At 36.6% G+C, this 72,089-nt stretch overlaps 2 protein-coding genes and 1 long non-coding RNA gene across 3 annotated transcripts; 1 reads left to right on the forward strand and 2 right to left on the reverse strand.

Moving 5' to 3' along the window:
• Positions 1-8,946: 8,946 nt before the first annotated feature.
• Positions 8,947-9,856, reverse strand: LOC126704757 (uncharacterized). The gene is made up of 2 exons (XM_050403768.1): positions 9,723-9,856; positions 8,947-9,499 (listed from the first exon to the last, which is right to left on the reverse strand). The coding sequence occupies exons 1-2, from the start codon at positions 9,854-9,856 to the stop codon at positions 8,947-8,949; spliced, it is 687 nt and encodes a 228-aa protein (XP_050259725.1).
• An 11,885-nt stretch (positions 9,857-21,741) lies between these two features.
• LOC126706968 (ankyrin repeat-containing protein ITN1-like) lies at positions 21,742-34,436 on the forward strand. Its single transcript, XM_050406561.1, has 7 exons — positions 21,742-21,947; positions 23,744-23,996; positions 27,107-27,151; positions 31,636-32,103; positions 32,244-32,387; positions 33,154-33,584; positions 33,659-34,436. Exons 2-7 carry the CDS (start codon positions 23,903-23,905, stop codon positions 34,298-34,300), a joined length of 1,824 nt encoding a protein of 607 aa, XP_050262518.1. The 5' UTR covers positions 21,742-21,947; positions 23,744-23,902; the 3' UTR covers positions 34,301-34,436.
• A 10,561-nt stretch (positions 34,437-44,997) lies between these two features.
• Positions 44,998-50,373, reverse strand: LOC126706973 (uncharacterized). Its single transcript, XR_007648781.1, has 2 exons — positions 50,241-50,373; positions 44,998-45,131 (listed from the first exon to the last, which is right to left on the reverse strand). It is a non-coding gene; the product is annotated as an uncharacterized LOC126706973 (long non-coding RNA).
• Between the last annotated feature and the right edge of the window lie 21,716 nt (positions 50,374-72,089).

Genomic DNA, 72,089 nt, shown 5'->3' on the forward strand with positions numbered 1-72,089 from the left:
GCTCAGCTCGCGACTCACTCGCGGGTAGACCTTCCAGTCGCGAAAAACACTTAGAAAAATTTTTCAAAATTTTGTTCTTCAGTGTTTTGGCGGCTTAATCTGGCGACTTTTTGGCGACTCGTTCCAGTCGCGAAAATCGCGTGTTTTGGGTAAACAGGGGCAGTTTTTAAACTTTTTATTTTTCCCTCGATCTTTTGTGACTGTTCATTGTCTTTCTCATCTGCTCTTACACTGTGTCACCGTGCCTCCATTTTCGATCTCCCATACTTGTCCCATTTCAGCTCAAAATCATCGACTACCAGGTATGGTTTTCTGTCTTGCACTCTATTTTTCTTGCTGTCATGGTTTTCCCTCTGGATTATTTACTTTTGAGTGTGGTTTTGTGATGGGTTTTTAGCTCAACTGTTTCTCGTTGTCCTTTCTTAGCTTATGGTAGCTTGTGCTTCTGGTTTTGAGCTAGTTTATTTTGTTGGTTGTGTTCTTCATCATGTGCTTAGCTAGGGTTAGCTAATCTTTGTCTGATCTGCTGTTGATATCATGTTCCTCTATGATCCTGTGTGGTAATCCATTGCTGTATTGTTGAATGTGGGTCCTTTTCCAGCTGATTATGTGCTTATTTTTGGCCTCCCTCTTCTGTGTTGCTCAATTTGGGCCATGTGTGTCTCTCATTGTTATTGTCTGACCATTTTCATCCAGCTGTTAGGGTTTCTTCATTGTCCCTAAATTTTCACTAACCCACTGCTGATATAGCCTGTTGGATTGTGTTCTGTCATTTCCTTTGTTTATAATGCAGACTGGTCATGTCTCCATTCAAAAAGGCTACTGTGAAAGGAGTTCTTCCAAAGGGAAGGAACCCGTAATTGATGTTGATGAAGACACACCTCTCCCGAAAGTGACTCGCTCTTCATCACAGCGATTCGATCCCAATAAGTTCAGATCATATGCATCCTATCAGTCATATGAGAATTTCTTTCTTCATGCCACACCGTTACTAGAAAGAGCTGTGGATCTGTCCTCACTTCATAACACTGACATTCCGAAATGGTTTGCTCACAAGGATTGGAATTACCTTCTCTCTGATCCGGATATCGTGTATGAAGAGTTGGTTAAAGAATTTTATGCTAACGCCATTGTGGAAGGAGATGAACTTAAGTGCTGGGTTCGGCAAAGGAGCTTTTCTGTCTCTCCTACATACCTGGCAGAAATTCTTCACATCAACAGACCCATTTTTCGACATTCACCGGTCTATGATGATCTATGTCCTGATGAGGAGCTTCTCAAACAAAGTCTTGGTCAAGACTTGGAGTTCTCACCCAATGGCAAATCCATCAGTGTTTCCTCCTTTTCTCCGAAACTGAGAGTGCTTACAATTGTGATGTTTCACAATTTGTACCCTTTATCAAGTACTGGGTATATGAACCTTGGACGTGCTTTGTTTCTTCATGATCTAATCTTTGATGAAGAAATCGACATTTGCGCTCATATCTTTCATGTTCTGCGCAAAACGGTTCTTCGAAGTGAGCCTCGGATATGCATTCCTTTCTGCAGTCTCATTTCACGGATCTTGAAGCTCAAGGGAATTTATCCAACGGCTGATGAGTCTCCTATCCCCAAACCGAGTCCAATCAACATGCGTACATACAATGCAAGTGTTGGACATAGTCGGAAGAGAGCCAAACCAGAAACTTCTGCATCACACAGTGACTCTCAGTTCAGCAATCTCTCCCTCGATGAGAAACTTGATCGCATTGTCTCCTCTGTCCACGAGTTGAATACAAAGATGTCTGGACTCACTGCTTCTCTACACCATCAAAGCAACCGATGGGATATGAAGTTTACTTCTCTTCAAACTCAATTGGATCAAATTCAGAGAAAGCTAGAAGAGGATGACTAGCCTATTCCATGACAAAAAGGGGGAGTGATAGGCATAATCAGAGGGGGAGGATATTACCCTAAGGGGGAGCGTCATTATCTAAGGGGGAGTGTCTTTATTTTTTTTCAGTTTCATTTTTCTCTTTAAGTTGATATATTGTGTTTTGTAAAACTGTTATTCAGGATATTTTGTGTGTTTTGTACCCATGTGCTTTTGTAAGCTTTTAGGGTTAATGTTTTATGCATAGTTTGTAGGCTTTATGGTATGTACCTTGCTTTGTGCAGCCTTTATGTTATGTTGAAATCAGTACTTTAATCTAAATGTTATGCATTTTGGTTTATGTACTGTCACTTTGTGCCCTTGTAGGATTGTTCCTAGATGCATATGCCTTGTGTGCTATGCATTGGTTGAGTGTTGAGCATACAAGTGTCTTGCCTTGTGCTTGTTAACTTGTATGTCCTTGTGTTCATTCCAAGTGTGAATGAGCACTGTGATCACTACCTTGTGGTGTTCACTTGGTTGATCAAGCCATGGTTTGTTTATTAACTCCATCTTTGCTTGATCTCATATTGCCTGTTTCATATGCATTTATAATTTTCTGCTTACAATGATCATGGTGTATTATTGTGTTTCAGGAGTTTATGTTCATATGATTCAAGTGCTTCACAGCTTCTAGAGTTAGGTGTGAGTGAGTTTTGTTCAACTGTTCCCAACTCACATGTTAAGTCTAGAGTATGTTTTAGGGTTTTGTCACGGAATAGCCAAAGGGGGAGATTGTAAGGTTGAATTTATTCAACCATCTAATTGGCTTTATTCCGTGCCAAATTTGCTTGTAATTCAGCATTTAGTAACCCTGTATTTAGGTGGGTTTGTTGTAAGGGTAGTGAGTGAGATAGAGTGAAGATTGCTCAAGAGTGTGCAAGAAAACAGAGTGTCGCGGCTGGGACTCGCGGGTGGACTCGCGGCTGCAAGCCGCCAGAAGCTGCACACGTGCCAAGCATGCTGGAAGATGAACAGTCATGCTAGCTGGAGCACTACAGGACAAAACAGGACAACTGGCCATACGGTTAACTCGCGACTGGATCTCGCGACTTGGTCAAGCCGCGAGGTCAAGCCGCGAGCCACCCCTGTTTTGGAAAAACCTGACGTTTCACATTCCTCTCCACTCTAGTATAAATACCCCTTTAACCCACGATTGAAAGAGAGCTTCCAGAGAGAATTTTGAGAGAGAAACCCTAAAGAAAAACCAGATTGTTTCACCCACAATCTATACCTTAGAGTCTCTTCAAATTCCCTCACTCTCTTCCTCTCCATTGTCAAATCCTTGAGAGGCATTATACCAAACCTGGTTCTCACCATCCTCATCTCTGTGAGACAGTCGTTTGGAGTTCTGGGAAGCAGTTAGGAAGGAGCCAATCTTCATTGGTTGATGCTACGGTGTAGTAGCGGAATCCGGGAAGCTAGAAAAGAAAAAGGTTCGGCGCAACCTCGTTGGAGCAAGAAGCTTGGAGGGCTTAGGTGCACTGGGTAGATTAGGTTTGGAGGGTCTATTGCTGTCCTTGTATCCCAACTATATTTTCTAGTGGATTGATTACCGCTTGGAGGGCGGCGGAGAGGTTTTTCGCCGAGGACTTCGGTTTCCTCTTCGATAACACATCGTGTGTTGTCTTTGTATTTGCATCTTCCTTCCTCTCTATCTTTGCCTTTATATTATCTGCTGTGGATTTTATTCTGCTATGGCTTAGATAGTATTTAATCTATTTCACATTATAGCATATGTTAAGTTTCCGCACACTTGTTGTTTGACATATTGCTTGTGTTAGTTAAGTTAATTTTTGGGGGTCTAAACGTTCAAAAGTGTATTGGTACACGTTTTTGAACTTTCAAAATTTATTTTGATTTTATGTCCCTAGACTACAAAGAAGGTGGTTGAGGACTTATGGATACGCTTACAGTTTCTTTGGACTCAATTTTTTTTTTATAATAATTTAATAATACAATAACATCAAGAATATTATTGCTTAATAGATAATGTATATTATTTTTAATAGAAATATAAAAAGTTTAAATTTTCTCACTCTCAACTATTTAGTTATAAAAAAAATAAAAAGAAAATTACAACAAGACAAAAGAGAATTTAAAACATATATAATCTTCCTAATAAAAAAAACAAATTACACTACTGAATTGCAAGTCTATTGACAAATTTAATTCATTCAAGAAACCAAAAAAAATATCTACAACTAACTTTTAAATACTATTTAAAAGATTTTACTAACGTATACTCTAAGAGCATACAATAATATACCATTTTCGAAAAAAGTTTTATCAGGAATTGAAAAAGTTTTGACAACTTTTTCAGTTTCCGATAAAATTTTTTCAAAAACAAATTTGTTAATGTATGTCCTAAAAACATACATTAACCGGACCCCTGTTTAAATGCTATGGCTAGATGTCGTTATCAGAGTAGAGGATGGTACATTTGCATTAATTGTAAAACGTGTCAATGCAAAGCATGACTTGGCAAGTGACATCAACCTTCCACGACTTGTTATGAGACGTCAACTTACCAATAAAAGCATTACTTGCGTACGCATTATGGAACGAAGAGAAATGCAAATGACACCTAAAAATTTTGTTTACAACTTTTGATACAACTAGCACTTTTGACTAGCAAAGAAAAATTAGTAGTGTAAGGACTGCATTTTGATCCCTGGCCCAAGAGGTAAATGGATCCAGGCCCAATAAGTTCAATACAATGAATTTCTAAAGAGTGAATTAGAAAACTAGGCTATAATGAATGAGATAACGGTTAGGATGGATTTAAAAGAGATTTAAACAGAAGTAGATTGGATTTATCTAAGTAAATTCAGTTCTTGACTCAATCCAAGGAAGTCAGTTCTTGTATATATTAATTGAAAATGTTTACAGATACAGTTTGATTACTACAGACCTTTCTTCTCTCAAATTTTCGATCCCCTTCTTTGAGGGTCTTCCCTCTAGTTTATACTATCTCTGTCTTCTTAACTTCACCCTACACGTGAACAGTAGATTGCTTATGTTGATCCTTGTCCCATCAACACCCTTCTGAAGCCTTTGGGGGCAGCTGTAAGGCTTAACGAACACTGTTTAGAGATCACTTCCTCATTAATGCAGCCAAAGAGTTAGCTATAGAGCATTCAATACGGTGGTAGCAGCTTTCTCTTAGATATTTCTGAGCTCCCATCTCTCCTATACGTTTGTAATGCACGTCCCTATCAGTGGAATTTCCTGGAAGGTCACTTTGAACGATAGGATATACATTTGATAGGTGCTTTGTTTATCCGAGGAGATACTCCTCCTCGAACAACCTTCCCCAACCTTTCCATTTGCAACTAACTCATGAGACTCTGAGCTTAACACCCTCACTACCATTTATTCATCCTCAGACCAACCAACGTCCTCGGCCAAGGTCCAATATATAATTTTGGGCCTTTATCCCTACAATAGCCCCTCAAAACTCCGGTTTTTTCCCTCTCATCCGAGGAGAAAATGTGGGATTTTGATTTTTAAGAGTTAAGACCATTTATTTCTTTGATTTACATGTGTGAAAACATTGCTTTGTGTGCCCCGTAACTGCTCCTAACGCTTCGGAGCCCGCGATGCCTCATTTAATGCTCCAAGCGGTGCTCTGTTCCTATATCCTATAGTGACAGATAAATCCTGCGGCTGGCATTTCACCTTGAAATTTGAGCGGATAACTCCCACCTAATTCCGCCTTCTATATAAGGCACCCGGGGAAATCGTTTTTCCTCATCTTACAAATCTTCGAGCTCTCAAGAAATTCATAACTCTCAAACCTTCAAAGCTTCCCAAATTTCTAAGGTCTCCAAGTCTTTTTCTCTGAAAAATTCAAACCTTTAAGAAGTACCAGAAGCAACCAACGTACTCATTCTCGTGAGTTTCCTCTTTTTTAGGTTATTTTCTCCTCGGCTGGTCTCCTTGGCCTTCTATTCTTTGTTTCTTTCCTTTGAAAATTTCTTTCGCATCCTTTTAGTTCACCTAGATGGGTAGGTTCAAGCACCTTATAGATTCTTTGGCCGGTATGGAGGGCTTTAGGGCCAAGTACCACATTCCACAAGGAGTAGCCCTACGATATTTTCTCCCAAACCGGATTGTCACAGATAGAAAAGAAGGGGAAGTTGTCATTCCTATGATCGCTTTCATAGAAGGAGGAATGACACTTCCTATGGGTAGGGTGGCCCAAGACTATCTAATCAACCACATGTTGTGTCCCCACCAGTGCACTCCTAACCTATTTAGGGTCTTAGGCAACGTAGATGCTCTCAATGAGCAGATGGGCCTGGGACTCACATGGCACGATGTTGTTCGCCTGTATGAGTACCACTCACTTGCCGACACAAAATATTACCTCAAGTCCCAGTCCACCATTATTAGGCTGGTATCATGCCTCCCCAAGTTTAACAAGGGCATGAAGGACGACTACTTGATCGCTTTTAGGGCATGGCACAATGGTCTTCATTGCCCAACTCTGGAGGGAAAACCAAGTGGGATACCCTAGGGTTAGGTCCCTTAGCATGAAATTTAGATCTTTTAGCCTTACTATCTCCTTTTTTTTTTTTTTTTGGTTCTCCTTCGATGATGGGTTTTAGTAGTCTAACCATTATCTGCTCCTTGGCTGTTTTTGCAGATAAAAGACACGTAGCGCCCTACCTCAGCTTGGTCAACGTCAACGACCTCAACAGAGTCCTTAGAGTTGAGGTGTTCGTAAGTGAGGATAGGCAGCTGAGGGCAGTGCACCCTATTTTGGACTTCCAGCCCATCTATGACATTTTCCAAGAAGTGGGACACGTGATTAGGGTAGGTGACCCTAGACTCCGCAGAATAGACGACTCCATTCCCGGATTTCTAGACTGAGAGGACATCGTGCCTTCCGGGATTCCTCTTGTCCCCACTCTCCTTGAAGTAGTAGCTCTGAGGGAAGAAACTGCCTCTTCGCGCCTATCACTCGAGGAGGAGATAGACCAGTTCTACCTCGAAGAATAGAAAGAGGACCGAGGAGTGCAAGTCATTCCCATATCGGACGCCAAGGACGAATTTGACAGACTCTCAGGTATTCGCACCCCAGTCATTGTAGTAGCTCATCTAGATAGCAGCTCCTAGGAAGAGGAAGACATGGCCTTGAACCTAAAGAGAGGCATGAAAGATCTTGTTGCTGGTAGGAACAAGGGGTCATCATCCAAGGAGGCCCCAAAGACTCAGCTTCCTCCCAATCCTCCCCTTCCCTCTCTTCCTTCCCTGCTCGGCCTACTCTCTAATCCAGACTTGCAAAAGAAGAAGAGGAAGGAGAAGAACATCAAGGGGGGGGGAGATTGTCCCTCCGAAGGGCCCAACCGGGTAGGAGTCCTTGCTACCTCCGAGTTGAGGAGTGTTGAGAACATTTTCTTCCCTGAGGACATCTGAGAAGTTCAAGTGATGTTCCCCCCCCCCCCCTACCGTTCTTCCTCCCCTTCCTCTTGAGTAGCTCCCCACCATCCAAGCTCTTTCTCCTAATGCTAAAGTCTCAACAGGGGCTGGAAAGAGTAAGGAAGATGTCAAGAGGGGTCCTTAGCCCGAGGATAAGAGCAAGGACAAGAAGGTCCAGCCACCGACCAAGGCCAACTGCTCTGAGGATGCTCTCACGATTAGGGATGTGGTCTCCAAGGCCAAAGATGCTAAGTCCAAGTCCAAGGTTAGGGACACCAAATCTAAAGGCAATTGATCCCAAGGAGGACTTTTTTGCTTCATCTCTCTATATTATTATTCTTTTTTTTTTTTTTGTGGTTGTTCGCCACTGATTATAATATAGCTTCTTTTGGATCAATGAAAAGACTTCACTTTTTACTTTATGAACCTTTCTTTTTCCTTGTAACCTTTATTCTCTTATTGGTGTTGATATTGTTCTGCCCCTTAATGAGACTTGGGACCGATAAGATTGCTAACAATAGTGGATTGTTATTACTCATACTTGAACAAAATCTAATAGTAGTGAATTACTGCTAATTCAAATAAATTGAACAAGTACTAGGAATAAAGAGAATTATCACATACTTGTACTGAGAGTTGGGCCTTCTACGAGGAAGGCTAAATTTTATGGAGATGAATAATATGTCTTGTAAAAAATAAACCGGGCAGACAACCCTTATTCTGCTCAACACTTACATAAATATCCAAGAACATTAACTTACTTAAAGCCACTGATCCGAGGAGTTGGGTACAATTTGGGATCCATTTTGACACTTAGAAAAATAAATAGGTTGTGTTGATTTACCCAAAGCGTGTGGTCTGAGGAGTCAGACATACCCAAGGTTCTGTTCAACACTTGGAAAGATGTCATTGAGTGTTAATTTATCCAAAGCATGTAGTCCGAGGAGCCAGGCATGACTTAGGTTCTATTTAACACTTAGAAAGATGTCATTAAGTACTAATTTACCCCAAGTATGTGGTCCGAGGAGCAAGGCATGACTAAGGTTCTGTTTAATACTTAGAAAGATGTCATAGAGTGTTAATTTACCCGAAACATGTGGCCCGAGAAGCCAGGCATGACTAAGGTTCTGTTTAACACTTAGAAAGATGTCATTAAGTACTAATTTACCCCAAGCATGTGGTCCGAGGAACCAGGCATGACTAAGGTTCTATTTAATACTTAGAAAGATGTCATAGAGTGTTAATTTACTCAAAGCATGTGGTCCGAGAAGCCAGACATGACTAAGGTTCTGTTTAACACTTAGAAAGATGTCATTAAGTACTAATTTACCCCATGCATGTGGTCTGAGGAGCCAAGCATGACTAAGGTTCTGTTTAACATTTAGAAAGATGTCATAGAGTGTTAATTTACCCGAAGCACACGGTCTGGGGAACCAGGCATGACTAAGGTTCTGTTTAACACTTGGAAAGACGTCATTAAGATACCAATTTACCCAAGATATGAGGTCCAAGGATCCAGAAATATGGCGGATGACATATAATATGATAAACCAGAAATATGGTAAAGACTGCTTTTATTAATAATACATTCTCAGGTTGTTTACATTCTAGGGACGGAGTACAGTATTTTCATCTAGATCTTCCAGATAATATGCACCTATTCCTGCCACTGATGTGATGCGATATGGTCTTTCCCAATTAGGTCCCAACTTTCCCAATGCTGGATTCTTAGCAGTACCCAAAACTTTTCTTAAAACCAAGTCCCCCGGTGCTAGTGGTCTTAACTTCACGTTGGCATCATATCCTTGCTTGAGCTTGTGTTGATAATAGGCTAATTGGACCATGGCATTTTCTCTTCGCTCTTCAATTAAGTCTAGGCTCTTTTCTAGCAGTTCATCATTATAGCTTGGAGTGAAAGAACTCGTTCTCAATGTTGGGAATCTAGTCTCTAGAGGAATAACAGCCTCGGCTTCATAAGTCATTGAAAAGGGGGTTTCCCCAGTGGACCTATGAGGTGTAATCCAGTATGTCCAAAGAACGTGTGGCAACTTTTCCACCCATTTTCCCCTTGCGTTCCAACCTCTTTTAAGTCCACTCACAATGACCTTATTGACAGCTTCAGCCTGTCCATTCCCCTGGGGATATGTCGGGGTGGAATATCTATTCGTTATGCCCAGGTCACAACAATATCTCTTAAAGGCCTTACTATCGAACTAAAGACCGTTGTCCGAGATGAGGGTACAAGGGATTCCAAACCGAGTGACAATATTTTTCCAAACAAATCTCCACATCCCAATGGTTCAATTTCAACCCATTTGGTGAAGTAATTCGTGCCGACCAACAAATACCTCTTATTCCCTGTTGCGTTAGGGAAAGGACCTACAATGTCCAAGCCCCATTAAGCGAAAGGCCAAGGGCTGAACAAAGGATTAAGAACTCTTCCCGATTGATGAATGTTGGATGCAAATCTTTGGCATTATCACACTTCTTCACATACTCTTGTGCTTCCCTCTGCATATTTGGCTACTAATAGCCTTAAGTGAGGGCCCTGTGAGACAAAGATCTGCCTCTTATGTGGCTTCCACAAATCCCTTCATATAATTCTTCTAGGAGTAATTCAACTGCTTTAGGTGTATGCATAGCAGATATGGGCCAAAAAAAAAAAAATCTCTTGTACAACTTTTGGTCCTTAGACTACCAAAACCAAGGAGCCTTCCTCCGTACCTTGTCGGCTTCCGATTTACCCTTGAGCAAGATATCTTCCTTAAGGAATAGCATAATAGCGTCCATCCATCTAGGACTTACCCTTATTTGATGAATATGAATCCCATTTCCTCCTTTCTCAATAGGTTTACACAAATCTTCCACAAGGATCAGCCGAGGTCAACTTTGTGCCGAGGAGGTTGCTAGCGTGGCAAGAGAATCAGCATGTGTATTTCTACTTCTAGGGATTTGTGACAAATTAAAAGACTCAAATCTAGACTGTAAGTGTCTAACCTGGTTCAAATATTCTTGCATTCTGAGATCTTTGGCTTTCAACTCTCCTTGAACTTGGTCCATAACCAACCTTGAATCAGAGAACATTTCCACCCATTTTCTAAACCATGGTCATCCCCACTCCACCCATTTTATGATCCATGGTCATCCCCACTAGTAGAGCTTCATACTCAGCTTCATTGTTTGTGGCCGAGAAGTCTAATCTCAAGAATTTCTCAATTGTAATCCTCTCAGGAGATATCAGAACTAGCCTCACTCCAGATCCTCTGTGGTTCGCTGCACCATCAAAGTATACCTTCCAAGACAAAGGTTCTTGTAAGGAGATTGCACCAACCGATTTCATCCATGTTCTGCTTTTCCATTCTCTCTTCTAATGGGGTCAGCAAACTCAGCTACCAGATCGATGAGGACCTGACCCTTAACAGAGGTACGAGGCATGTACTTGATATCAAAGGCCCCTTGGATCATACCCCACTTGACAATCCTCCCAATGTAATCAGCACCCTGAAGTAGAGATCTAAGTGGGAGCTGGGTTAGGATAACAACCATATGTGATTGAAAGTAATGGGAGAGCTTACATGTGGCATGCACCATGCCAAAATAGCTTTCTCTAATGGTAGGTAACGGACCTCAGCCTTGTGTAGTGACTTGATCACATAATAAACTGGCCTCTACACACCACTATCAACCCGTACTAGTACCAAGCTTACTGCATAAGAAGCCATTATGATGTAGGCAAACAAAACCTCGTCCACCTTGGGCTTGGACATTATGGATGGCCGAGATAGATACTCTTTCAGCTGCTGGAAGGCTAAAACACACTCCTTGTTCCATTCAAATCCCTTCCACTTGTTCAACAATTGGAAGAAAGGTCTACACCTATCTACTGACTGAGAGATGAATCAATTTAGAGCAACAGTCATCTCTGTTAGCTTCTAGACCTCTTTGGGATTTTGAGGTGGTAGTAAATTGTTGATTGTTTTAATCTGGTCAGGGTTAACTTCAATTCCACGTGTGTAACCATGTACCCCAAGAATTTACCTAATCCCATCCCAAACGAACACTTAGAAGCATTGAACCGCAGCTTATGCCTCCTCAAGATCTCAAAGATATTCTCGCGGTCGTTGATGTGTTCAGATTCCAACTTACTCTTGACCACCATGTCGTCTATATAAATTTCAATGCTCTTCCCTAGTTGTGGCTCAAACATCCTGGTCATCATCCTCTGGTAGGTAGCCCTTGCATTCTTTAAGCCAAAGGGCATCCCCTTGTAATGGTAATTCCTAATAGGAGTGACAAAAGCTGTTCTCTCCTGATCATCCAAAGCCAAAGGTATCTGGTGATATCCTTGAAAAGCATCCAAAAAGCTCATCTGATGATGACCTACAATGGCATCCACTAGTTGGTCTATCCGAGGCATGAGGAAATGATCTTTTGGGCAGGCCTTGTTCAGATCTATGAAGTCCACACATACTCGCCATTTTCCATTTTTCTTCTTCACAACCACAGTGTTGCCCAACCATTCAAGGTAGAATACTTCTTTGATAGCCCCAGCCCGCTTAAGTTTGTTCACCTCTTCCTTGACAGCATCAGAGTGCTCTTTAGATGAGCGCCGAGATGGTTACTTTCTAAGGAGGACAGTTAGGTTAACATTCAAATGATGGAAAATGAAGTCAGGATTTACCCCAAGAGCCTCATAGGCGTTCTAGGCGAACACATCAATATTCCTCCAAAGAAACGCTAACAGCTCTTCCTTCTCCCGAGGAGGCAACTGAGCTCCAACCTGAAAAAACTTCTCCGGATCGCCATCTATAGCAATTTCCTCCAACCTCTCACACTTTGCCTCTCCTGACACCACATCCGTAGATATGGCTAGAATCCTTGATTACTATGAGCCCCCCTTAACTGCAGGCTGATGCATAATTGCAGCGACGAGGCACTGCCTAGCCGTGGATTGACTCCTCATAAGCTCCTTTATCCGGTCCCCTGATGGATACTTCACTTTCAAATGTAGAGTTGAAGAAAAGGCTCCCATGGCATGAAGCCAGGGCCTGGCCACAATAGCCGTGTAGGGAGAGTACGCATCCATCACAATGAAGTCTATTTCAACCACCTCTGAGACTGCCTACACGAGCAACCTAATCTGACCCGTTGGGATGACAACCTTCCCATCAAAACTCACCAAAGGTGAATCATAAGCTATCAAGTCCTCAGGCTTTAAGTTCAGTCCTCGATACAAGTCAAGGTACATAATTTCTACATAACTGCCTTGATCTACCATCACCCTCTTTACGTCATACCCTCCTATTCTGAGGGTGACCACCAAAGCATCATCGTGTGGCTGGATGGTTCCCATTTTATCCTCATCTAAAAAACTCAGCATCGGTTGGATCTCCACTCTAGCTCTCTTTGGCTCAGAATTGGAGTCCACGGCTGGTAGCTGAGCTACAAACATTACATTGGAAGGATGAGAACCATTTCTCCTGTGTGCAGCAAAGATGACATTAATTGTGCCTAACAGGGGCTTTGAAGAAGCGTTCCCCTAAGCCCCTGACCTCAATTGGTCTCCTTGCCCACTACGCCGATACAAAAACTGCTGTAACCTTCCTTTCCTAACTAGTTGCTCTAGATGGTTCCACAGAATTCTGCAGTCCTTAGTGGTATGCCCCCGCTCTTGGTGGTATTGGCAATAAAGGCTCTGATTGCACCTTAAGGGGTCTCCTCCCATTTTGTTTGGCCATTTGATGTATAGCTCATTCTTGATCTTCTCCAAGACTTGATGTCTCGACTCTCGGAACACAGTGCTAACTGCTTGAGGAGCTATAGAACTAGATTGTCCAGCAAAATCCTTTCGGGGTTTGTTATTGTTGTAGCGGTCTGACCTGAAATCTCTCCTTTCCTGAGGAATAACCTTACCCTTTCCCTTGCCTTTTTTTTGGTCCTCCTCAACCGTTTTATACTTATCAATCCGATCCATGAGCTGGTGTACACTGGTAAGAGGTTTCCTAGTCAAAGACTTCCTTAATCCATGCTCGGCAGGTAGGTCGACCTTAAAAGTCCTAATGGCTACGTCGTCAAAGTCACCATCTATCGCATTGAACATCTTCCAGTATTTGTCTAAATATGCTTTCAGGGTCTCACCCTCTAGCATGGACATGGACAATAGAGAATCTAAGGGCTGAGGAACCCTATTGCACTAATAAAACCAGACCTAAAAGCCTGGGTAAGTTCCTTAAAAGAATCAACAAAACCTGCCCCCAAGCCATCGAACCACCTTATTGCCACAGGCCCTAAACTGGATGGGAACACCTTGCACATCAGGGTCTCATTCCTCGAGTGGACACCCATTCTCTAGTTGAAATGGCTCACATGCTCCATAGAGTCTGTTCTGCCATTGTAGATGGTGAATGTTGGTTGGTTGAACTGCCGAGGAAGTTTCCCTCCCTCAATTCTGTGCATGAAAGGTGATTTGGAAATTTGATTAAGTGCTCTGCTCATAGCATCATTTCCCATGCCTTTGGAAGACTTGTTCCTGTCTCTGCGCTCATGGTGGTATTCCTCTTCATATGAGAAAGATTCACTAAGAGGAGTCCTTGATCTACGTCTACAACAACTGTCCTTCTCATCATCAGAAGAGGAGTTAGAATGGGGAGGAGTTCGTCTTCGTCGTTCGTGGCACAACTTCCTCTTTAAATGATCAATCTCTAGTTGCATGTTCTTGGTATTCTTTGCGTGAGAGACATGACTCCCCATTCAAGACTAACTTTCACCAGTATGGATGATATGAACACTTCCTTCCCGGTCCTTTCTGCGCTCAAGATTGATGAAATTATCTTGACGTTGGGACCCCTTGGATTCTACCTAGTGTGGACCTTGATTAACCGTTACACTCACTATTACACAAGTTTTTCCCACAAACGGCGCCAATTGTAAGGATCACATTTTGATCCCTGGCCTAAGAGGTAAACGGATTCAGGCCCAATAAGCTCAATACAATGAATTTGTAGAGAGTGAGTTAGACAACTAGGCTATAATAAATGGGATAACAGTTAGGATTGATTCAAAAGAGATTTAAACAAAAGTAGATTGGATTTATCTAAGTAAATTCAGTCCTTGACACAATCCGAGGAACTCAGTTCTTGTATATATTAATTGAAAATGTTTACAAATACAGTTTGAATGCTACAAACCTTTCTTCTCTCAAATTTTCGATCCCCTTCTTTCAGGGTCTTCCCTCTAATTTATACTATCTCTATCTTCTTATCTTCACCTTACACGTGGACAGTAGATTGCTTATGTTGATCCTTGTCCCATCAACACCCTCCTGAAGTCTTTGGGGGCAGCTATAAGGCTGAACAAACACTATTCAGAGATTACTTTCTCATTAATGCGGCCAGCGAGTTAACTTTATAGCACTCAATGTGGTGGTAGCAGCTTTCTGTTAGATATTTCTGAGCTCCCATCTCTCCTATACATTCGTAATGCACATCCATATCAGTGGAATTTCTTGGAAGGTCACCTTGAATGATAGGATATACATTTAATCGGTGCTTTGTTTATCCGAGGAGATACTCCTCCTCGGACAACCTTCCCCAACCTTTCCATTTGCAACTTACTCAAGGAACTCTGAGCTTAACACCCTCACTACTGTTTATTTGTCCTCGGACCAATCAACATCCTCAGCCAAGGCCCAAGGCCCAAAGCCCAAAGCCCAATATATAATTTTGGGCCCTTATCCCTACAAGTTGGTACTAGGGCTTTACATTTCTATTATTTACAACTCATCATATGATAAAATTGTAGTCAAATTTGTGAATTATTTTATGAGCTAGTATTTCTCTAGAGAAAAAAGTCTAGGGAGGGAAGTGGGAAGTGTATGGGCCTTGCGGTATAATTGGTCAGATCAAATGTGGAATGGGGACGAGTAAGCCTATTAATTCTAGATTGAATAAAATTTCTCTCTTAATTAGTTTAGAAAAAAAAAACTTTCAAACTTCTCATATATCTTTATATTGAAAGTGAATTTTATTACTAGTATACTTTAGAATAAAATTTGGATTCTAAAAAATCATAATTGGTAGTGTTCATTTCCTGTGCTAAATGGTTATAATTTTCCTGTGCTAAGCGGCTACCCACCCACTATTGAAGATTTGAATAAACTATATGATTCCTCTATGATTTAAGATAGCTTTAAATCAAACCATAAATTAAAAAATAATAATAATTGAAAAAAGCAGAAGAAATTTAAATAAGTTGTAACTAAAACTTATCTAAAGACCAAATAATAATAATAATAATATTATTATTATTATTAATATTAATATTATTATTATTATTATTTTGTTGGTAAAGAGAAAAAGAGTGTGGAAGGAAAGAGAGAGAAGAGTGGAAGTGCTTGTGAGGTGTGGGGGTAAGAGCTAGGGTTCCAGTCTCCAGGAGGGAGTTTTCACACACATATACACTTAAATTAAGTTAGAATAGAATTTCTATCTTGTATTAAAGGAATGACAAAATTTGTCCGACCCACGACTATCTGACCTAACCCTAATGAGTCGGGTAAAACCTGACCTGCTAAGTAAATGGGGTGGGTTTGGGTTTTAAAAACTGTTGAGGTTCAAAAAATCACAATGCGGTACCAAAGCCTAAAACAACACAAAGGATTAAAATCTAGAAAAAACATTTGGGCTTTCAATAGAAAAAAGGGGGAGGCCCAAACCCCATTAAGGTTCCATAAGGAGGAACCTAAATCCATGGATGGGCAAGCTTTGGACCTCACAAAACAAAGGAAAGAAAAAGTCTAGCCCAGCCCTTAAAGGTCTGGAAAATCGCTAGGGAGCCTTGGGAGAAAACTGGACCAGGATACTTGGGGATTCTCGAGAGCCTGGGATCCTCGGGATGTGCAGCAAAGCTAGGTTGGGACTAAGACAGCTCAAGGGGGCATGCCCAAAAACATGAAGAACAAGGATAGATATGTCCCTAGCAAAGGGATCAGAAGATTTAGGAACCAACAACTCATGAGTAAGGGTCTGGTACCTCAGGGAACCTAAGAAGAGGAACCATGAAGGAAGGTGACTAGGGATCTTTCAGCCTAGTAGGAAGGAATCAGTTCACTTGGGAAAAGTGACAAAGGGAAAAGCAGCTAAAAGGTGGGTCTGAAAAAATAGAATCTAGAAGCCTGGGAAAAAGAAAGACCAAAGGTTAGCCCTCTAGGACCCCCTAGAACGGGAAAGTCAGCTGGGGTCTTTTGAAAAGGGAACCTCAAAAGAAGGAAATAATGAAGAATGAGGAAGGGACCAGCCACCAATGTTGCTGACACAACATTGGTTCTGGTACCTAAGAGAGCAAATAGAGGGAATCAATAGTACCCCAAAAACCCTAGGATGGCACTATAAAAGGGGAAAGTAGCCAACAGTGAAAGGCATTAAGCAACAGTGGAATTAGAGTAAAATCCTTGAGAAAAATTTATTAGAATTCAAAAAAAGAGAAAAGAGAGGGAAAACACCGTCTGAGATCCTCAAAACTGCCACTAGAGAACACACTTGGATTCAAAGGGATTCAAACTTCACAAGTCTCAAAGGCCTGAAGAGCCATTTAAATCTTTGATTTTTGAACTTATTTGGACCTTGTAACACATTCTAGTGAGCATATTAATAAAATGATGAAACATTCCATATTATCCTAAGGATCCCTAACGTTTTTTTTTTTTTTTAAACTTTACTTTCTTTTCTTTTCCTCGTTATTTCATTCTTTACTATTCCTTGTTGTTCAATACGTATATGCTTGTTGTATGTTAGTCTGTATGTGTTGTAGGATCCGTGCTTTATGCACCATTTGGTTCAAAATCAACCTAATTTAACTGCGGTGAACCAAACCCAGTCCTTTAAAGCATAAAGTATCAGACCTAGGATCCTTGTTCCTTCACTTGGGCTTGTGTGCTATTTTTTTTAACCCCCCCAATCCCCACCCCCCCCCCCCCCCCAAAAAAAAAAAAAAAAAAAAAAAAAAAAAAAAAAAAAAAACCCACACAGAAACCCAACCCGAAGCGGGTCTGGGTCGAGTTCAGGTATTATGCATACCCGTCTTGAACCCAACCCACATATATGTTATAATTACTAAATTACCCTAAGTATATATATACCCTAACTATTTTATTCCTCTCCAAACCTTAACTTAATTTCACTCTCAATCTCTCTCAGACTCAGCCCGCCGCCCCTCTCACCCTCAAGCTCTCAGTCTCACTCTTATCCATCCTCACAGTTATAGCCACCACCTCCTTCAAGCCATCACTCTCACAGTCTCACCCACCTGCCTAAATTGTGTTTTTGTTATTTCTTGATCGATTCGTTACAATTTGCAATGAAAACATAGAGATGATTTTCATTTTGGATTGATTTTAAGTTTTTCTCATGCTTTTGTTATTTCTTTTTCCTAAATTTTCTCAGCAAGCAAGCAGGAATTTGTTAATTTTTGGTTGCTGCGGAAGATTTGGCGGTGTTGAAATTTTGTTTGTACTAGATGAGTCCTAATTATTAACATAAACTATTTTTAAAAAAATGATAATAATAATTGTTATCAATATATATATATATATATATAACCGAAACCTTTAGAGCTCCCACATTTTTACACATCAGCATTATTAAAAAAATAATAATAAATATATTTTTTTTCCCATCAAATACAAATTACAAATCCCAATACTTCTTAAAAAAAAAAAAAAAACAAAAAAACAAAAATCTCTCTTCTCATCTCTCTTCTCCCTCCTTTGAAGCAGCTACCCTCTCTCTCTTTTCTTAGCCTTTCAACCAAGGGAGTGAATATGGTACCGTACTGGTTGGTATGGCCAATATATTTCGTATCGACGCTTTGACTAGTACTAATTTAAACATAAAAACACAGTCCATTACCAAGCAGAAATAACTTTGGCCATTGCTGTTGAGAGAGACCTTTGTCTGTGGACCAATACTTGATGCAATGGCTGCCAGTTATATGAGGAAATAAAGAGAGATCTGCAACTTGTATGAGGAAAGACTGAAAGAGAGTGAAATATATGTTTTTATTTGAAATCAAATCTTAATTTACCCTTTGTTGATGTGGAGCAGTGTGTCAAATAGTGTGGAGAGGTAACATGTGTAAGTGGCTGATGCCAGCTGTGGAGCAGAGAAAATAAATGCGAAGAAAAAAGAGGGAAGATACTAAAAAGGAATGTGTAGAAGAGTAGATTTTTTTTTTTTTTTTTATGAGTTTGACTTACCTTTAGTACTTTTTTAACTGAAAATCTTTTTTTATTTTTAATACACAATAGCAAATGGTAGTGAGTTTTAATCTTCACATTTTATTTAGTTAGTGGGTGTTATAATAGTTTCTCATTAAAATAAAAGGAGATTCTAGTTAAAAAAATATTAGAGGTAAGCCAAACCATTTTTTTATAAATCTATATTAATATATAGATATACATTTAGCTTGCGGATTGGTTTAAAAAGCTAGGTTTTTTTTTTTTTTTTACTATTTAACTTATTTTTGCTACTATTTAGTTTATTTTTACTACTATTTATGAGTCTCATTATATTTTTTAGTGTTATTCATAGGTCACATTGTACTATTTTAGCTACTTTTTATTTTTATTTATGGTACTTTCAATAAAAAGTTTTTAGTTTTAGCTAAATAAACTGTTCCTAAACAGACACTTAAAGTGTAGAGTTTTTTTTTTTAATCAGGTATTAACTTCTACGGTGGATAAAAGAAAAAGATAAAAATTAAATAAAGATTAAAGATAAAAATAGGAGAGAGAGAAAATAGAAAGAATAAATCAAATCAAATAGGAAAAAAAATAAAAGATTTTTTGTTTAAATGAATAATCTTCTAACTCATATTTAATAGTTTTTCCATGCATCGTATGGATTAGCGACTATTTATTATTAACTTCTACGGTGGATAAAAGAAAAAGATAAAAATTAAATAAAGATTAAAGATAAAAATAGGAGAGAGAGAAAATAGAAAGAATAAATCAAATCAAATAGGAAAAAAAATAAAAGATTTTTTGTTTAAATGAATAATCTTCTAACTCATATTTAATAGTTTTTCCATGCATCGTATGGATTAGCGACTATTTATTATTATTGGGTTACTACACTATGTGGGTCCATCTCACATTTTGGCTCAGCTCATTAAATGAGCTTGTTGGACAAGTTGCTGAGAAGTATGCAAATTTAAATGAGCTCTCTCTCTTTGTATCACATTTCAAGTGGACTTGTGCATTTATTATGAATTGATGTCAAGCGTGTAGAAGGAAGAAAAGAAGAAAAATGATAAAGGAATAAAAGAAGAAAAAAGTGCTCTAAAAAGGCATTAATAGAGAAAATAATTTAAAAATTTTTTTATGAAAAAAAAAAATTGGCAGTTTTTTTAAATATTTTTTAGTAAAATAATGTCAAAATTTTTTTAAAATAGTTTATTAAAAATTGTCCTAAGGGCATCTGTTAATATAACCCATAAAAAAAAAAAAAAAAAAAAAAGTCATTTGGCCATTTGGTGGAGTGAGAAGTCCCGAGTCCGTTTGGTTGGGAGGATGGAAAAGTAGGAGGATAGAAAATGGAGAGAAGATGGAAAAGTGAGAGGATAGAAAAAAAAATTTAGTTTCTCTCGTTTGTATTTGGTTGAGAGGGTGGAAAACTGGAAGGATGAAAAACTTTTTTGTTTAGTTGAAAATAAACTTTGTATAAATTTACTATCATGTCCCTATTAAACAAAACAAAAATAACACATTATACTTAAAAAAAAAAAAAAAAAAATTGTGTATAGATAGACACTTCATTAAAGTAAAGTAAAAAAAAAAAAAAAAAAAAAAAAAAAAAAAAAAAAAAAGAAAAAGAGAAGAAAGGTACACGTCCAAAAAAAGAAAAGATAAGATAAGAAACCTACACTTCCAGACAAAAAAAACAAAAAAAAAAAGGAGAAGAAAGGTACACGTCCAAAAAAAGAAAAGACAAGATAAGAAACCTACACTTCCAGACAAAAAAAAAAAAAAAAAAAAAAGGAGGATAGCCAACTCGCTAGTAATAGATAGAAAAAAAAAAGGGGGCGACGTTGAAGACTTAGAAGTAAATTCTAAAGGTATTTTTGAAAGCTCATTTCATGAGCTTCTCCCTCCCAGATTTCTCTCCATTTTGAAAAGAAAACTTTTTAACCAATCAAAATTAATGAGAAAATAAACATATGAGCACAAAAAAAAAAAAAAGAAAAAAAAAAGGAGGAAAGCCAGCACGCTAGTAACAGAGAAAGAAAAAAGAAAGAGAGAAAGCCAACACGTTAATAACCAAAAAAAAAAAAAGCCACGTTAGAGACTTGGAGGTGAATTTTAAGGGTATTTTTGGAAGCTCATTTTATGAGTTTTTCCTTCCAATTTTCTCTCCATTTTGGAGAAAAAACTTTTTGGTGGGCCCGGGGAGAAAACACTTGGGTTCCATCATTTATTTTCCTTCCTCTCCATCCAACCAAGCAGACTCTAAAAAAGTTTTCCTTCCTTTTTTCTCTTCAAAGTTTTCCATCCACTCTATTTCACCTCCAAACAAACACACCCTAAGAGAGTGAGGACACTACAATCTCGAAGAATTACGTGAGTAAGAGCAAGCAGAAGAGAAAAGAAAAACACAAAGAGCAAGAGAAATTGTGAGATATACACAATAAGGAAGAGAGTAGTGAGTGAAAATTTCTTTATTTAATTGTGTCTTTAAGTGTTATAATCTCTATTTAATATTATAAAATTATTCGAAATTTGTTCTGTAATTTTTCCCTTCAAAAAGAAAAGATTTTCCACGTAAATCTTTGTATTGCTTTCACTATACTTTCATAAATTTATTACCACTTATATTAAATTTTCCCCAGTAGTACATGTATCATATGATGCATCATAAAATAGTTTTTTATTTTGGTTATTAGTTACATCAGAATTTTATATTCATCATTTGTCCATTTTGACCAAATACCAAAAAGTTAAAAACTAAATTGAAAAATTTTAAATATCAAACTCAACTTAAATATTAGGGATGTAGTTTACCTTAATTGCTAACTTGAATTGATATGGATTGGAAATTTTAGAAGAATATATTGGAATACAATTTTTATGTCATAACTTTTAACACAATTTAAATGATATTGACCGTGAAGGATAATAAAAAAGCGACAAGTCCTTGTAAAAATAATAAAAAATCAATTACAATCTTTCGTTTGTGAATTCTGACAAAAAATTGTTACGGCAAAATTTGTGGTCGTACAATCAAATTCTTGGTCGTTAAGGCAGACCAATAATTGAACCAATCCAGCCTGTTTTCCACTCTCATTTTGGTCCCATCAAGGCAACATCAACCCATGACAAGCACAACACGTGTTGTGAGTGTCTATTAAGAATTTAAGATGGAGTTCACCATGTTTGATCGGATTGGAGTTAACCATGTTTTATAAGCTCTTACACAAGCATTCTTTGAAGTCCAAGCTTGCTCATAAGCTCTTACACAAGCATTCTTTGAAGTCCAAGCTTGCTCAGTGAGCCAGCAACTCAAAGTCACAACTACTCCAACAACAACAGCAACGATTACGTCGACAACAAATACAGGTAAATCCAGAATCCTCCCACCTTCTATATCTATCTCTTTCATCACTCACGCATATCAACAATGCCAGAACCCACCACACTCAACCAAATAGACCAAAAGTCCATGTTCATTTAAATCGAAGGATCCGAAACCATAATTATTAAACCTAGACCAACTTAACCAGTCAAACTGGTGAACCGATAAACAATTACTTTGACTAGTCTGATTCTTTAATTAGGTCGTATATGATTTGATCAAACCTAACCAAACTAGATTGGGTTATTTGCAACCCTTTCAAATTTGACAGTTCTTAAAGACATCGAGGTTTTTCTTCTATTTCAAATAGTTAATTCATTTATGTAATTTTAAAATTTTACTTTATAAATAGTTTGATATTTGTTCTTTTGGAAAGGGAAGAATGTTTATATGAAGGAAATAAATAAACAAATACAATATCATTCATTATTTATCAACGATTATTTCCAAAATGAATCTTTTAATTTATATAAATTTATTAGAAATAAATTACAAACTTTCAAATTGGTTTAAATTATTTTCATTTCAAAATTTTTTACTCTTCTCATAACAATTTTTTTACCAAATCATTCTTATATTTGTCTAGACAATTTTACTATGTGTCTATCTTTTCTTTTATAATCGTATCTTTTAATTATATATTTTTAATAATAACCAATGACCCAATGACCTAAAACATATACTAGGTCAAGTATCAGTTCAAGTATAATAACTACACTTAAACCACCGAAGGGTGGCAGCTTGATGGTAAGAGTCCCTTGAATCATTACCTTTGCGAGTCTAAGGGTTGTGGTTCAAGTTGTGACATGTCAGTTTAAAATGTTGGGCCTACATAGATAGCCCCAAGCAGCTTTGATGGTCCCACGCCGTAGAATTTGAATTTAAGTGGTGATACTATGCCCTATGAGTTCTTTTCTTTGTTCATAAAAAAATAATAATAACTATACGTAGGAGTTACAACCCATCATTCAAACCTACAAAAATTAATCCAAAAATGTCGAATCCAAGGACCATAGTACAGCCCAAATTTTTTAGAGCAAATCCCATTATTGTTAATTCAGCAAAAAAAAAAAAAAAAAAAAAAAAATACTAATATTGTCAAAAACCAATTAACGCCTGACCCACATTACATAAACACGTGCATTTTTATAAATTAGGTTTAACTCACACCTAAGAGTCTGTTTAGGATCCGCTTATTTTGTTGAAACTAAAAACTTTTTACTGAAAGTACTGTAGATAAATATAAAAGTTAGTTGAAATATTACAGTGAGACCCATAGATAGTATCAAAAAATGCAGTATAACCCATGAATAGTAACAAGAATAAGCTGAATAGTAAAATAAACTGACTTTTTAATATGGTGCCAAATGCATGCTTAGCCACAAGAAAAATTATACTTAACCTAAATTACAGATATACCACACTCTTTACAAAATTTCAACTTCACTACCAAACTTTCACATAATTATAATTCTACCCACAACCTTTATAAAACATTGTTTTGTACTCACATACATAATATTTCGCAATGTACTAGTTCATTTATTTTCATCTAATTTTATTTCTTAAAAATTAAAAAAAGAAAAGAAAAAAAAAAGCGATAATAAACGACAGAAGGCAAATGTGCTTTCCGGAAAAGATATCGATCAACAAGGATTATCTTCCGTTCGCTCATTTCCTACAACAGCATATTCTTCCTACTTGGCTCATGGAATAAATAACACTATGAATGATAATGATATGTATCAAACTATGAATCTAATAGTTTCACAAATCACAGACAAGTAGCTATTGCTGGAGATACTAGTCTTCATACGGCCTTGGACTTTGGAGGTTAAGTCGGATGCAGCAGCTACATCATTAGAGCGATCAATTGTTTTTTGAGATAACCAAAGGAGTTAGATCAGGTGCTTCAATAGTTTCAGAAATCAAAGAAGAAATGATGCAGACAGATGTAGCAGTGGAGATCAGCGAGCATGTCGCACAAGAAAATCAAAATCAACATCAGATATATGAGAGTGAGAGTGATTACTGTAAGTGCTCTCTCTTTTATCTTTTGTACCGTTCTAGGCGTACAGTTATACGTACAAAAAAAAAAAAAAATAAGTGTTATAGGTGATAAGTTCTTATATGTTTTAATTTAAATCTATTATTAAAATTACTTTTTTGTCCACCAATAATAACCGATAACCACCTTTTACTTAGAATTTATTGTGAAAATGTTGTGACTTGTGAATATAACATTTCTCAAAACAAAATAACCCACAAATGAGTTATCAAATAGAGAAATGCTATGTTCACAATACTTTCACAACAAATCCTAAATGACAAGATATTATTGGTTGTTATTAATAAGAAAAAAAAAATGTAATTTCAGTGGTGATGATGCCAAAAATCGTCAGTCAATTACACAGTCCTCACGTGCTCGAGACAACACCTGCACATCACAAAACAAGAAGACCTTAGGAGAGTACCAATGTGGTACTGGCCAAAAACCTTCCGAAGGTTAAGTTAGAGAATTTTTTCACAATTCTAGAATGCCAGAACTTGAGTGAATTATGCATACCTTGTTTTTTGAGGGTTTGGGGTTTTTATAGTAGAGTAGTGCCAACTTTTGTTTCTTGGCTAAGAAGATACTTCCTTATGGAGAAACATCCTAATAAATGTACGTATTTCGTGGGATTCTTCCCATATAGAGGTTTCTTGACTATGGTCAATTGTAGAGCGCAAGATATTTCCATTCAGGGCTCCTTGGAGGTTACTTAAGCCACGTGGATGCCACATGGCATTGCTACCGTCCACTTTGTATCCGTCTACTTTTATCTGATCGTCATGGAGAGTCCATCTCCTTGCGCACCGTCACCCTTTATTACTTTAAGCTTAAAGCACTGTTGCTTATGGCCAATGTGGTAGGATGAAACCATCTGCATCCTTTTTATCCTCATTTGTTGCCCCCTCACTCCATGTGTCTATTGCGTAATGTTATGACGGATTCGTAGAGTGACGGTCTAATTTTAACTTTGGGAGATGCGTTCTGATTGACAGGCTAGCCTAGGGTCATAAATGTCATAGGGATACGTGGCGCGTTTTTAGCGATTAGTCACTAGAACAAAAGCGTCCCTTCGTCTTCTGTGCCGTTATCTCTATATATATGCGCTTCCTTTCATCTCATTTTTTGCTTTTTACAACAAATCTTCAATTAGAGTGCATCCGTCTATCTTATTGACTCTGCTTTCCATCTACTTGGTGCACTGTCAACCACATCTTGCAGTTCTTTTCAACTGGTAAGTATTCTTTTTGTTGAATCCCCTTGCAATTTATTTTAAATTTTGAACACCCCATTGTCTATGTGAAACTGTCAGGGTTTTAGGGTTTACTTGTCATGTGTAGGTGACATGTCTAGTGCGTCAAGTGAGTAATTGTGGGTTCGCGAAGAAGCGGGTTACGATGAGGTGAATCCGTCAAGTCAAGGCGACCTTGGCACCTCAAGCGACAAAAGGAACCCGTCGGCCTCCTCACCTTCCACAAGGGATGAGGATTTGGACATGGATGGGTCTAAGAGTGACTCTAATGACAACTTAGTCAGTGCCGAAACACCTCCCCAATCCGTCATAGGATGGGATGGCCTTAAAGAGTTCATCCTCCTTCTATTGTGGACGGTAAATGACTTTAGGTCTACTATCAAGGAAAAACACTTTAATACCCTTAAGGAGAAATATCAAATTCCACACCACATACCAATCCGTCTACCATACAAATCTGAAAAATGTTACTACCAGGGGGTTGATGATGTTGGGATATACGAGCAAATGCTCAAAGTAGGACTTGGGTTTCCACTAAGTGCCCTTCATCATCGCCTCCTGCAATATCTTGGGTTGACAGTCACCTAAGTTTCTCCGAACGCTTGGAAGGTCTTCCTTGGCGCAGAAGTTTTGTACAGGGTTCTTTCAAAAGGAGCACGTAGGATGACGGTGGAGGAGTTCTTCCACTGCTACCGTCCATCCGAGATTGTCTAGTCTAAGGGGATGTACAACTTCCTGCCAAGGAAACCGTCCCTTAGATTAGTCTGTGATACCCCCGACTCAAATAGAAATTGAAAGAGTCGGTATTTCTTCCTTGAGGGGGACGGTTGGATGTGTCAGAAATACGACCAAGAGTTCATGCCAGTGGACAAGACTTGGGGCATAATGCCCCTGTCTAGTAGGTGTCTGTTGGCAATAAACTGGCTTTTCAATTTTTATATAATGTACTAACCGTCTCTTATTGCAGCTCGAGATCGTCCGGAAGTTTCTCTCGAACAGTGGAGTTTCTTGGAACGGATTTTTAAAATTTAGCTGTCAGAGAGAACTTGGGCGAAGCTCATCACCTTGGATACCCTCCCATCTATCTCATTTGTTTTTCTCTCTTCTTCTAGATTTTCATCAAACAATATTACTGGGATTTGTCATGTGTACAATACTAGGCATTGGTATTGTAGTACCCATGCAGTGACAAGCGAAAAGATTGCATGTTATTTATTAGTGAGGGTTCGTAATCTTTTGTTGTGTGCACAATTTCTAATTGGCTTTTGACTAAATACAATGATATGATTCAAAACCCAATATAGTTTAATACACGACCGTATATATATCTTTTTCATTGAAGAATGTATGAATTCCTTTCAAAGTCCAATTAATATATGATATTATTGTTGCTCTCAACCATGATCTTAAGTTCTTAACTATGGATTCCAAGCTTATGAATTTTATTTATGAATGATTTTTTTTTGATTAGCTAATTAAGATCGTCAGTTAGTCTCTAAGATTTCGATCTCCCTACTTTCCTGCGCTATTTCAGATATTGAGGATTGGCATTTTAGATACTACAAGGTGGTGTGTATGAGAAAAACTTACATTTCGCATTAATAAATTTCAGAGACTTCAGACTAGGATTTTAATGACTCGTGAAAGTTTTGTAAAATTGTGAATTTTTCTTCCAATTCTAATGGCTCCTGCCAGGAGTTTTTTAAGAAAATAGTTTTTGACTTTTGGTGAATCCGTACACACCCTTGTATGATGTAACTTTAAAAATATGCAGTAGTTACATATCTAGCTCAAGGCGTGACATCACCAAACAATATCATTAATACATATTAAATTTTCAGGGTCAGAAGGATACTACTTTGAGCCCGATCAAGTTGCCCAAAACAGTAAGAATTTTTTAATTTTTTTTTGGCTTTCTTTAGTTTTTGAATTATTGTTGGATATATATTTTGTTTTCATTGGAATTATTATACAAAGGAAAAATAGTTTTTGGCTTTTGGTGAGTCCTTAAACACTTGTATGATGAACTCTAAAAAGTATGCAGCGTCACATATCTTGCTTATATAGTTGGGTTTTGGTGTGATATTACAAAACCATTTGTTAGGTTTTAGATCTCTGTAAACTAAGATTGTTTAACCTGATTAATTAACCAAGTGAATACTTAGGTTTATTATTCAGATCTAGGTTAAAACAATAAAATCATATCATATAAAGCAGTGGAAAATAAAAAACACAATGATATAATCATCCAGGAAAACTAAACCGGTAAAAGACCCGGGGAAGATTTAACCTAGCTATTCTCAAGGTAAAAGGCAAATCCATTATAGAGAATCAAAGTTTACAATAAGACTTAGACCGCTAACATCCTATTACTACCACATGTAGAACTTACTAATACGACCACGTGCAAACTCCGAATCCACGAACTCCTTCTCTATTAGGCCTTTGCAACACAAGCATCCACCCTTGTGACTTTGAGACTCCACTAAAAGGTTTTGGATCACCTTCAGATGTTGATCTTGTATGTAGCAACTTCTACAACACCAGATCTTGAGATTCTTGAAGGGATAACACTAGTAGAAGACTTTAAAGAGCTTTTGGGTACAAAACCCTAGATCTACAAAAGGAGGCACAAGATGCACTCTTTTCTCTCTAAAAAACTCTAAAAACCTAGGGTTAGCTTATAATGTCCTTTAAATACTGGAAAAAACGGATCATGATTTGGGCGTCAAACAGATAAGTTATGGCGTTTTTATGTTTGCTGATTTTTGCTAATATGTGACTTTCGATCGATCAAGTACCAATCGAACGAAACAGATTGTAACTCTTTTTTTTTTTTTTTTTATTAATCCCAAACTTGAGTGTTTTTTGTCTTGGACTTCAATGTAGACCATTCTAAACCAATGAGACTTAGTTTTTGTCATGGTTTGCTAACATTACAAACTCAAAAACCTAACAATCTCCCCCTTTGGCAATTCGTGACAAAACATACATACAACATAATGCCCATATACAATAAAATACCCAAATACATCACACATCCCAATCTAAGACTCTTAGTTGCAAGAAGAGGTAGAAGATCTTGATCAAAATGTACCTATCTTTCCTGAAACACTCAAAAGAACACATCAACTCATGTGTGGAAAGAAAGACATAAAAACAGTAAAACAACAAATATGCAAACTAACTCTCCCCCTAAGTTAGATACATCAAAAAATAATTTATTCTTCCCCTTACAAAAACAATTAAATATTCTTTAAATAGGATTTCCATATATCAACTACTTCTCCCCCTTTTTTGTCACATATTGACAAAGACAACCTAATCAAAAGGTAGATTGAAAACATACACAATAGAGAATAAGAGAAAATAGAGAATTAAGGGAACACAAAAGACAAGCTCTATAGAAAATAGAAACAACTCCTCCTATGAAGAGCAACAACTCCCCCTATAAACAACGAAGGTTAAAAACAAGCTTTTCCCCCTATAAAATTAGGGAAACAAAACAAGTTTTGGAAAAAAACAGTTTTGGGGAAAATATAGGAGGTGGGGAAAAGTAAAAACACAAATCAAACTAAAAAAAAATTGAGGTTACACATGAACACAAATATTCTTTCTTTCAATAAATGCAAACTTGACTCTATGTGACCTATAAACAGATGGTGTTTGAACTCAAATCAAGTAAAAAAAAATATTTTCACATTATTATCCATCATATCTTAAAAATACATTTCTGCAGTTCACACATAAAAATAGCATATACTAATTAAACTGTACAAAACTCAAAAACTAATCAATCAATTTTTAAATCAAGTTGAGTACCCAATTTAGTAAAGTGTATGCATGTTATTTATGAAAGCAATGAGAGATATGACTGCAAAAATGCAAGATGGATAAAGAAAAACAATGCAATGCATGTGAATCCTAAACACAGATGATGCATGAAAAATACACATTGGTAAAAAATTTAAAAAAAACTGAAAATTTTTCAATTTTGATCGGTCGAGCATCGATCGAACATCAATCAAACTAGGTAGAAGGTCAGGTTTTGAGAACTTATCTTTTTCGATTAATCGAAAAATAGATTCGATCGATCGAGACTCAGAAAAACAATTTTTTTTGAAAAACCAGAAATTTTTCTGTAGAATCAATTTTCAAAAGATTTTTCATGACATGTAATGCATGAGAATGATCCCAAAAATTTTTCAAAACACATTATCTTCAACTTGAGTTTTCAAACTAAAGTTTTTTTATTTTTCTTCTCAAAAATTTGAACCAACCCTTAAAGAATTTTGCATCAAACACCGCAAAGTGTATAATCTTGGATGGCCACACTAGTTTATACACAATCTCATGTACAAAGTTTAGCAAAGAATTACTTGTGATATGTTTACAACTAGTAAGAGCATGAGATATATATAAGGTGATATGTAGATAGTAATCAACAAAAGTTCTACATTATTCATCATATAGGTTTGAAAGTGACTATCACCTAAAGAGTTACATCATATAACTCTCACATCTCCTAGAAAATAAGCTTGCAATCATGTGTGTATATATATATATATATATTTTTTTTTTACCTTATCATATTTTTATGCATATTTTTCTTTTTCTACTTTTTATTTTCTTTTAAAGGCAACACCTTATGATTTTTTATATGCAAGTGCTACACTTTCTCAAGTACAAAATCTTAAAATATGCACTAAGGTGTTCATGACTGGCTAGTAAACAGTAGTGAGATAGTTATTTATGTCTTTCTCTTAGGATTTTTTATTCCTTACAATCAAAATAATATGACTTCGAAATCAAGAGCATGTGATTAAAAACTATAAACAACTCACACAAATAAGCACTATATAGCACAAACTAGAAAAGTGCATAAAAATAAGCTCATCCAAGCTAAACAAGGTACATAATCATGAAGTACAAATTTTATAGGCCAATCTCAACTACACATTTATGATGTGTAATACCAAAAAAAAAAAAAAAAACTTTTGGTTTTTCAAAATTTTAATTACCAAAAACAAAAAGTGCATATTATGCTAAATAAATAAAATGCAAAAGTAATGCAAGACAGTGCTAAACTAAGCTATAGAGGGTACACAAATAAGAAATATTAATTTCTTAATTAACCCATAAGTACATGTACAAACTAGTACATACTCATACAAAATCAGAAATAGTTTATGCACTTAGTTAAGCAATACATATATTTTATGTTTCTCCACTATATCAAGCATGTTCTAAATCAAGAGAGAGATTATACCGATCTTTTAAGAAAGAGTAAAATCCTGCAAATTCCTTTCACAAGCCTCAAAAAGATCAATTAAAACAATAGTGTCATTTTTATTCAAATCATCATAATTAAATTCAGTAAGACATTTAAAATTATCCATGTTAACAGGGATCAAGGATCAACTCTAGGTATAATAATCTAAATCAAGAGCTAACCCACTTTGATACCACTTGTTAGGTTTTAGATCCCTGTAAACTAGATTGTTTAATCTAATTAATTAACCAAATGAATACTTAGGTTTATTATTTAGATCTAGGTTAAAACAATAAAATCATATCATGCAAAGTAGCGGAAAATAAAAAATACAATGATATGATCACCTAGGAAAACCAAACCGGTAAAAAATCTGGGGAGGATTTAACTTAACTATCTTCAAGGTAAAAAGCAAATCCACTATAGAGAATCAAAGTTTACAATAAGACTTAGACCATTAACATCCTATTGCTACCACATGTAGAACTTACTAACATGACCATGTGCAAGTTTCGAATTTACAGACTCCTTCTCTCTTGGCCTTTGCAACACAAGCGCCCACTCTTGTGACTTTGAGACTCCACTCAAAAGTTTTAGATCACCTTCAGACGTTGATCTTGTATGTAGCAATTTCTACAACACCGAATCTTGAAATCTTCAAGAGATAACACTGGTAGAAGACTTTAAAGAGCTTTTGGGTAAAAAACCCTAGATCTACAAAAGGAGGCACAAGATGCACTCTTTTCTCTAAAAAAAACTTTGAAAATCCCACCTAGGGTTAGCTTATGATGTCTTTTAAATATTTGAAAAAAGGGGTCGTGATTTAGGCTTCAAACGGATAAGTTATGGTTTTTTTACGTTTACTGATTTTTGCTGATATATGATTTTCGATCAATTGAGTACCAATCGAGTACCAATCAAACAAAACAGATTGTAACTCATTTTTTATTATCCCCAACTTGAGTTTTTTGTCTCGGACTTCAATGTAGACCATTCTAAACCAATAGGACTTAGTTTTTGTCATGGTTTGCCAACATTACAAACTCAAAAACCTAACACAATTATCATTATTAATACATATGCTGCTTAAAATTCCAGGGCCAAAAGTAAATGTATACCATGAGCTCTATCAAGCTGCCAAAAATGGTAAGTGGCGTGTTGCTAAGGATATACTTCGTAAATATCAAAGAACCATCAGACTTTCCATTACAAAATCGCGTGTGTCAGCTCTTCACATTGCATTCGCATCAAAACACGTGGCATTTATAAAAGAAGTGGTGCGAATTTTGACTGTTGAAGACTTAGAACAGAAAAACAGAGATGGAGATACAGCCCTTTGCTTTGCTGCGAAATTAGGAATTGTGACAATTGCTGAGGAGATGGTGAATATGAACAATCGACTTCCATTAATCCGCAGTAGTGAGGGAAGGACACCACTTTGCATAGCAGTTTTGTTCGGACATAGAGACATGGCGAGGTATCTATGCACTGTGACTTGTCTTGGAAGTTTGATATCTAATGAATTTAAGAAGATCCTTGTGGCTACTATTACCTATGATATGTATGGTATGTCCCACATCTCAATAATTTTTGTGAGTTTGAGGCAGTTAATTAAAAAATTTCATTACATCGTTTGATGTCCTTACAAAAATTTTTTTGGGCATGAAAGCTTTAACAATGATCAAATGTATTGTTTTTACGGACAGATATAGCACTTCACCTCCTGAAAACCAATGAAACGATATTCTGGTATGGAAATAATGAGGCTGCAGCATTGAATATCAAAAGAGAAATTAAGGCTGCAGCATTGCTTGAGTTGGCCAGAAAACCCTTTGCAATTGGCAGCAAAGGTCAGCTATCACTCTGGAAAAGATGCTTAAACTTCTGTCAGTTTGACTCCAACCCACCTTTCCTTCTTTGCATAGATATAACATAACACTCCCCTAGCAGTTTATATTATACACTTCGATGACAACTTTAGTCAAATCAACTTGTAATGAGCAGTAGCTTAATTTTTGTTAATTTTTAGTTGATATGAACTTCCTAAATTAAGCATGGAAAATTCTCATGATGTAAACCCTTTTCATTTTGAAATGTCTTGTCTGTCGTAATACTTGTACCGGCCTGTTTTCTTTATAGACACGAAAATTGTAGGTAAGGTTTTCTTCATTTCTTCTTTTATTTTGTAACGGGGTTTTGGAGTTGGATTTCTTCACATGCATAGAACTTGTTATTTTATTTTTTTCTTTTTCATTCTTTTTGTTATTTGAAAATAAGGTCATTCAATTAGCACAACTAACCAGAAAAAGAATCCTAAAATTGTTAAGGGTTGAGCTTGTGTTTAGTGGTCAGGTTTTAATGTCACTGTCGTTTGAAATTTTATTTTAAAATAAAAATTATTTTAAACTACAAAACTCTTGTCCAAATAAGTAATAACCACATTTAGTACATTAATTATCTTTGTCCTTTTCTTTTCAAAATCTTTCAATATCGATCATTTCTTCATATGGATGTTAAAATATTGTACCCGATGTTTCCGTCTTCATAGATTATATAGTTAATATTTCTTTTTGACTAAATGATCTATAAATTGATTTTTTTTTCCTCAATATTCAGGGTTCAAAGGTATCCGTCATAAAACTATTATGCCGGCGCTAGTCAAAGTATTGGTTTTACCTGGCTCAGAAATGTTTAATCTATTCAAAGCCCAAAAGTCGTTATACATTATTCCTCGCAATCTACTTTTTGATGCTGCAAAATTTGGGAATGCTGAATTTATAAATATACTTATTCGCACTTATCCTCATCTAGTATGGACAACAGACGATTTCCATCGAAGTTTATTTCACATTGCTGTTATATATAGGCAAGAGAGTGTCTTCAATCTAATATATGAGATCGTTGTTGTCAAGGAAATAATTCTAACCTATGTTGATGCCTATAAACAAAACATCCTGCACTTAGCTGGAAAATTGGCTGCTCCAAGTCTATTAAATCTTGTACCAGGAGCAGCCCTTCAAATGCAACGGGAGATGTTGTGGTTTAAGGTTGGTGTTTGTATTATTTCAATTTTTTTTTTTGTTCTGGTTACACTTATCAATTTAAATCTCCAAAATTGTAGGAGGTAGAAAAGATTGTGCCGCCTTCCTACCTGACGATGAAAAACTCTAATAACCTAACACCATGGGAACTATTTACAGTAGAGCATGAAAATCTACGGGTAGAAGGTGAAAAGTGGATGAAGGTTACAGTAAACTTTTACATTGTTGTGGCAACACTGATTACAGGTGTGGCTTTCGCGGCAGCTTTCACTGTACCAGGTGGCAGCAATCCAGACACAGGCAGCCCTATTTTATTGAAAAGTGTTTGGTTTAGGGTATTTTTCATATCGGATGCAATAGCACTGCTATCCTCTTCGACGTCAATATTACTGTTTTTGTCAATTCTCTCATCACGTTTCAAGGAAATTGATTTCCTCGTGTCATTACCATTAAAGCTGGAGCTTGGAGTCAGTGCACTCTTCAGCTCAATTGCAGCCACGCTGGTAGCCTTCATCACAACCTGTTTTTTGGTCTTTAAAAGCGAAATGAAGTGGCTTCCGATTGTTATAATTGCTTTAGCTGGTATCCCAATGACTTTCTTTTTTTGGCTACATTATCAACTTTGGGTTGATATCATGCACTCAGCATACTGGTTTAGGTTGCTTTCTCGGAAAATCAAACGTAGAATCTTGGATGATCAATTATACCCCAATTATTTGTGATTGCCAAAGTAACTCTTTAAGTATCGACTTTCAATGTTTCAGGAGTACCGTCGTTTGATACAGGACTATAAATTCGTGTCTTGGAATTGTATTCTAATAATCTTAATTAATCAAACCCCATCAGTCTTATTATTTATTTATTTATATTATTATTGATTTTCATTTTGAAATATTTCATTTGTATTTTCTGTTTTTTTTTTTTTTTTCTAAAACTTTTCGGTTGCAGTAAGTGAAATTAAACGGTTTTAGGATTGTGTGAATGTGTTTCAGCAACAAAGGCGGCACCCAAAGATGTTGGTCCTTCATATGGTCAGAGATGTTGGTTGTTATACTTTTCTTAACCTTGCATTCAATTGCAATTTCTCTGAATTGAAAACAGTAGTCTTCTGCAATATAACAGGTGTGAAGGATGATCATGTGGTTCTAGCATAATTGGAGGTTTTAAGGTTTGAAAATGATGAAGGCTTCTTCTTGAGTGCCATAAGAGAAGGGTATTCAGCATGAGAGAAGAAGAAAAGTAACTTGTGAGTTTTGCTTTTGACAGTTGAATAATAAGATAGCATAGAGTAACTTAATTAAATGAACTCCTTTTTTTGCGGCCACAAAAGCAACTCAACTCGACATGTGCCCCCTCCTCTCTTCCCCTCCCATGCCCTCAATCCCTATCTTATGAAAACCACTATCAAGTAATAGGGAAATAGCAGAGGATGGCTATGAAAAATTGATGAAAACTATTTTCATTGATTAATTCAGTAACTATACAACTGTATATATACATTCTGACTTAACCGCTACAAGCACGTGTGAACACAACGCAACAAACATAACAAACTCACACACGTGTTTGACTCAAAACTAACTAAACTAACTAACAAAACTACATATCGTTTTTGTACACTCATCAAGCAGACCAAGTAAACAACACTGTCGTTTATAAGAATAATTACATCTATTCAATTTCTTCAACTCTGGATTTTTACTTGAATCTTCAATCTGAACTTCACTTGTCTTTGATCTTGAATTTCTTGTCTGAGTTGGTCTAATGCATGAGCTGCTGCACTGGGTAGCATGCTGTGCTGCACTGAGTGTTGCAGCTGAGTCTGCATCACCTGGTGCACTGGCTGCTACACTGGGTGACTTGTTGTGCTGCACTAGTGTGGTAGCTGGTGCATCCCTTTGCTTTTCATACTCCCCCTCAAGATGGACTGAGGAAGAATAGATGTTAAGCAGTCCCATCTTGGATGTTAACTCAGAGAATTGTTTATGGTTCAATGCTTTAGTCAATAAATCTGCCAACTGACAGTGTGTTCTGACATGATTCAATTTAATCACCTTAGCTAACACCTTGTCCCTTACAATGTGACAATCAATCTCTATATGCTTGGTCCTTTCATGGAAAACTGGATTGGACCCTATGTGCAAGGCTGATTGGCTGTCACAAAAAAACATTGCTTCTCTATCATGCCTAATCTGCAAATCCCTTAGCAAATAAAGTATCCACATAATCTCACAAGTTGCCACAGCCATAGCCCTGTACTCTGCCTCAGTTGAAGATCTTGACACAGTAGCTTGTTTCTTTGATTTCCAAGAAATCAATGAGTCTCCAAGAAAAATACAGTAACCTGTAACAGATCTTCTTGTATCTGGACATGATGCCCAATCTGCATCACTAAAATCTTTGACATGGAGTTCTGACTTTGCAGAAAAGAAAACTCCTCTCCCTGGTTCATTCTTAAGGTAATGAAGTACCTTAAGTACAGCTGCATAATGAGGCTTCCTAGGCTTTGCCATGAACTGACTGAGCTTGTGAACTGCAAAAGTAATGTCAGGCCTAGTAATAGTTAAGTATAACAGCCTCCCTACCAACCTTCTGTACTGACTAGGATCATGTAACACATCACCTTCATGTTTACTAAGTTTCAAAGTAGGATCCATAGGAACCTTGGCTGGTTTGCACCCTAGTAGACCAACATCTTCCAAAATCTCTAGAGCATATTTCCTTTGACACAAGGAAATGCCCTTAGCTATTCTTGCTACTTCCAAACCAAGAAAATACCTCAAGTCCCCTAAATCCTTCAACTTAAATTTCTGGTCTAACAAAGCTTTAAACTCCTCAACTCCCTTTTGAACATTGCTTGCAATTAGAACATCATCAACATAAACCAACAACACAATAAATGAATCTCCTTGCTGCCTAGTGAACAATGAGTAATCAGCCTTGGATTGAACAAAACCAAGATCAATTAAGGCAGTTGAGAACTTAGAAAACCACATTCTAGATGCTTGTTTGAGACCATATAGTGACTTATTGAGTTTACAAACCAATTGAGGCTGCTCCCCCTTGCTGTGAACAACCTGAGACTGCTCCCCCTTGCTGTGAAAGCCTGGTGGAAGTGACATATAGACTTCCTCATGCAAATCTCCATGGAGAAATGCATTGTTTACATCAAGTTGGCTGAGAAACCAACCTTTCACAGCAGCCACAGCAAGCACAGCTTTGACAGACACCATTTTGGCAACTGGGGAGAAGGTGTCAATGTAATCCAGCCCCTCCTTTTGGGTGAAGCCTTTGGCAACCAACCTGGCTTTATATCTCTCAACTGAACCATCTGATTTGTACTTTACTTTATAAACCCACTTACAACCAATGGGTTTCTTACCAGGTGGCAAGGAAGTGACAGTCCATGTATGATTAGCCTCTAAAGCTGAAATCTCAGCATCCATGGCTGCCTGCCACTTGGGGTTACCAACAGCTTGGTGATAAAAGGTGGGTTCAATGATGGAAGAAATGGCACAACAAAATGATTTGAAAGAAGAAGACAGGTTAGTGTAAGACATATAGGAAAGAAGGGGATGGGAAGTACCTGAAACATGATTGGAGGAGCTTGGAATGGTTGCTGATTTGACTTGATTACAGTGATAAGCATTAAGGTAAAAGGGTGATTTAGTAGGTCTGGTAGACCTTCTATGAATAGCAGGTTGAGCAGGTGCATCAGAAACATCAGTTGCATCAGGAAACTCATGAACTTCTTCATCAAAATCTTGATGAATTTGAACAATGGTGTCATCAGAAATGGATAAGGAAGGAGAGGGAATGGAGAGAGGAACAACAAGAGACTCAGATGAAGGAGTTGAAGGGAAAACAGGTAAAGGAATAAGAGTGGCAGATTGAGAAGAGTCAACTGAAGCAAAAGGAAAGCTTGACTTATGAAACACAACATCTCTAGATAGAAAGGTAGTGTGAGAATCAAGATCAAACAGTTTATAACCTTTGACATTGAAAGGATATCCTAGAAAAACACATTTTCTAGCTCTAGGTGTGAATTTGTGTTTATGAGGAGTGAGATTGGTAGCATAACACAAGCAGCCAAAGATTCTAAGATGTGAATAGGAAGGAGGTTTGTGAAATAAAACTTCAAATGGGGTTTTATGATTTAGGAAAGGGGATGGAAGTCTATTTATAAGGTAGACAGTAGTGAGAACATAGTCACCCCAAAAAGAGAGAGGAACATTGGATTGAATTTGTAATGCCCTAGCAGTAGCAAGGATGTGTTGATGCTTTCTCTCCACAACTGAATTTTGTTGTGGAGTGTAAGCACAACTCAATTGATGAATAACCCCTTTGGAATTGTAAAAGTCATTAAAGCTAAATTCTAAGGCATTATTAGATCTAATGGATTTGATCTTGGTTCCAAATTGAGTGAGGATCATGTTATAGAAAGAGACAATAAGAGGTCTAACATCAGATTTTGCTTTAAGTAAGAAAATCCAAGTTGCTCTAGAAGCATCATCAACAATAGTTAGAAAGTACTTATGACCATTAGAAGTTAAAACAGAAAAGGGACCCCACACATCCATATGAACAAGATCAAAAGGGTAATTACACTTATTATTATTAAAGGGAAAATGAATTCTTTTCTGTTTTGCCAAAGGACAAACAGTACATGGCTTATTACAACAATTCTTAAAGGTAAAGTACTGCTTAAAGAATGAACCTTGACATCAGAAGGGTGCCCAAGTCTTGAATGCCAAAGTGAAAACACATTTGTGGAGAGAGAAGAGGAGCAAACAACAGAGAAAGACTTGAAATTCTGCTTGGAAAGGAAATCAAAAAGGGAACCAGTTGCTTGAGAAAGGCTTGAATCTTGTAACAAGTACAAACCATCATGCATTTTGCCCATTCCAATCGTGCTCCAACATGTAAGGTCCTGTAGAAAACAAAATTGAGACAAAAAGACCAAACATATAGATTGAGATTTTGTTAAGGCACTGACTGACAGAAGATTAAAAGTAAAAGAGGGTACACAAAGGACATTGTTGAGGGTTATGTGAGAGGAAAGTTGAATGGTACCAATGTGTGTAACAAGGGCTGCTTCCCCATTAGGCAGTTCAACCATAGTATATGAAATCTCAGTATAAGAAGTCATCAATTGAATGGAACATACTATATGATCACTTGCACCAGTATCAATGACCCATGTATGAAGATCATAAGCTCTTCTACTAACAATTTTAGCAGAGAAAACAGAATGCTTAAAGTTAATAGCATTACCTGCAACAACATTTGATGGACAAGTCACAGAATTAGCAACAGGAAGTTCTTGACCTTTAGGGAATTGTTGAGTAGAGCATGAACCAATTAAGGTCAGAAGTTGCTGGTATTGGTCATGAGTGAAGGCTGGGGCTTGAGATATAGACATGGATGGAACAAAATCAGTGACTCCAGTAGAAGTGTTGCCTTGAAATAGTTCAAGATTAGTTGAAACTTGATGAGCAGTGGCATTTTTATTATTCTTAAACTTGAATCCTGGTGGGAAGCCATGCAACTTATAGCATTTGTCCACAGTATGGCCTAGCTTTCCACAGTGAGTGCACAAAGGCCTTTCTTTGCCTTTGAAGTTAGTTCTTGAGTTCTTGGTTGCTAAGGCAGTGGATTCAACCCTAACAACATTATGCACAGACCTTTGCATCTCTTCTTGGATGAACAGAGAGTGAGCTTTGTTGACAGAAGGCAAAGGATCCATCAACAAGATCTGAGTTCTTACTTGAGAGAAGGCATCGTTCACTCCCATAAGAAATTTCATGGTGGATTCCTTGGTTTGGAGATTCTTCAACCTTTGATTGATTCCACACATGCACTAACCACAAGTACACTAAGGAAATGGACTCAAATTCTGCAATTGATCCCACAAAATCTTAAGCTGAGTGAAGTAATCAGTGAGTGATTGCTCTCCCTGATGAATCTCAGCAATTTGTTTCTGGATATTGAAGATCTTGGTTCCATTTCATTGACTAAAAGTGTCTCGAAGATTAGTTAAAATCTCCAAAGCAGTATCTCTGTAGATAATGCTTCCTTGGAGCTTTGGTGACACAGAATTGATGATCCAGGTGCCCACCATATTGTCAGCACGAACCCATGCTTGAGCAGCAATTGGAGAATTCACCAATGGTGAAGAGATGGTTAAAGATCCATCAATAAATCCTAGCTTATTCTTGGCAATCAGAGATTTTCTCACTGATCTTGCCCAAGCAGGATAGTTTTCTCCTCCAATCAGTGGTTGAGAAGTGAGAACTACTCCTGGATTTTCTCCAAGATGCAAGAACAGAGGATCACTAAGATTATATGAATCTTGTGAAGAAGATAAAGCCTCTGTGGTGGAAGCATTTGCTGCTGTTGTTTCTGCCATTGGAAAAGCTTGAGAAGCTTGTAGAACACAACAATGGTGGATAATAAAAGCTTGAAGAAGATGACAATGGTGAATGAGGAAAACAGAGAGTTGAAAACCTCAAGGAAGATGACAATGGTGAATGAGAAAAATAGAGAGTTCCCAAAACTGATCTGAGAAACCGTAAGAAAATTAGAAACGCTTAAGAAATTGCTCTGATACCATATGAAAAATTGATGAAAACTATTTTCATTGATTAATTCAGTAACTATACAACTGTATATATACATTCTGACTTAACCGCTACAAGCACGTGTGAACACAACGCAACAAACATAACAAACTCACACACGTGTCTGACTCAAAACTAACTAAACTAACTAACAAAACTACAAGTCGTTTTTGTACACTCATCAAGCAGACCAAGTAAACCACACTGTCGTTTATAAGAATAATTACATCTATTCAATTTCTTCAACTCTGGATTTTTACTTGAATCTTCAATCTGAACTTCACTTGTCTTTGATCTTGAATTTCTTGTCTGAGTTGGTCTAATGCATGAGCTGCTGCACTGGGTAGCATGCTGTGCTGCACTGAGTGTTGCAGCTGAGTTTGCATCACCTGGTGCACTGGCTGCTGCACTGGGTGGCATGTTGTGCTGCACTAGTGTGGCATCTGAGTCTGCATCACCTGGTGCACTGGCTGCTGCACTAGTGTGGCAGCTGGTGCATCCCTTTGCTTTTCATAATGGCTGAATGTTTATGGGTATACTTCATATGTTAAGAGACAGATGGCTTTGGTTGCCTTTGGATGAAAGGGTGTTTGTGTCAAGGTGCAAATAGGCCATATGAAGGCCAATGGTAAAACATGATGAACCGACCAAGTTGAGCACCATTTTGGCTTTTGGTAGCAGTAGAGATCAGGGATGAAAAACCAGCTAGAGGTTACAAGTGGCTCACGGCTTTGGTTTGGTGATCAGCCAGTGAAGTATGGAGTGCCAATGTGGGGTGTAGTGATTTATGTGAGGGGGAAGAGGCTATTGGGTTTGGTTAAAATAAAATGGCCGAATATTTGCCTTTTACCATTATTTAAACTTCATTTTGTTTACAATTTCATTCACAAGGATCAATTCTCTGTATTTTCGACCGATTTCAAGAGCGAAAGAGTAGAGAACAATTGAATACACCTTTCAGGAGTTCTCAAAAAATCTGTTTTTGAGTTTCAAGTTTCAGAACATTGAGAACAGAAAACACCCAACCAAATACTATCTTGAAACATAATCTCTTTTTTTCTTTTTTCTTTTTTTTTTTTTTTAATAACGTAAAATAGTTTTTTGAAAAGAAAGACAGAGCTCCAAAGTCCAAACTTTTCATCAAAATGTGCACCAGTGTCCAAATATTGTACTTTTGCTTAATTTTGGGTTCTGAAATTTTCAAATTGACCTTAAAATCATCAAAATTTCAGCATACACATCAGACACTTCAATCACCCACCAATACAAAATCTTCATATTTCTTTTTTTTCAAATCTCCTTTGTAGAATACCTAGATTAAAAAGAAAATGGATTTTAGAGGGATCAAAAAGGGATAAAAGGAAAGAGTTTAAAGACTCATGCGAATTTTAATGGAGAACTTTCATTTTGACTTTTCTCTATCGAATTTGTCTAAAATATGCCTAAGATCCAACAAGAGGCTTCCTCACAATATCTTACTCTGCTGTTCCTTGTATAAGGCCATATGCTTCATGTGAGAATATTTGCTGTCCAAAATAGTTATCGTTGAGACAAGTTCTTTTCATGAAAAATGAAAATTTCTAATTGTGTATCACTCAATTGACAATTCTCCCTCATTGCGTTCAGATACTACGCTATGTTTTTGCTTGAACAGATGCCATGCAATTGACAAAAGATATGACTATAAAAATGTTTGCCCCATTGTGACTTCTCCAAAATGAATAACCAGGATCTAATAATCTAATTAAATGTTTGAGAGCACGCCTCAATGTTAGCCAAAGATGCTACCAATGTTTTCCATATAGAAAGCTCTGGCTACATCTACTCAATCATACCTCCAACATCTGCTACATTACTGAAACAATGAGTATAAGGCAAATAAGTTAGCACTGAAAGGAAAATTTATTAGTCTGCATGAACACATGATATATAAAAAATCCAAAATTCAAAAATGAATGTTGGGCATGTATTGTGTGGAGGCTTACGATAGCATTCTTTGTGTAAACAAATACTAAGAACCCTTTGCATGAGTTCACTTATATTGAATTTTTATCTTAGGCCAACTCTTGCTTTGGCATAATATAGAACCATTTACTTGCAAATGCTTTGTATCTTTATATATGGTATGGGACAAAACAAAAATAACACACTGACTCTAATAAGGTTACCTGAACTCCTACAAAAATGTCAGAGTCAGACAGAGATCTTGTAAGTACTTATAATATTGAAGTACATTTGCATAAGCATTTCATCAATCATTTGAAGTGCAAACCTACGAGTGTTTGCTAAAACTCATAAAGTATATCATAACATGTCAAATATGAGCCAAAAAATTATGAAACATTAATAAGATATCTTTCCTGACACTTCCAAATCATTATATTTGAATGTACAAAATAGTTAAGGAATAAACTAGAACCGAAACCAAAGGTCCATCAATTCCAATGAGCAGAAGATTTGGTGTATATACATATAAAAAACAGAAGCAATAACAAATGTCAAGTTAGTTTATGCTTCAGTTTTATCAACCCTTTATAATAGAGTTTAGTAAAAAATAATAAATACCACAACTGGACTACCATTGCCCCACTGGCACCACAGCTGTTTTCTCATGCTACAAGACTAGACAAATATTCATTTCGAAGCTCTTAACAGAACATAGAATGATCAAGACTCGAGGGTAATGTAATTCAACACCAACACTCTTTTATCAGATGGCTTTCCATTCATGACAGATTGCCTAATAGGCTTCTTACATGGGGACACGAGGGTAATAATATCTTGTGCTTATTCTATAGAAACTTTGTCGAGAGTCGAATTCATTTTTTCTTCAAAGGTTCTATCACTCGTAGAATTTGGAGCAATCTTACGCGTTTGTGCGCAGTTCACCAACACATTCTTTTCATGAAGTTCTCAAGTGGGGTATTGCTAATTTACAGAGGACAAATTTCAGATCCTGTGTGTGAAGTCTGGAAGTCTAACCTAATCTCATTGTGTTTCATTTTGTATTGATAATGAGATGTATTGGTATTTAGCCAAAAAGAGATGTATTGATTAGTTCCGCTGCCAATACAACCAAACTCGTTGAGCTGCCCTTAATTGAGATGGAAACTTTGGAAAATAATAAATAAAAGAGAGAACAAGATGTAATTAATTTAATGAAAGAGGTGAATAACAATAACTGTGTTAGCGGTGATTTTTTTAGAAAACTCTTAGGGACTCTTTAGGTGAAATTAAGCCCAATTAGATAATGTCCTGCATGATACGTGAATGCTTTTGGTAATTTCATTTGAAAATAATTTATATTTTTTTAAGACCCATATTTAATACTCATTTTGTTATATTGTATTTATGATATTTCTCATAATATTGATAAATTGTTTGAACCTTAATTTTCTTAATTTATATTTTTATAATTTTTCCTTATTTTAGAAGTAGTTCCCGACTATTGAGCGAGTTTTCTTTACCAATCTATATATATGAGAATGGAACTCCATAGTTATTAGATATTTTTAGGAGTCGATACCATATTATAAATTTAATATTTAAAATAATAAAATAACATCTAGATAAAAGATAGACTTTATTTCTAAAATTGAATACTTCCTTAACTACTTAATTCTCATCATTGACCCCAATCTCAAACACTTTGTTCATAATCTAAATGAAACAAAATTATTTGTGTGCCAACTCTTCCTCTAATAGGGCTTTTATATCCTTGAAAAAACAAAACAAAAAAAAAAATGCTAAAATTCAAGAAAAATATAAGCTAAAATTGGGAGAACTAATATTGTATTATTAATTTTACACATGAGCTTTGTCTTTATATAGAGAAGTAGAACACACTAATTAACTTACAATTGTATATCAAAACCATTGCAATAAATTAAATAATTTGAAACTAATCCTAACAAACTGCAACAACTATAATTTTTAGTATTAACAAAAGTAATGAAAAAGATATAGGTGGATAAGTAATTTACATGAATGATACATGAGAAAGAATATAAAAAATTATGCAAAGAACTACTTAATTGTAACTTTGATTGAGAGAACTAACAATATGATTATAGATGTACATCATTTGAACACCATTCATGAATAGCTGCAATTAAACTTGAAGTTGCAACTAAAGATGGGATAATCTTGATTCACAACAAGGAAGTCTCCAAAATAACCATCATTTTTTACTTTTATGGTTAAGGCTCATACCAACAGCACACTAAATAGTAGTAAAAAATTACAAAGAAACCAATAAATTATGAGGGCTAAAAAAAAAAATTAAAAAGCACCTAACCTATGGCATGAAGATGAAAGGTTATGGGAGGATGTATATGAAGTAGCAAAAGTGCAGGAGGTAAAAGTGGTGAGTGGAAACATGAAAAGTTTTGTGTGAAAGAGAGAAATGTCTTGAAATAATGAACCCAAGAAAATAAAGAGTCATTATTTCTAATGTGGCACTTGATGAATGTCTTGATATAGTGAATCTAAGAAAATAAAGAAATCTTATCTTCTAGAATTTTAATTAGTTCTTATCTCTGATATGACACTTAAGTAAATAATTTGAAAGTTCAAAAACGTGTACAAAAACACTTTTGAACGTTTAGACCCCCAAAAAAACCAACTTAACCAACCCAAGCAATATGTCAAACAACTAGTGTGCGGAAACTTAACATATGCTATAATAAGGAATTGATTAAACAACTATCTAAGCCACAACAAAATAAACCACAGCAGATAATGTAAAGGCAGAGATAGAGAGGAAAGAAGATGCAAACACAGAGATAACACCAGATATGTTATTGAAGAGGAAACCGAAGACCTCGGCGAAAAACCTCTCCGCCGCCCTCCAAGCGGTAATCAATCCACTAGAAAATACAGTTGGGATACAAGGACAGCAATAGACCCTCCAAGCCTAATCTACCCAATGCACCTAAGCCTTCCAAGCTTCTTGCTCCAACGAGGTTGCGCCGAACCTTTTTCTTTTCTAGCTTTCCGGATTCCGCTACTACACCGTAGCATCAACCAATGAATATTGGCTCCTTCCTAACTGCTTCCCAGAACTCCAAACGTCTGTCTCACAGGGATGATAATGGTGAGAACCAGGTTTGGTATAAAGCCTCTCAAGGATTTGACAATGGAGAGGAAGAGAGTGAGGAAATTTGATGAGACTCTAAGGTAGAGATTGTGGGTGAAACAATCTGGTTTTTCTTTAGGGTTTCTCTCTCAAAATTCTCTCTAGAAGCTCTCTTTCAATCGTGGGTTAAAAGGGTATTTATACTGAAGAGGAGTGGAATGCGAAACGTCAGGTTTTTTCCAAAACAGGGGTGGCTCGCGGCTTGACCTCGCGGCTTGACTAAGTCGCGAGTTCCAGTCGCGAGTTAACCGTATAGCCAGTTGTCTTGTTTTGTCCTGTAGTGCTCCAGCTAGCATGACTGTTCATCTTCCAGCATGCTTGGCACGTGTGCATCTTCTGGCGGGTTGAAGCCGCGAGTCCACCCGCGAGTCCCAGCCGCGACACTCTGTTTTTTTGCACACTCTTGAGCAATCTTCACACTATCTCACTCACTACCCTTACAACAATCCCACTTAAATACATGGTTACTAAATGCTGAATTACAAGCAAATTTGGCACGGAATAAAGCCAATTAGATGGTTGAATAAATTCAACCTTACAATCTCCCCCTTTGGCTATTCCGTGACAAAACCCTAAAACAGACTCTAGACTTAACATGTGAGTTGGGAACAGTTGATCAAAACTCACTCACACCTAACTCTAGAAGCTGTGAAGCACTTGAATCATATGAACATAAACTCCTGAAACACAACAATACACCATGATCATTGTAAGCAGAAAATTATAAATGCATATGAAACAGGCAATATGTGATCAAGCAAAGATGGAGTTAATAAACAAACCATGGCTTGATCAACCAAGTGAACACCACAAGGTAGTGATCACAGTGCTCATTCACACTTGGAATGAACACAAGGACATACAAGTTAACAAGCACAAGGCAAGACACTTGTATGTTCAACACTCAACCAATGCACAGCACACAAGGCATATGCATCTAGGAACAATCCTACAAGGGCACAAGAGTGACAGTACATAAACCAAAATGCAGAACATTTAGATTAAAGTACTGATTTCAACATAGCATAAAGGCTGCACTTAAGCATGGTACATACCACAAGGCCTACAAACCTATGCATAAAACAATAACCCTAAAAGCTTACATAAGCATATGGGTACAAACACATTATATTGAATAAAAACTTAAACAATATAAACTAAAAGTGCATAAAGTTTCTCCTCTTCAAAGTGATTAAAGTTTCTCCCCTTCAAAGTGATGAGAAGCTGTGATGCACTTGGAACATATTTATACTTGTACCCTGAAACACTTGCACAAACCACATTAGACCCTCAAGGTAAAGCAAGTAATAAATGACAAGTATAGAAATGACTACAATGATCACATAGCAAAGCAAATGATCATCTGAACATGCATTCAATGAAGTATAATAACATAGGGATATATGCATGTCCAAAGCACAAACATGATGCAATGAGAACACCAAAGCATAACACAAAGCACCATAAAGCCAACAAGAAAACAAACAGAACAAGGTTTTCTAGTTAACACAATGTCTTCTCCCCCTTGGTATATGCATCTCCCCTATGGAATATCTCTCCCCCTAAAAATGTGCATGAGAAATAGAATTTCTCCCCCTAAGGATGTGCACAAGAGTCATATAGAAATGACAAAATACTCCGAAATATTCTCTAGAGTATACTCTCCCCCTTTTTGTCAGGAATAGACAAAGGGTCAAGAAGAAACGAGGGCAAGAGATGAAGAAATGAACAATGATAATGATGCATGAGGGATGTGAGATGAATGAGAAAATGAAGCTCAAACCTAAGACAAAGTAACATGCTACAAAGCATAAGGTAGACATGACAAGCTAGGATGAAACAGCAAGGTCAAGACCAATGCATGACAAGGGTAGCAAAGGTGTGTGCAAGAGGTGGCTAAGTGCAATGCATGACCAATGCATGAAAAATGCACATGTGGGGCAAGGTGTGTTAAATACACAACCAATGAACCAAACATGTTCCTAATGAGGAAACATGAGAAACCCCAAAGTTTGGTACTCATTGGAGTCCAAACAAGCGAGAAAATGCCTAAGAGACATTTTATCAAACACCTAGCATGCACACTATGAACAATAATGTGAAACAATGCATGAACATCATGAAATTCACCCTTAATACATGTTCTAATTGCCACAAGGGGCCAACATCCAATGCAAATCAACAAAATAAACCAATCCCATGAAAAAAATTTGACAAAAAATAAGTTTTCCCAACTCCTATGATAAAAATCCCAACCAAGAGCACAAAACTCTCCAAAACATAATCCAAGGATCAAAATCAATGAAAAGAGTTTATAATTACCTTAGAGATGTTAATGGATTGAAAAACCATTCAAATTGGTTGGGTTTTGATGTAAAAATATTGAAAGAGGGGTTTTAGAAAGGATGGGAGAGGTTTAAAACAAGTTTCCCAAGAAAAAGCTCTTTAAAAAGCTGATTCTGGGCGACTCGCGACTGGCGAGTCGCGAGCCAAGTCGCGAGTGAGCCGCGAAACCTCTCTGTCTGAACTCGCGGCTTAGACTCGCGGCTTGCAAGCCGCCAAACCGACCAGCCAAAACTGGCAGCTTGCTGGCAGCTCACGCAAGTAGCCAAAATGAGTGGCCAAAAAATCTGACACTAGTTTTTCAAACCAGAACATGTTTAAACATTGAAAAACAAAGTAAGCACTAAACATAAACTCAAAGAGTGATAAAAATCACTTCCAAAAACATATAAAATGATCAAAAATCTTTTTGGATTGAACCATATATGATTGAGCACACACACATCACATTTAGACAAGTACAATCTAACAAATGAATAAGACATTCATTGAACATAAGGCAAGTGTGTTATGTGTGTGTATCAAATGTGGAATAGTCCTTAGTCTAGAATGAAGCTTCAATGATCAATTCAATCAAGTCATACACAACTAGTACTAAGTCAAGTGGTATATCTCAATTATAGAAGTGAACATATATGACCTCCCACAAGAAAATGATTACATAAGATTGAAGCTTTTCATTTGGCTTCTTACAATTCATATCATTTGATCATTTTGAATCAATACAACTCATTTTGAGCAATACATCTCATTTTTGAGATTGATGCCTGAAATTTTTGATATTTCAATTTGATGAACAAGCCTTTGGCTTTTTGGGCATCATACATTTTCATATAAGTCGCTTTCCCTTTTTCCTAGTCGAATACTAGTATGTGCGACGGCTTTTGCAGCTCATTATCTCTTTTCATTTTGAGATTTACATTTATTGAGCTCTTTAAGCAATAAAGATAAAAAGAGTGGGAAGAGATATAAGCACAAGTCTACGCATGTATCAAAACCAACATGACTATTGACAAATCATTCATGACAAGCTTGAAGATCGATTTACAACAATCACACAAAGATGTCAAGATTTTTCCCACAAAGATATAAGTGCAAAAATAACAAGCTAAGCTCGAAAATGCACAATGCCATTTGTACAAAGGTACAAGGCCAAACTCACATGTGATATGTGCTCAAACAAATACGATCAAACTTTTTGAATTTTTCACTTTTTATGTGGTTTTGGATTTTTACTCACACAAAATAGAAACATAAAAGTAAGATCAAAAACGAAACAATGCATACAAATAAATGCAAGATGCACAAAATGCATGAAGATATGACATTTAATGCATGAAGGGTCCTACAAAGATCGAAAGAATTAGATCAAGGACCAAAAGAGCAAAAGCTCAACCATAGGAACCCTTCCTCATCCAAACGGAACGATTGTTTGGAATGAGTGTCTCAAGAGAAGCGAGACGAGGGTTGGAAGAATGAGAACCGGAGATGCACATAGTCAAGGAGTTAAGAGCATTAAACATTTTCTTTAACAACATGCTATTTTCACTCAAATCCAGTTTACTCTTTTTAGCACAACTTCCAAAAAGCTCAAGTTTCTCTTTTCTTTTGATTCTCTTAAGAGCTTGAAACTTAGAGCAATGAGGTCTTAGATGACCAAAGGCACCACAATGGTGACAAATAATGTGTTTAGGTCCACTAGGCCTTTTGGGAATGGATCTAGCAACATGGTTTTGTTCCCTCTTCAACTTATGACATTGAGGTCTTATATGACCAATCACACCACAATGGTGGCAAGTTGGAACAAACTTAGATCCATCCAAAGCCTTAGGTTGAGACCTAAACGAAGGCTTTGACTTAACAGCCTTTCTCTCCACCTTTTTATTTCTTTTATGTGGAGGAATGTACACCGATTTGTCCTTTAAGGTAGAACACACACTAGGCACAAAATCGGGTACCACAACATGATTGCAACAAACATTATCATCCTTTTTAACAATAGGTTCAGCAATCAAACACTTGGCATGCATCTTAAGAGATTCATTTTCACATTTAAGATCATCAACAAGTTTGTTAGACAAAACCAGTTTAGCATCCAAGTCCATATTCAAACATTCAAACTCTTTCAGCTTTTCAAGAGAAATTTCAGCAAGTTTTTTATATTTCTCAACCAATTTGTTGGATTCATTGAGCTTAGCAATCAAATAATCCTTTTCACAAAATAACTTGCTCAAATTCTTTTGAAACTTCTTAGCATTTTTCTTGAAGAGTTTGTCAACAACACCCATAGATTCAAATAACATGTCATCACACTTATGAGAATTAACACTCATAGAGGCATTTTCACAAACACGTGGCATGTCACATTCATCACCAACCAAATCATGCAAAGAGTCATACAAAGCACAATCCATGGCAAATAAACACAAGGGGTCAAGGATCACACTTAGGTATTTAAACCACAACAAGTGTACCCGCTCTGATACCAAATGAAAGTTCAAAAACGTGTACAAAAACACTTTTGAACGTTTAGACCCTCCAAGCCTAATCTACCCAATGCACCTAAGCCCTCCAAGCTTCTTGCTCCAACGAGGTTGCGCCGAACCTTTTCTTTTCTAGCTTTCCGGATTCCGCTACTACACCGTAGCATCAACCAATGAATATTGGCTCCTTCCTAACTGCTTCCCAGAACTCCAAACGTCTGTCTCACAGGGATGATAATGGTGAGAACCAGGTTTGGTATAAAGCCTCTCAAGGATTTGACAATGGAGAGGAAGAGAGTGAGGAAATTTGATGAGACTCTAAGGTAGAGATTGTGGGTGAAACAATCTGGTTTTTCTTTAGGGTTTCTCTCTCAAAATTCTCTCTAGAAGCTCTCTTTCAATCGTGGGTTAAAAGGGTATTTATACTGAAGAGGAGTGGAATGCGAAACGTCAGGTTTTTTTCAAAACAGGGGTGGCTCGCGGCTTGACCTCGCGGCTTGACTAAGTCGCGAGTTCCAGTCGCGAGTTAACCGTATAGCCAGTTGTCTTGTTTTGTCCTGTAGTGCTCCAGCTAGCATGACTGTTCATCTTCCAGCATGCTTGGCACGTGTGCATCTTCTGGCGGGTTGAAGCCGCGAGTCCACCCGCGAGTCCCAGCCGCGACACTCTGTTTTCTTGCACACTCTTGAGCAATCTTCACACTATCTCACTCACTACCCTTACAACAATCCCACTTAAATACATGGTTACTAAATGCTGAATTACAAGCAAATTTGGCACGGAATAAAGCCAATTAGATGGTTGAATAAATTCAACCTTACATAATTTATGTGAAAAAATTCCTTGTCAAAGAGAACATCACATGACAAAATTTCATACTTTCTCACATGAGGTTTTTGCTTAAATGTGTGTGTATATATATATTGATGATGACTGGTTGGTTGGGCATAATTTTTTTTAGTTTTGCTATTGGTAATTTTTGTTATTGTGCTAATTTTTTTGGGCTTGTATATTTTGTTTTAGATTTTTGTATTTATAAATTTTTTTTATGAACTTTAAAATGAAGAAAATATTAACGATACATACTTTTTTATTGAACTAGGAATTTTTTGGTGGTCTTCCATTAAAAGTGCAAAAGGCTAGACAAGATCTAGAGGATGTATGTAAGGTTGAATTTAATCGACCATCTTGTTGGCTTTATTCCGTGCCAAATTTGCTTGTATTTCAGCAATTAGTAACCCTGTATTTAGGTGGGATTCTTGTAAGGGTAGTGAGTGAGATAGTGTGAAGAAATGTTTAAGAGTGTGCAAGAAAAACAGAGACTCACGACTGGATCTCGCAGGTGCAAGCCACCAGAAGCTGTACACGTGCTAGGCATGCCAGATGTGGAGAGTAGTTATTGATAAGTAAAAAATATTATATAATTGGCCAGTGGGCCCAGATATGAACCAATAATAATTTATTATCTCAACAGTTGTAAATATTGTAGAAAAGTTTATTACTCTTTAAAAAATCAATGATATTGTTAGGGGGTAAAAGTGTAAATTTATAGATCAGAATTGCTAATATTAATACCTAAGTTCATATATATATATACACACTAATATATATATATATATATATATATATATATTAAATCTTGGGGGGCCATTGCCCCCAAAGTGTATGCTTAGCTCTGTCCTTGTTAATATATATTCGGATCGTGATGCTACTGTGGATCTAATTCTGTTGGAATCGGGATGCAATTAAGGTAAAAGTTGTCCATAGCTCTCATCAAGAATCTTTGTGAAATCACCATGGTAAAGGAGCAGTCACTTTTTGCTTCTTTCATTTATGGTTCCAATAGTGGAGTTACTAGAAGACAACTATGGTTTGATTTATGTAACCCCAAATATCTTGTGGGTAAGAAGCCCTGGGTGCTTGGGGTTTATTTGAACTGTGTAAGGGGTCTAATGGGGAGAAAATGGGCAAACGCCCCTTTCAAAAAAAAAATCTAGAATTTTACCCCATTTCCCAAACTAATTAGGGAAATGCTCCTCTTTTGAAACTCAATTTTCTCAAAATCGAGTTATAAAAAAAAAAAAAATTCTGGAGCCCTATAGTGGCGTTTGAAGGAGCCTATAGTAGTGTTTTGTAATCCGATCTCCATGAAGTCGAGTTACATGCAATTTTTTTTCTTTTTTTTACCTATAACTCGACTTCGTGGAAATCGGATTACAAAACGGCACTGTAAGTCCTTAAAACGTCACTATAAGATCCTTAAAAACGTCACTATTAGGCTTAACTTGAGAAAATCGAGTTTCAAGAGAGGGGCATTTTCCTAATTAATTTGGGAAAGAGGGCAAAATACTGGATTGTTTTTATGAAAGGGGCAAAAGCCAATTTTTTTTGGTCTAATGGAGAGATTTGAGGGTTAAGATTCTTCTCTGTTTGAGGACGAGTTTCACCTATTGGCTCAAGCATCTACTTCATGGATCAAGTTTCAGAAAATCTCTTATTAAAAACTATAGCACGTTTATATCAATTTTGGTCGTAATTTGGATCAAACACAAACTAATTGTCATTAGTTATGGCCTTAACTATTAAAGTTCTTTGCTATCTGGACAAATCAACCTACGTTTATGCATATGACTAAAGCTTGTTTGGACCAAAGAAACTAATGGTGTTCCCATGTTTAGATTTTGCAAGAAGTTGAAGTTACTTAAGGTTGAGCTGATGAAGTTGAACTAGGAATTTTTTTGGTGGTCTTCCATTAAAAGTGCAAAAGGCTAGACAAGATCTAGAGGATGTATGTAAGGTTGAATTTAATCAACCATCTTGTTGGCTTTATTCCGTGCCAAATTTGCTTGTATTTCAGTAATTAGTAACCCTGTATTTAGGTGGGATTCATGTAAGGGTAGTGAGTGAGATAGTGTGAAGAAATGCTCAAGAGTGTGCAAGAAAAACAGAGACTCACGACTGGATCTCGTGGGTGACTCGTAGCTGCAAGCCGCCAGAAGCTACACACATGCCAGGCATGCCAGAAGTTGAAGCGTCATGCTAGCTGGAGCACTACGGGACAAAATAGGACAACTGGCCATTCAGTTATCTCGCGGCTGGATCTCGCGACTTAGTCAAGCCGCGAGGCTAAGCTGCGAGCTAGCCCTGTTTTGAAAAACCTGACTCTTCACATTCCATTCTCATCCCAGTATAAATACCCCTTATACCCACGAAAGAAAGAGAGCTTCCAGAGAGAATTTTAAGAGAGAAACCCTAGAGAAAAACAAGATTGATTCATCCACAATTTTCACATAAGAGATTCTTCAAATTCCACTACTTTCTACCTCTCCATTGTTAAATCCTTGAGAGGCTTTTTATCAAAACCTTTTCTTACCATATTCATTACTGTGAGAGGGCTGTTTGATGTTTTGGGAAGCAATTAGGAAGGAACCAATTTCACATTGGTTAATGCTATGGTCAAGTAGCGGAATTCGGGAAGCTAGAAAAGAAATAGGTTCGGTGCAATCTCGTTGGAGTAAGAAGCTTAGAGGGCTTAGGTACACTGGGTAGATTAGGCTTGGAGGGTCTATTGTTGTTCATGTATCCCAACCACATTTTCTAGTGGATCACTTATCGCTTGGAGGGCGGTGGAGAGGTTTTACGTCGAGGGCTTTGGTTTCCTCTTCGATAACACATCGTTGTGTTGTCCTTGTGTTTGCATCTCTCTTCCCTTAATCTTTACCTTTTATTTTCTGCTGTGGATGTGATTTTAATTGGCTTAAATTGTTTACCAATTCTGTTTACAGCTTGTGTTCATTTTCCGCACACTTATTGCTTGTCATAAAGCTTGAACTGGTATTTTTGTTATTGGGGGTCTAAACGTTCAATGATATTTTATACACTATTTGAACTTTTAATTGGTATCAGAGTGGGTACATTGTTATTGGTTTCATTATCATAGTGTGATCCTTGACCCCATTTTGAGATGGACCGGTCTCAATCCCTAAATGCACCTATATATTTTGATGGTAGTAATTATGCATTTTGGAAGGTTCACATGAGAGCATTTTTATGTTCCATTGATGAATCTGTTTGGGATGCTGTTGATATAGGTTGGACTAGACCTAAGGCAGCCAAATCCACATGGGATAAGGCCGCACTCACCGCATCTAATGTTAACAGTAAAGCACTTAACGCGATTTTCTTTGTTGTGTCTCCAGATGAGTTTCATAGGATTTCTCACATTACCGTTGCCAAAGAAGCATGAGAGATATTGGAGACTACCTACGAAGGCACGAAGAAAGTAAAAGACATCAAGCTGCTGATGCTGACCACTTGGTTTGAGGAGCTAAAAATGAGTGAGGATGAGTCCTTTGACTCTTTCTATAGCAAGCTGAATGAGGTGGCTATCAACAAGTTCAATTTAGGAGAGAAAACGGAAGACTCTAAAATAGTAAGGAAGATCCTTCAGTCTTCCCTGGAAAGCTTTCGTGCCAAAGTGACAACGATTGAAGAATGCAAGGACCTTGATGACATCAAAGTCCAAGAGCTGATTGGTTCCCTTCAGACTTATGAAATGTCGCTGCCCACTCATCGGAAGAGCAAATCTCTTGCTCTTAAGACAATTAATGAAAGGTCGGAAGTCCATGACTCATTGGATGAGGATGTGGTTGACAAAGATGTTGTATACCTTGTGAAAAATTTCCGAAAATTTTTGAAATTCAAGAATAATGGCAAATTTGGTGACAAAGGGAAATTCCAAAGTTCAAGAAGGGAGACAAGGGAATTCAAAAAGAAAGATGGAAAAGAATCCCAATCTATATAAGGTGTCACTTGTTTTGAATGTAATGGGCATGGACACTTTAAGAAAGAATGTCCAAATTATTTGAAATCGAAAGGCAAGGTATATGCCATAACACTAAGTGACTCGGATTCATCCAACTTTGATTCTGAGGAAAGCTGTGATGAAGAAGGGAATTACTCTGCTTTTATGACTATTGCCCATGTTGAGTCTTCAGATGAGTTGAATTTGCTTGTACAAGAGCTTGGAGAATATAGTGATAAAGAATCATTGGGAGTGGTTGAAGAATCAGATGTAGAAGAAGATGAAAGCACAGCCAATCTTCAAGAGAATTATAATTTACTCCTGGAGAAGTCGGGTGAGTACACAAGGGTGGCCAAGGTAGTTGCGAGAAAGATGAAGAAGGCAGAGGAGGGCTATAAAAGTCTCCTAATTCGTTATAAGGAGGTCAAATGTGAGATAGAGACACTGAATGGTGAGCTGTTAGTAGCCTACACAAAAGTGAGATTTCTTGAGCAAGAGGTTGTGCAAGCAAATGCCAAGATAGAGAGGGTCTCCACCAAGAAGCTAGATGATGTTATTTCATCTCAAAAGCAGTTTTCAAATAAATCCTAGTTGGGATACACCAGAGGGAGTAGCTTATCAGGCAATATCACCAAAGAAGTGAAGTTTGTAAAGGCCAAAGAGCCATTTGAAGTTGGCCCTACTGCTGAAAAGCCCAAGATGGAGGAGAAGAAGAATGTGGAGAACCAAAGGATGTTGAACAACCCCCGTAATCAATTTGTGGGTAGGTCTGAATCCCGAGCCAAGTCTCGTCCACGACCACAAAGAGCTCCTAGATCGAACTATGTGTGTCATCACTGCGGACTTCAAGGATATACTCAACCAAATTGTCAAAAGCTGAGAGCAATGAATAGTGCAACTGCTCCAAGGTCACGAAGACCTAGAAATGAAAGGAGAAATTGGGCTGGTGAACCATCAAGAGATCAAAGTGGTGATCCCGGAATGATGGACGTGATGAAGATGATTGGTGCTTTCACCAACTGCTTGGAAAGCTTCACATGAAGGTTTGAAAGCCCTGACTCTCGTACCCTATCCTACAAGGAAATCACCCCAAACGTAAGTGACATGTGGGTGAAAAAGGTTATTCATGCATAAGCATTACAACATATCCATGCATCAGTACTTCCTATGCTTTGTGACTTTGTATGTTTGTTTTTGCATTCTTTCATTCAAATTTTTTTTTGTTGCATTTGATCAATCTTTTCCTTCTTATGTGTCAAAAATCCAAAAACCTCATAAAAAGTAGAAAATCAAAAAGTTGATTGACATTGTTGAGTTTTGTCTCAAAACTTGTTTTGCCTTGTACCTTTGTGCTAATGGCTTTGTGCATTTACGAGCGTAGCTTGTTCCTTTGCACTCTTATCACTGTGGAAGAAATCTTGAAATCTATGTTACTATTGTAAATAGATCTTCAAACTTGTCATGAATGATTAGTGAATGGTTATGTTGACCTTGAAACATGCATAAACTTGTGCTTATATGTCTTCCCACTCTTTATTTTTTTTCCTAAAAATAGCTCACCAAATGTAAATCTTTAAATGTAAAGAGATATTGAGCTGCAAAAGCCTGTCGCACATACTAGTATTTGACTAGAAAAAAGGGAAAGCGACCTAAAATAAAGTGTATAATTTTTATTTTAAAACCAAAGGCTATCTCATCAAGGTGAAATATCAAATATCATTCTCATAATGAGAGGTGATTGTTTCAAAAGGATCAAAAAGATCAAATGTTATGATTGAAAGTGGAGCCAAATGTAAAGCTCCAAGTTATGTAATTAGGTCTTATGGGAAGTCATATATGTATACTTCTATAATTGAGATGGGTCACATAATCTAGTGCTAATTGTGTATGCCTTGGTTGAATTGATCATTGAAACTTCACATTAGACTAAGGACTATCTCATTGTTGATATCCACACACAACACACAAGTTTATGTTCAATGGATGCCATATTCATTTGTGTGATTGTACTTGATAATGAATTTTTCACATGCTCAATCTTTGTTGATTCAAACACAAAAAGATTTTTGAGTGTTTTAGTTGTTTTTGGAAAGTATTTTGTTCTTCAAAAATTGAAAATTTCAAAAAACAGTGTTGCCCTATTTTCGCGACTCAGTCGCGGGTCAGTCAAGTTGCATGCCTAAATCGCGAGCTCGCGGGTCAGTTTTGGCGACTTGTTCGAGAATGGAAGGTCTAGTAGCGAAGGGTACACAGAGATTTTCGCATCTCAACTCACGACTCCCTCACGAGTGAGACTTCCAGTCGCGAAAAACACTTACCAAAATTTTCAAAATTTTTGGCTTGAAGGGTTTTGGTGGGTGAATCTGGCGACTTACCTCAGTCGCGAAAAATGCGTGTTTTGCATTGTAAGGGAAGCTTTTAAAACCTTTTGTAGTTTTCCCTCAAACTTTTTGTGACTATTCACTTTCTCTCTCATCAACTGAAACCACCACAAACATTCCGTGTCACTCTCTACAAACTCCATTTTTGAATCATCTCAACTCAAAATCCTCAAGAAAAAGGTATGGGTTCTCATTTTCTCACTTAGTATTTCTTGTTTTTGAGCTTTTCCCTAGTGATTCTATGTGTTGTTATTCTGATTTGTGATGGGTTGGTGATTCGGTGTTGAGATTTGTCCGTGTTTGGCTTGTTAAGGATCTTGATTTATGTGAACTTGTTTAGGTTGCTAGATTTGTTCATTATTATTTGTCTTACTCTATGCTTAGGGTTTGTTGACTGTCTTATACCCATTTTATTTGAACTCACTTTATTTAGTTGATTCAAAATGATTGAGTTTTGTTTATTGGGTTATATTGATTTGATTCTGTGTTAGTATATCTTGGGTGTGCTTCTGTCTTGAGTATTCTGTGTCATTTCATCCTCATCAAGATATGTCTCATTGACATATGTTTGTCCTTTGGGTGTTGTTATACTCTGCAGCATTAGAACTTTTTTGCAAAACATTGTTTGTTCTTGAGTGTCTACCAATGGGTACACTTATTTGATTTGTTGGTTTATGATTTGAGTCATTTCCTCTATACCTGACTTTAATCCATCTTTGGTCTTGCTGCTCTACTCTTATCTCTTTATGACATTAACAGAGTACTGATTTTTTTGTATACATGTACTGTGCTTTGTTGTTGTGGCCTTTTCTCCTTGTCTACAGATGGCTCCTTCATCCCCAAAGAAGAAAACACCTGCCAAGAAAACAGATAAGAGAATGAAAGTGGATCACAATCTGTTTAGGTCTGTTTCCCATTTTGAGAGATACACGAATTTTTTCTTAAAGGCAGGCATCATACAAGAAAGGTATGTGGATTTAGACGATTTGAGAGACACCTTTTTCCCTAATTGTTTTGAGGGGAGAGGATGGGAATAGTTGCTAAGTGATTTCCCAGTTGTGTGTGAATCCCTGATAAGGGAGTTTTACTCCAATGCTATGATAAGGGAAGATGAGTTGAGCTATTGGGTTAAAGGAATAGAATTCACCTTAGATGCACATGACATTGATGATGTGCTAGGTCTTGAGGGGTTAGAAGATCATGATTTCATCAACTATAAGGATAAGATGCTTTCTATTGAAACTGTACAACAAAGGATTGGTGGACAGAGAGAAGGGAAATGCCTAAATATCACAGCCTTTCCAGTGGACATGAGGCGTCTCACTATTATCATGATGTTTGACCTGTATCATATAAAGAAGTTAACTACAATTAACAATGCCAGAGCAATTTTTCTGATGGAGCTCAAGGAAAAGACATTCATTGATATCAGCTCCCACATATTTGATACTATTGTGGATGAGACTAGAACCACTTTTAGGCCTAAACTGATCTTCCCTAGCCTACTTATGAGGATTTTCAGAAAGAAGGGTGTTGCAATCCCTCGAGACATCAGTCCCATGTCTACACATTCAGCAATTAACAAGCAAACCTTCAAGAGAATAAGTGTTCATCTTCTAGGTGAAGAAGATGAAGGTGATGAAGGAGAGGGTGTTCCAATGAAGACTAAGGTAGAGGCAGTAGGTCAGGCATCAACTTTAACACCCAGAAGGAGTGGCAAGAGGACTAGAGCATCAACTTCTTTAGATATACCTCCAGATGCATTTCAAGTCATTCTAGAAAGACTTGATGGAATCAGAGAGGTCTAGACCGAGTAGTTTGAGAAGATAGCAACCATGCAGGACTAGCTTGATGTTCTCTTAGCAAAATTTGACAGCATCACCACACATCATGGGCAGTGACCCTTTGGCTATTTTGGTCAAAAAGGGGGAGAAGTTTTGAGAAGCAGCTCTTGAGGGGGAGTACTATTTGGAGGGGGAGCAGTCAAAAACAGTCTCTATCTTGTTTACTTTGTTTATGTTTTGGATAATTGTTGTTATTATGGGTTTGATACACTGTGGTTATGGTTAGGTTTACACTATGGTTATGGTTAATGTTTGGTTTAAACTCATAACTCATGGATGGTTTTGAAACTTTGGTACTTTTTTTATATTGATGATGTTTTTCAGTATATAATGTGCTTTGAACCCATGTTGCTTTTGTAAGCTTTTAGGGTTTGTGGGTTTGTTTTCTTAGTTTGTAGGCTTTATGGTTTGTACCATGCTTTATGCAGCCTTTATGCTTTGTTAAATCGGTACTTCTAACTAAATGTCATGCATTTTCCTTTTAATTACTGTCACTCTTGTACCCTTGTAGGATTGTTCCTAGTTGCATATACTTAGTGTATTATGCATTGGTTGAGTGTTGGGCATGTAAGTAATTTGCATTGATCTTATTAGCTTGTATGTCCAAGTGTTCATTCCAAGTGTGAATGAGCATTGTCGTCACTACCTTGTAGTGATTGCTTGTTTGATCAAGCCATGGTTTGTTTCTTAACTCCATCTTTACTTAATCACATTTTGCCTGTTTCATATGCATTTCATACTTTTCTGCATACAATGATCATGGAGTATTGTTGTGTTTCAGGAGATTCTTGTTCATATGATTTAAGTGCTTCACAGTTTCTAGAGTTAGGTGTTAGTGAGTTATGTTGAACTGTTCCCAACTCACATGTTAAGTCTAGAGTCTGTTTTAGGATTTTGTCACGAAATAGCCAAAGGGGGAGATTGTATGGTTAAATTTAATCAACCATCTTGTTGGCTTTATTCCATGCCAAATTTGCTTGTATTTCAACAATTAGTAACCTTGTATTTAGGTGGGATTCTTGTAAGGGTAGTGAGTGAATAGTGTGAAGAAATGCTTAAGAGTTTGCAAGAAAAACAGAGACTCGTGATTGGATCTCGCAAGTGACTCGCTGCTGCAAACCGCCAGAAGCTACACACGTGCCAGGCATGCCAGAAGTTGAACCGTCATGCTAGCTGGAGCACTACAGGACAAAATAGGACAACTGGCCGTTCAGTTATCTTGTAGCTGGATCTCGCGACTCAGTCAAGCCGCGAGCCAGCCCTGTTTTGAAAAACCTAACTCTTCACATTTCATTCTCATCCCAGTATAAATACCCCTTATACCCACGAAAGAAAGAGAGCTTCCAAAGAGAATTTTAAGAGAGAAACCCTAGAGAAAAACAAGATTGATTCATCCACAATCTTCATATAAGAGACTCTTCAAATTCCTCTACTCTCTACCTCTCCATTGTTAAATCCTTGAGAGGCTTTTTACCAAAACCTTTTCTCACCATATTCAATACTGTGAGAGACCTGTTTGGTGTTTTGCGAAGCAGTTAGGAAGGATCCAATTTCACATTGGTTGATGCTATGGTCAAGTAGCGGAATCTGGGAAGCTAGAAAAGAAATAGGTTCGACGTAACCTCGTTGGAGCAAGAAGCTTGGAGGGCTTAGGTACACTGGGTAGATTAGGCTTGGAGGGTCTATTGCTGTTCATGTATCCCAACCACATTTTCTAGTGGATTACTTACCGCTTGGAGGGCGGCGGAGAGGTTTTACACCGAGGGCTTTGGTTTCCTCTTCGATAACACATCGTTGTGTTGTCCTTGTGTTTGCATCTCTCTTCCCTTAATATTTGCCTTTTATTTTCTGCTGTGGATGTGATTTTAATTGGCTTAGATTGTTTACCAATTCTGTTTATAGCTTGTGTTCATGTTCCGCACACTTATTGTTTGTCATAAAGCTTGAATTGGTATTTTTGTTATTGGGGGTCTAAACGTTCAAGGGTGTTTTACACACTATCTGAACTTTCAATGTGCAAAGAAGGCTTCTTCTCCTCCAATCATCCCTAGTTAGCAAACATTGTTGCAAAAAGAAAATGTGATGTAGACCAAATAGGACGGATCCGAATCCTCTCCATTTCTATTTGAAATGGAGAGTGTCCAGTTAAGGGACCAGATTTGCTTAAAATAAATCAAAGGCTTAAACTATGCCACGCCAATTAAAATTCAAATCACTTAACTCTTCAACTTCAACCGGGGTTACGAATATCTTCTCCAGGTTTATCTCCTTCTCTAGTATCAAAACAGACTATGGACGGGGGATTTTTGGAGCTTTGTGATATATTCGATGAATAATTGCTACCACCAAAGCCGTAACAAGAACTGACATCATTTTCATAAAAATAATAAATTACTTGCTCATCTAAGGAAGAACTTGGATACTCTCGCAACCAGATTTCTCTCAGAGTACAAGGTAAGACACATGTCCCAGCCTTCCCAGTCATCTTTCTCTCTAGTATCTATACCAAGTTGCGGTCATAGGACTAAGTAACTTAAAGCCAAATGTTTTTTGTCAAAAGAGGCATTATTTTTAGACATGACAACCATTAAGGAAACTTATAAATTTCTTCCTAATGATTTTAATGGATCATAAATATTTGGAAGAAAGATCCACAAGTTCATCTTCCAAACCAGATCCCATCAAGTCACCACCAATGACCATTGCCACTGCCACCGCCACCAGCCCAGCGAGCACAGCACTACCAGACCGGACCTCATCGACTTGGAGTGAGCCACCGTTCGCCCATGTCTACCTTGCAACCCTATCAAATCTAGTTTGTGTTCTTAGTGTCCATCTCTGCATTTTTCTTTTTCAATAGAGTTAACACAAAGTAAAACATAAGCTTTTCTATTTAGTGAACTTGAAAAGTTTAAGTGAAGAGTTTAACTCCGGTTGAACTTGAAGAGTTAAAATCTGTTAACCCTGTTGAACTTGAAGAGTTTAGTTTATTAACCCTGGTTAAACTTGAAGAGTTAAATGATTTTAATTTTAATTGACGTGGCATAGTTTAAGCCTTTGATTTATTTTAAGTGAATCTGGTCCCTTAACTAGACACTCTCCATTTCTAATGACACTCTCCATTTCTATTAGAAATGGAGAGGATCCAAATCCAAATAGGACCCACCTTCTTAGAGCAATGAAGGCACCGACAATCATGGCGCAAGATGAAGGGGGTGTTAATTGAACTTATTGGGGTGACAGTGTCAAAATTGCATGAAATTTAAAGGGCCAAAGAAAAACTGTCTTATGGCTGGTATTTAAACGGGCACAATATTTTACTAGCACGGTACAAAATTGAATTATTTGAATCAATGTCATTTGTTTAAAATAGACAAAAGAAGAAGGGTAGACAAGTAATTTAACTAATTAACCCCTTTTTGGTCTTTTATTTTCTTTTCCCCGATTTGGTGAAATTAACTTTTAGTAGACCCTGAAGAATTGTACTCCTAGGAAGATATTATGCGCTGCGTAAAGGATGATATGGAATTTTTTTGATGCTTATGATCACAAGCTGCTACTTACATAACAAAGTTTGTGGAATGTGATTATTGCTGAGTTAGTGGATCTTTTGAACTCAAAATAGGATATGTGTCATTGGAAGTGGCCTGGATTCATGGATATTAAGTTGATATTGGAATATTTTGTTAGTATATTCTTTGTTATTATTTCTTTATGATGTATTCATGTTGCTTTAGTTTTTGCTATTGCTGCAAAAGAAAATGAGGAAAATGCTCATTTTTTTCTCTTTCCCATTGTATATAGTGAGTTATTAAATTAAGGACAAAGTTTAGTTATAAAATTACAACCTTACTCAATAAAGAAATATTACTACTGTAAGCACACGATTTGCGTGGAACCGCAGTTGGGTTGAGTTCGCACGTAAATGGGCCCATACAATATCATTTGTAGAGAGTGGGATCGAAAGGCTAAGTCATGTTTACCCGGCTGTGGATTTGTTAGATATTTATGCATGGTTCCAATCTCTTTTCTTTTGAAGCACCTCCCATTTTTCAGTAGGACTGGAGGCCCCTTCTTTAGGTTACATATTTTTTCTTTTATACTCGCATGCATTCAATTTCCTTCGTCCACGTGTAGGGTCGACCATTTCAAGACTGATACTTGTCCCATCAGTTTTAGACCCAAGTTGTTGGGGAGTGGTTGAGTAGACTAAAGAAACACGACTCTGTGAGAGGCAAAACTCTGTCTAGGGCAGGTAGTATGGGCAGCCTTTCCTAGATATTTCAGATTTCTTACAAGATTATCCCTATGCCACTTTTGCCCCTTTCCTTAGTGTAGTTCTGGGCCAGCCGAGGGCTGTACCCTCCTCGGCGGCTTCTCTGGCACATTGATGCTTTGCGTTATTGGGCTTGGACTACTATCTTCTTCGGCTTGGGCCTTAAGTCTTCCTGTAAACAGGTGGATCTGGTCCATCTGTTGTCGGGCCCCACAACTACATATTTTGAAAATCTAACCATTGAATTATATATTATTTTTGTTCTTAATACATATGTTAAATTTATATCAATGAAATTTATTTACTATATCATTTATAAGCATATATCTTATGTATAATTTTAAAATATAAAAACTTACAAATTAAACAATTTATTAATGACATATCTATTAATCTTTAATTTTTTTTTTTTAATTTTGCAAGCATGGATGACATGAAAAGAAGATGTAATCTACTCGTAGATTTGTCAAAATACACTTCTTATAAAAATATATTAAGTAAGGTTGTAGTCTTTAGTTATAATCAATTTTGATTTTATCTTTAAATTAATAAAGTTTACTATTGTTTACTCTATAAAAAAAAAAAAAAAAAAAATTACTCTTAGTCGACCCTTGGAAAACAGTCTTCCATTTACCGTAAAATCACCACCAAAAAAAAAATATATATATATATGAAGAAGCTTTTTTTTTTTTTTTTTTTTTAATAACTTTTTTATAAGTTTCACCCTGCCTTAACCACAGATTTTTTCTTCTTGTGCTGAATATCCCACTTACTTCCCTTTTAATAATGATATCCACCAAGTTTTCTTAACTTTTTCAATGCAACCAAACAAAGCATTCTCCAGCAAGATATTCACCATTTTTTAAGGGATTGGTCTCGTTATCTTGAAAAGCTCGTACACTTGCATTCTTTGAAGTCCAAGCTCAGTCAGCCACTCATCAGCAAATTAACCTCATCCCTAATGGCCCAAATATTTGTTCAAACATCTTCTTCGAGACTGCTCATTCCCAAGGGATTTGTGGCTCACTTTCTCTTCTTACCATCCTACTCCAAACTTTTTTGATACCCCTATCCACCAATGGTGCAAAACAAATATTAACACAAACATCACAGTAAACAATATTCCGTGGAACATCCTCTTTCCATTCATCTTGTGGTCCATTTGGTTAAGTCGTAACTCCCTTGTCTTTAGCAATAAATATATTACTCTGTCTCAGCTTCGCAAAACAGGGATACACCATGCCACTGAATTCTTCTATTTAAGCATGCATCCTAAACTTCAACACCAGACCATCATTACTACATTTGTTGGATGGAAGCCAACTCCTTTCCCCTTCCTTACTCTTAATACTGATGGTAGCTCAAAAGGAAATACGGGCCATGGTGGAGCGGGCGGAATTATACGAGATCATTGGGGTAAATGGATAGGAGCTAGACTTCTCAATTAACATAGATATCACTCATAGCATGATGGCAGAACTGTGGGCAATTAGAGAAGGTTTGAAATATACTTGGAATAATGGATACAAATATATCAACCTTCAGGTGGATTCCAAATTGACACACAATTGGATAACAAACTTGAACTCCCTTTTTTCCATTGGAATATTCTAACTTGATCCATGATTGCAGGTCTCTCCTGAAGCGACCTTGGGTGGTCAAAACTGATCACATTTGGAGCGAAGCTAATGGGTGTGCTGACCTGTTGGCAAAGAAAGGAGCAGATCAATCTGAGCGTGAAATTTTCTATGACACCTGTCCTGCGTTTTTGACGCAATGCTATTTTTGTGACTCACTGGGATTCACCTCGCCTCCATCAGTGGGTTGTATATACCAAGGAAGCTGAAATCTGGCTATCGGAAGACTCTGTGTGTGTTATGTCCTTTCTTGTTGTTGTGTTTGTCTTGTTACTGTGTCTTAGTCGTTGTGGTGTTATTGTATAGTTTGATGTGTTTGTAGTGGTGGTTGTCAAGTCATGTTGTCTTTAGTTGGTAACTCTCTGTGTGTTATGTCCTTCTATTTCTTTTCTTTTTTTTTCTTTAAAAAAAAAAAAAAAAAAAAAAAAAAAAAAAAACAGGTCTTTAGTGTGAACAAAAAAACAGGTCTTTAGTGTGAACCCATTGAGAGTAAGGGTTTAAACAACACTACTCGGGCCACTCAATTCCTGCAAGCATCACTTGAAGTGATACTGAGATATAGGAGTACTTCTACTACCTAGCCACACCGGCCATGGTTATTTCTATTTCTTTCATTTTTCACACCGTCATACATATACATAACACACACATATATCAACATTTAAGACTACTTGTCACAACCGGCACACAAGGTCCAAAACCATCGCAAACCACCACTATTAAGGGTGTGCAGCGAACTCGTGGACCTGCCATGGTGGGTTGGATTGGATCATGAAATTTGTTTTTTTTACAATGGGTTGGGTTGGGTTCGGGCCATGAGATTTACAAATTCACCTAACCTGACTCGACCTACTTATATTTAATATATTTTAAAATTTTAAAAAATATATTATATGGTTGTGTTATTTACTTTTTTGCCCCTCTTCCTAAATAAAACCCAAACCCTAAGTTTTTCTCACATAGTTTGTGTTTGTTTGGTGTTATGTTCATGATTATTTAGTTATAAATTTGCTTTTATTTGTGATAGTGTTGTTCTAATGCTCAATTTAATAATAAAAATAGTATTTTTAAAAAAAAAAATTGTCTAACCCATGGATCCAACTGAACCCAACTCGATTCACGTGGGTTGGGTTGGGTTGGACCCTTGTGATGAGTTAGGTTGGATTGAAAAATCTCCTCAACTCGACCTAACCCAATCCATGCACACCCCTAACCACTATTCACGGTGGCTCAATCACCACCATTTGAGCCTTAACCCTCGAACCACCATCAAGTTCCTACTAAAATATCATGGCCAAACCAATCCCCATTATGGCTCCCAAAAGTTAAAAAACAACAAATCCTCACTAAATCATGGTAAAAGTAAAACCAATGGAATCCAAAAGGAGAGAGAGAGAGAGAATGCTAAAAAAAATGCTATTTTGACACATAAAAAAATTACTTTATTTATTTTAACACACCACTCCATAATACACCCTAAATTACATCATCTATTTTTTTACTTAAATATTATTTATTTATTATTTTTTAATTTTTAAAATTTTTCTTTATTAATAGAAGAGAGAGAAAATAATAAAATAGTAATACCTTAATTTTTAGCATTAGTCTTGCTCCTCTAAAAGTAGAATTTTAAAAGAACATCACTGTAAGCATTTGACACATCTCATAAGGTATGGTTTTTGGTGTTTTGTGTGCCATTTGGCATAGCTGATGCCAATGCTTATGTTAAAACTTAAAGAGTTGGTGTTTTTTTATTCACTTGAGTCTTAACTCTTCAACTAGCTCAACTAATAAAATTTTTAATGGTTGAATAAGAGATCTAAGATTCAATTCTCGCCTACACTAAAAACCGATTGATGTCATCATTAATATCCCAATCAATTATTCTTGACATACCCAAAAGAGTTAGCTCAAGCACTTCGACATTACAAGAAGAAATGATGCCGACAAATGTAGGAGTGGATCTAAGTGGGCATGTCACAAAAGAAAATCAAAATCAACATCAGACTTATAAGAGTAAGTGCTTTCTCTTTATCCCTTATAAGCATGCAGTTACACAAACAAAATGAACACAAATGAGTTTTCGAATATAGTAGGGGGGAGTTTTATGAAATTGTTTGTTCTTATGCGTATTTTAGCCATCCAAAAAAGAAAAATCAGCAAAGATGTGTCGCGAAATAAGTGATGTTAAGAATACCATAAATTGAGTTATCCTAAAATTGCTACAAATTTTATTACATAGGCTATCATATCAAATTATCAACATTTAAACATAAGACAAAAGAAACAATTGCTATGTTTAATAATTATGTTATTGATGTGGCATCATTCACATTCATTGCCCGTCATTATTGATGTGGCGTCATGATTGGACAGTGTAAAATCCCTATTTTGCACCATATTTTTATCAAATTTTGACTCTTAATTTTTTACTTAACCTTCAAGCTTACTACTTTCTCAAAATCTATTATAGATTTTGAGGATTGACGACATTTTAGGTTCCATAAGGTAGTTCTCATAATTTTTATTTTTTATTTTTATTTTTATTTTTATAAATAGAAAAAGGGTTCCATGAAGTGGTTTGTGTGAGAAAAACATTAGAATTGGCTTTAATAAATTTCAGTGACTAGTGTTTTTAATGACTATTTGACTTCAGTAATATTGTGAAATTTTCTTCACTTGGACGTTGTCAAGAGTGTGTTTTTTTAGCCGCTGAAATATTATTGGATATTCACGGTTGGTAATTATTAGTTATAAATTAATTTTTTGGGAGAAATCTTTTTTACTTTTATAGCTAGTTTATTTTGAAGTAAAATTTTTTTACACATTTTATAGCGATTTTATAGTGTTTGTTCAACTATAAAATATTTGCAATCATCTATAAAAGCCAATGACATTGTACACACTTGTATGACATAAACTTTATAAAGTACACAGTCGTCACATATTTAGCTCATATGGTTGGGTTCAAAGTGTTACATCACCTAAAAATTATGGTTAATATATATATGCTGGTTAAAATTTCCAGGATTAACAAGATCTGAGTAGCTTACACTCTATCGAGCTGCCTTAAAAGGTAATTAGCAAGAAGCTAAGCGTACACTTGAGGCTGATCCAGATGCCATTCGATAGTCCATTGCAAAACGGAGTGAGACAATTCTTCACATTGCATGTGCATCAAAACACATAGCTTTTGTAAAAGAACTGGTGCAATTTTTTACTCCGAAAGACTTAGAACGGAAAGATATAAACGGATATACAGTCCTCTGCTTTGCTGTGCAATTAGGAATTGTGATAATTGCTAAGGAGATGGTGAAAAAGAGTGCGAATTGAATCTGCCATTGATCTACAGTGGTGAACGAAGGACACCACTTCACATAGCAGCTTTACTAGGACGTAGAGACATGGTATCATATCTATTCTCTGCAACTCCCTTAAAAGATTTGGCTCTTGATGCAGGCATGGAGATCCTTGTTGCTACTATTACCTATGATATGTATGGTATGGTCTATATCTCAATAATTAAGTTTGAGGCAATTAATAAAAAATTAAAATTCACATATTTTGATTGGGGTTAAACCTTTTATCAATAATCAAATGTATTTGTCACTACAACAAACTGTATTTTCAGTGATGAAACTTTTCGTCACTAAACATCCAATTTTTCATTTCTTAGGACTTTTAGTGACAAAATTTGTTTCGTCGCTAATACCCCGCCGCTTAAAGTATTAGCAATGAAAAATTTCATTGCCAAAGGTCCGATTAGTTAAAAATAAAAATAAAAATTGACAACGAAAATATTTTGTCGCTAGATGTTTTTCTTGCTAAAAACACTATTCAGCGATGAAAATATTTCGTTGCCAAAAACATTTTATTTTATCAACTCTTTTTTAGTAATGAAAAATTTCGTTGCTAAAACTATTTTTTAAGGAAATTTGGGTACATATAATGACGAAAAATTTCATTGCTAAAAATTTTTTTAAGGAAAATTCAGGTACATATAGCGACAAAAATTTCCTCGCTAAAATTATTTCTTAAAAAATTAGGCTACATTTAGCGACGATATATTTCTTTGCTAAAACTTTTTTCTTTTTTTTGCTATATTTATTGACAGAAATATTGATCGCTAAAACTAATTTTTATGGACAGATATAGCACTAAAATTTTTGGACAAGGATGAAGCTTTAGAAACTGCAAACAAGCAAACCTTAGCGTTGTCTGAGTTGGCCAAAAAGCCTTTTTGCAATTGGCAGCACAAGTCATCTATCACTCTGGAAAAAATGCATATACTCCTACTTGTTTGACTCCAACCCAAATTTCCTTATTTGCATAAACATGTTACAGCACTTGTACTTGTTTCCTTTATAGGCACATATGAGCATTGTAAGAGGTGTTTTTTTTTTTTTTTTGAAAGCATTAGTCACAAAATTACCAGGACAAATAACTAGAAAAAACTCCTAAACATGAATCTGTTAATCTCATTGTGCTATAAAATTAGACTTGTAAATGAGTGATGCTAGGGCACAACAAATTTGAATACATAATTCTTACAAAATGTTAATCAAACATTTATTTATTATGTTTCTAAAATCCACCAATTATATTTATTGGAACATCAATTTTTAAGTCTTTTGTAATAAAATTTGTAATAGTTTTAGCATTCACCCTTATGATATGGTTATCTAATAGCTTTTCAAATTAGAATCCATTATCAAGTCCTAATTTTTTTTTTTTTTAATTACTCAAATATAAATCGGCATCACAAAAGGAGACGCTAAGAGAAAATCACAATTCAGATTCAAAATTACTTATCTACCATTATAACAATCAATCTTTTATTTTTATTTTTTCTTTGAAAGAATCAATAATTTAATTAACAGATAATAGAATAGAAATGCCAATACTACACCTAGCAACTAATTGCACTCAATCAAGTACAACACCTACAAAAATAGAGATTTGTAGCAATAGTCCAATTAATAAAATCCTACCAGCTGAGTTTGGGATTAGAGAGTAAACATGAGCATTGAATCATTTCTATCCTCAGTGCAGCAACCTGTAGAAACCACACAAGATATCTTCATTAATTCCCCATCGAATCCTTTTGGCTTTGGTTGGAATCATGTTTAACATGACCATCCAACCTATGAAGGAGTGCTTGGGAATAGTCAAATTAAACCACAGTAGCTTCCACCCATCCACCTTAATCCATTTTTCTCTAATCTCATTCCATGTTTCAGCACACACAAACTTAGGATATGAGGACTAGAATGCTTTATCTTCTTTTTTTATTTCAACCAAATGTAGTTTATTTTGTATGTCCACCAACTAATGTGATCTTGCAAGCTTCCAAATCCTGACTTTATCCTTTAGCACAGATGCAAGCTCAACTTCAACATGACTAGTAGCATCATAAATGACTCTAAGCCTATACCTTTCCAGCAGTACTCCGTCTAATATCCTTTAAAAGTTTTAACAATCAATTCAATATAATGGGACTAGATTTTTCATTTGTAGGACTAGATGTTGTGTTATTTGATATCCTTATGTACTAAAAGTGAATTGGGTTATTCAAAGACAAACCATACCGACCAAAGTCCAACATTAGTACACAAATCACATCTTATCTTTTCAAATCTCTCAATATAATTTCTTGTTATGGATGCTAAAATAATGTCTTTGAGGTTTCCATCTTCTTTCCTTTTTTGAAAGAGAGGTTTCCATCTTCATAGATTATAGGATTAATATACTTTTCTTTTACTAAAAGATCTTTGAATTGATCCCCCCCACCCCCCCTCCTTTATAGCAGTCAAGACACGAGCACCCCAATTCTCTTGAAAAGTATTTGGTTTAGGGTATTTTTCATATCATATGCAATAGCATTTTTCACTTCTTCTTCAATATTAATATTATTGGCAATTTTCACACCACATTTCACAGAAATGGATTTCCTCGTGCCATTACCATCAATGTTGGTGTTGGGACTCACCACACTCTTCACCATTATAGCAGGCATGGTGGTAGCCTTCAATGCAACCTGCTTTTAGTCTTTACAAGAGAAATGACATTGACCAATTGTTATAATTGCTTTAGCTTGTGTACCAATTATTTTGTTTGTTTTGCTACATTATCAACTTTGGGTTGATATCATCCGCTCAACATTCTTGTCTAAGTTTCTCTTTCAGCCACATAAATATAGAACTTTTTAGTGGCTGATCAATGATGCCAACTAAGCAATTGTTTGTGGTTGTCAAAGTAGCTCAAAGTATCCGCTTTTAATGTTTCAAGAGTACCACAGTATGGTACATAATAATAAATTCGTCTTGATGAGATTCTATTCAGATAATCTTAATCAAAATTTCAGTCTTTTTTTTTTTTTTTTTTTGTTATTTCATCTTGATTAAATTCCATTTGTATTTCTTGTATTTTTTTTTCTAACCATTTCAGTTGTAGTGAGTGAAATTAAAGGATTTTAGGTTGTGTGAATGTGTTTTAGAAATAAAGACAGCACCAAAACATAATTTTTCTGAAATCTTTGTCATCGAAGGAACTTCTCTGTAAAGGTCCTTCATGTGTTTAAAGAGCTTGCATGAGCAAGTTCAAAATTATTCATCACTCATCCCTTATTATTTCTTGTCAAGTTTTACAAACAGAAAATCCCAAATGCCTAAAATTAGTAGATAACATAAAGTAGACAAGTTAGTAGATTTGACATTTATGAGCAGAAGAAAAGCTAATATTGCTTCAGTGGAGATCTACATAGTGACATTCTTCAATTTTTTGGTTCATCATCATCATCACAGCTCTGTAGTATCACTATCACCAACCATCCACAATGCCACTATCTCTCTCCACTATCCAATGAATCTCAACCTTCAAAGCAACAACAACGTCGACAAGGATCTCATTTTAGGTCCATTAAGCCAAATCATCCATTTTTACTCTTGGTTTGCAATCTAGAATGAAGAGAGAGGTGATTAAATGCA

Source organism: Quercus robur, chromosome 11 (assembly GCF_932294415.1).
Source record: "Quercus robur chromosome 11, dhQueRobu3.1, whole genome shotgun sequence".
NCBI lineage: Eukaryota > Viridiplantae > Streptophyta > Magnoliopsida > Fagales > Fagaceae > Quercus > Quercus robur.

Coding starts and splice junctions, on each gene's coding strand:
- LOC126704757 (XM_050403768.1), bottom strand. CDS start 9,856: ATGCAGAGGGAAGCACAAGAGTATGTGAAGAAGTGTGATAATGCCAAA. Junction 9,500..9,722: donor CTTAATGGGGCTTGGACATT/GTAGGTCCTTTC, acceptor CATAACGAATAG/ATATTCCACCCCGACATATC.
- LOC126706968 (XM_050406561.1), top strand. CDS start 23,903: ATGATGCAGACAGATGTAGCAGTGGAGATCAGCGAGCATGTCGCACAA. Junction 23,997..27,106: donor TGAGAGTGAGAGTGATTACT/GTAAGTGCTCTC, acceptor TTAAATTTTCAG/GGTCAGAAGGATACTACTTT. Junction 32,388..33,153: donor CTTTGCAATTGGCAGCAAAG/GTCAGCTATCAC, acceptor CTCAATATTCAG/GGTTCAAAGGTATCCGTCAT.